Source organism: Dermacentor silvarum, chromosome 2 (assembly GCF_013339745.2).
Source record: "Dermacentor silvarum isolate Dsil-2018 chromosome 2, BIME_Dsil_1.4, whole genome shotgun sequence".
NCBI lineage: Eukaryota > Metazoa > Arthropoda > Arachnida > Ixodida > Ixodidae > Dermacentor > Dermacentor silvarum.
Genome location: NC_051155.1, coordinates 201,687,212 through 201,759,300, shown reverse-complemented (window position 1 = coordinate 201,759,300; position 72,089 = coordinate 201,687,212). Strand labels below are relative to the sequence as shown.

Genomic DNA, 72,089 nt, shown 5'->3' with positions numbered 1-72,089 from the left:
CAATGCTTCTAAAGCTGGCATATGACGACAGTGTGGAAAAACAGATCTCGAGTGAAATGAGTGGCAAAGATAGGATATGGGGGTATAGCTGTGAACATCGAAGCGGCCGCTTTGATCTCCGTGTGCTCCAAGCTGTGCCATTCTCACTGGTCGATTCGAAATCGATGTCGATCTGTTGGTCCGGGGAAGGCTCGTCTACTATAACTTTATGAAACATGTTTCGACGCAACAACAACTTCAGCATAAGGCAGTCTGTAGTCTTTCCGCAGAAAGTATATATATATATATATATATATATTATATATATATATATATATATATATATATATATATATATATATATATATATATATATATATATATATATTAGCTTGTCATACTAGCTTTTTCAATGCTAGAGTCGGTCATGCAGCTTTGTTCACAAGAACTGCAACAGTGCATCCGTAGCGCTCTGCTGCGACGGATTGTGAGGTCGCTCTTCCAAGCTGATTTAATCTGACAATGGCTTGTCGCCGATATGAACCAGCGCAGTCGCAAGCGTTTGTCTCTGCACATTGTGTCGAGGACACTCACACACGGCGTGTTCATGTGTCTCCACTTCCAGCAATTATTCTATTGCCCTATCTGCGCGCTCTTGAAATGAAATTGTTGGTTAATCACCTGAGATCTTTTTTCCCCGTAAGAGTGCATGGCTTGCGTCCAGGGTGCGCGGTTTTAAGTGCGTAAGTATTTCTATAGTTACCCAACGAGAAAACTGTCCGAGCGTCCGTGCGCCCTCCGCGTAAGACGATCGCTTTCAAGATATAGAGCAAGCAGCAATGTGTTCGCCAGCTGTGGAAGAAGACGACGACGAGCGCGCGAGCAGGGGCACGGGCGCGTGTCTGTGACCACGTGACGCGTGCAATCAGGCACACACTAAACAGTATAGGCGCACCTTTAGACAGCCAGAACTGTGGAGCAGCCGTGGCTGCGCATCGGAACGTCATCGGCGCACCTTGCGCCGCCACCTGGCGTAGTTTGCTTGCGTCATCATTTCACGTTGCCCCGCCTTCCGCAGCTACTCAGCAGCGCTGTCGAATTTACCGTAATGGCGCCAGGACGACCGCAGCCTCTGTCCAGTGCTAGGATCACCAGCAGTGTTGAGTGTGAGCACTCAACACCACGTCGTTTCAACGAAATGCTCACGCATCATTCAGATAACTCCCTGTGTAGACTCTAGGTAAATGTTTTGCTTCGACGCCTGATACGCTAGGAAACATGATAGTTTCTTCTCGTCGGCATTGGTAGCTCATAATGAAGCCAGAACACTTTTTAAAGAAACGCGTATGTTTTACACGCCGCTGTAGCTCAGTGGCTATGACTTTGCACTGCCAAGTTCGAGGTTTACGGGTTCATTCATGGTGGCCGCATTCCTAGGGGTGTGGAATACAAGAAAACGCTCGTGTACATGCATTTAGGTGAATGTTGACGAACCGCAGGTGATCAGAATTAATCGGGTAGTACCCGACTACGGTGTCGCTGATAATCAGATTGTCGTTGCGCGGGTCGACCTCCAGTTCTTAATTTACATTGATTTAATTTAATTTAAGTAGGCTTGTGTTTACCCGCAGTGGTTGCTCAGTGGCTATGGTGTTGGGCTGCTGAGCACGAGGTCGCTGGATTGAATCCCTGCCACGGCGGCCGCATTTCGATGGGGGAGAAATGCGAAAACACCCGTGTACTTAGATTTAGGTGCACGTTAAAGAACCCCAGGTGGTCCAAATTTCCGGAGTCCCCCACTACGGCGTGCCTCATAATCAGAACTGGTTTTGGCACGTAAAACCCCATAATTTAATTTTAATTTTTAGGCTTGTGTTTCACTGAAGTAAAATGCAGTCGTGGGTGCGAGGTGATGAGATTAGGTCTCGAAAGTTACTGGCGTAAGATGAGCTTTTGTGGCACACAAAAGGCGTAATTGAGGGTCTTTTGGGAGAAGTCATTGTCCTGCAGTGAGTCTGAATAGGCGGTGTCCACGTTGGATGTCACTAAACGCCTCTAATTGCTACTCGGGCGTTTCCGGTGATCGCTTGCGTTATGCATATTGTCGCCTTAGAGTGTTCGGTGTCGTTCGGTGTATTTGGTGTAGAAAACCTCATGCACGAAAGCAAGTGGGTCGTTCATGAGGAACTTCAGCTCGAGAACACAACTTTCCGCTTTTCTGACGGAAAGCCGCGACGAGCACCGCGCATCAAAATTAAGACCCATGCCCCACGTTGTACAGGCTCTGCTATCTAGGAGGCTGTGCAAGACCGTTGCAATAGAAGCACATAGACGGAGTGTTAAGAAGTTGGAAAAACCTTCGCGAGAGATAGTGCGAGTGAATATTCTGCCACGGGGTTCGGAAACACTACGTAATAAGAAAATTATATTATAATTAGGCATTACAATGATATTCCGAGGGTTGGGCGCTGCCAGTACACGGGGAAAAACAGGTGCCGTTCTTATTTTTTTCACTTAGCCATTCCCATGGACAGTAGCATTACAGCCGTCATGTGCATACCGGAAAAATATATCCGCCTTCCAATAAACAGCTTCTTAGCTATTGGGTCGGCTGAACGGATTGTCTTCTTTACACGGAATCATGGTACCGCCGAAATGTTTGTTCTTGCAGAAGACTTCAAGCAAACACAGAGTGAGGTCTGAACGCAGGCGCGTCGTTTGAGCGTGCCAGAATGGACTTAGGAAATAGCTCTTTACAAGCGAACTTTAGTGTCAGCATTTGACGGATGAATGTGGATCAAATGAGTTCGAAGAAGATTCAATCTGGCACTTTTCTCACGATGTAATCAAGAAACAGTGTGCCAGCCTGGCAGCCACGGAAAGTTCGTGCTTTTTCATGCATTCTTTCTTGCCACTTTTCTTGTCTAAAGTACTTGAGCTATTCCACGGAAAAAACAATTTAACGCCTGCGTGATGCTTTCCTTTTTTATGAGCTGCACTCTTCTTATCTGTCTCGGAAAGTTCCATTTTATAGTGGAGATAAAGACAATGGAGACAAGACGTATACAGCAAGCAAATATAAACACGCACCGAGCAATACGCATGTGCCAAAGGCTGTGATGAAGTGTCCTAAAAATGATAAGGACATCCGTAAGCCCCTCCTGAGTCAAGAGGCCCGCACAGTTATTTCGTAGTTGCGAGGAAACAGTAACGTGTTTTTTTTTTTTTTCGTGGCCGAACTTGTAATCACGATCGCATCAAATGTTTTGTCAAGAAATTGCTTTTCGAAAGCTTTATTTCTACCCTGTTTCAAGGGGGGCTTTCATTCTTTTAGTGCTCTAGACAGTGAAGTTCATTTTATAATGTGCTGAAAAGAATGAACGGAGGTCACAGGCCAGGAACTTAGGAAATACAGAAGGAACAGACATCAAAAGGGACACACCGTCATCAATGTAGTCTCCTATAAATGCGTGATTGATCATCGCACAAGTGCTTGAAGAATATTTTCAGGCTTTGCTTCAGCATTTCTGAACAAATTATTATTAGTTTCAACAATTATGCAAACACCACAAAGAGAAAGAAAAGCAGGTTAACCATTGTCTACTAAAAGAGACGCTTTCAGCATGATCCAAACATACTGGAACAGTTGAATACAAGAGGGCCTGTGTAATTGTGCATGAAATATTGTGACGTCTTCGTGATTAAAGTGGGGCTGGCGGGCAGATAAGAAAAGGAATGACAAAGAGATCGAATAAACGAAAAGAACCGCTCAGTGGTAGCTTTGGCAACTAGCACGGCCGGTGGTCGTCTGACTGAACGACGCCGCTTATACATTAGTCCTTGATGTACCACTTCTTGTTGCACGCAACAAAATAACTAATGGATATCGGGTCAATTTTGGCGCTACTAAGAGCATCGTGGGGCGCTTTTTTATTTATATAAGAAGTTGTTGACGCACAAATTAAATTTTGTTTTATACCCTCAATGACCTTTGGGGCAGGTATTACACAAAAGGTCGCAGTTTTGCCCGAAAGGCGAAGCGTCAATTGCGATAGCAAATTAGTAGAGAGCTATACGGAGTAAGGATAGTAGTTTTATCGGCTGCATGAACTCGGACACATTCGATTACTAACTGAATTCACAAGCATGGTGTCAGCGCGCACAAGCAAACATAAATAGATCACACTCGATGACCGCAGACAACTACTGTCGCGTGAGCGAGCGCGGCAGCCGCAGCGAGCGAAGGTTCGTGCTGTCTATCGCTTCAACGGAAACTGAGCGGCGAAAGCACAGCGCATACAAAGGTAAGAGCCATGTGGAGATCGCTTTCAATATGCGGTGCGCGCGACAGCCCTCAGCCACGCAAAGTACAAGTACGCAGTTCCTGGCAGAGTAGAAGCCACGCACCCTCCCTCCGGCGCTGCCTTCCCGCTTTGCTCCTTTCGCGTAAGAAGAGATTGAGTCGCCAGTTCCCCTTGCGCCCGGTCGCAAGATACGCATTTGGAGCCGCAGCTAAACGTATCCTTCCCTCCCTCCCATCCCCCAACAGCCTTTCTCACGACAGAAGAGGTCGCGTTTGCTCTCCGCCGTGCGTTCGCTCTCCGTGAAAGCGCGCGTCCCTCACGCGCTATCACTCGCACATACAGCCTACGGTGCGTGGCGACAATTTTATCGCCCTTGGACTTTATACGGAACCTCACGGCGACGGCGACGACTACAGCGACGCCGACTGCAAGAATCCGCTTGGAGTGTCCATATAATTAATTGCTGTCGCAATTAAAAGTGGCTTACATAAATACAGTGCTTAAGCTTTAATCCCATACATACAATCAATGCGCAATCAGGAAATGTCCTAATGAAAAGTACAGGTAAATTTAAACGCAGTAACACAGTGAAAACAAGCATTTAAAAAGAAAGGAAACGCAGTCAAGAAATCATTACATTTTAATATAATGAAAAACATAGTTATACATTGCAAACACCGATGCTAAAGTAAAAAAATTCGCCATCATGTCGGCTCTGCTTGGGTCACTAGGCTGCTCCGAAATGTTTGACTTGTTCCAAACTACATCATGAAGGAATTTTATAGTGGTCAGAATAGTACTTCCTGGCTATACAATAAGGTGGCAGCCTTGATAAAAGCGGCTACAAAAGCTGTTAAAACTCTCATGTCTCTGGCTCTTTTCTCAGGATCATGGGAGCATCTTGAGAATAACAGGTTGGTGCAAGCGCATCACAATTACAAAACAAAGCAAAATGCACACCGTCGAACTCTTCCTGAAATGCGAGGCTGTCGACGAGACATAGTGCGCAGGGAATTTTGTTCAGCGTTATTTCTACCGGGAAAGGCGTCTCGACCACTCACACTCATAATTATGCTCGTTTTAGAGCCCCCACAGAACGAAACCTCTAACCAACGAGCATAAATGCCAATAAAACACACTCACGTCAATTCTGAGGCAGTGTCTAAACTGTCGCGAAATTTCACGCATCACGCCTTCTATTCCCGCTTCACGTAATTCGCTCTCAAGCTCAGGATGGCGCTTCCTTTCTTTATCCTTTTTTTTTTCTTGAAAATACGCACCATCACCGTGCTGACAGACCCAGCTCGACAACCAATGCGTCAAGGCATTCACAGCTTATCCGCATCGATTCCACACGGAAAGTTCTGTGCACTACGAAGGAAACTACAACCTTTCAGTCCGCTACTGAGGGCCATCGAGGCGGAACCTTGGGCCACAATGTCAGCACCTTTGGCACAAATGTTTGTGCCTGACCCCCTGCTTTGTCTCATAAATAGCTCATCCAAAACATACTTAACAAAACCAATTTCACTACATGCCGCCGAAGCCGCAGCTGATCTGAGTGAGCACATTTTAAGGAAGTGGAATCGTGGTCTTTGCCTCTAGGTACAGCCGCTCTGTCGCAATTTCAAGGCACATTTTTGAGGACTTTGCGTGGCCGACAAACACAGAAACAACGTTGCTAACTTTTTAAAAGCTGCTTTATGGCGAGGTGAAGCACTTGTCTACAATGAGCTCAAGTTCTTTGTCATGCGCCCCCGTAATACGTTTGCTGTAGTAGGTGGCATCCATGCCTAACCCACTTATGAGGCAGCGATTCGTTTTCGGAAGCGGCGACATAACCCAGTACCCAATATTGCTAGGGGTAACACGCCCTATAGAGTTTAATGATTATGAGTTAGCGCCATATTGTTTATTACCTAGACACCCAAACCGCCCCCCTCCCCCTCCCCGACGTCTCTTGAAGCCTACAACTTTACTACATGTATGTGAGCGACAGCATAGGCATCTAGCTTCAATTAATTTTACCCACTGAGATTTTTCTAATGTTCACTAATATCACGGTAACTACCACTTTCGGGATTTCACGGCAGCCTAAGCCGGCAATTGAAGATGCGACCTCGTCGGCCCTATAACAGTGCCCAAATTGCGCGGCTCCATTTGAGTGCATGGCATACAGCATGCCCTAGGCCGCTGAGACAAAGACACGCAATTTTTTGTACTTGCGTTAGGTCATAATGCACAGTATTTGAGACAACGAAGCAATAAAAAATAGCCAGGAAACGAAAAGCAAGAGCAGGAGTTAGAGCAAGGGTGCCGCTTAGGATGTTGGGTGGTGCTGGGGTGTGCTGCGTATACCCTGGCGGCTCCATCACGGTGGGGCTCAGCGCGTTCTTGAAACCGTGAAATCTCCGGGGATTTGAGAGCGGCCCGACGTGTCACAAATTCGTTCATGGGTGCGTCGTGCGAGATATCACTGCTACTTCCGGTATTGGAGCTCGCAAAATGAAAGCATACATTTATCCTGACCACCAAGGAAGCAGCTCCGCTGGTGCGGAGTTGATAGGATGTGATGTGACGACCACAATTTTTCTACGTAGAATTTTTCATGAAATGCAAATGGCTGTTTGAACTAGTTTCCGGAACCGAATTGCTGGTAGCTTGAACTAACGCACTCACTAGGCAAGTAAGTCGCGTATCGTTGAATATATTATCACGTTTTAGGGACAGTGAAGTATAGAAGTGCCAAAAGCGCTTGTTAAACATTTGATCTCTTTATTGGGCGAACTTGTGCCCACCAAAAACAACCATCAGTAAAAGCACAACGATAGCGTCAAGCACTGTCCTAGGTAGTCGAAACTCGATCTACTGGACAAGTGAGCCTGCTCTTTATACAAGGTGTTTCAGCAAACACTTTCCAAAATTCTTAAAAGTTGCCTGTGGCAGATAGCCCAATTCTAGTTCATGAGCTGGTCTATACTCGAAGAGGCGGACATTACTTGCACATGAAATTGAAATGCATAATCGAATGATTACCAAAAATTTACTAATTAAGTTGTTAGCTAATTACCTGATGGCCGATATTGCAATTTACAAATTGTAGCCGTGGGTATAAAGGCGGATCCATTTGGAAGGAATTCTCGGGATGACCCCAGTTTCGAGATATTAATTCCCGAACTTTGCGGAAAAATGCATTGACGTTCCAGTTAAATTTGTGTTTCAACGCAGAAAGCGACGTTTTGTTAAGAAACTAACTGGAACCCCAATGCATTTCTCCTCAAAGTTCGGGAATTAATATCTCAAAACTGGTATCAATCTGAGAATTAATTTCAAGTGGATCCGCCTTCGAACTCCACGGCTACAATTTGTAAATTGCAATATTGGCCATCAGGTAATTAGAGAAAAACTTAATTAGTGAATTTTTGTTAGTCATTCGATTATGCATTTCAATTTCTTGTGCAAGTAATGTCCGCCTCTTCGAGTAGACCAGCTCAGGAACTAGAATTGGCTATCTGCCACAAGCAACCTTAAATAAATTTTGAAACTGTTCGCTGAAACAATCTGTGTATGATTTATCGTAAATTCCAGCATGATTACTGGCGCTTATGTGCGTTCTAGAATGTGCACCACTATTCGCGTCACGCACGCAATGTGATAAGACAAGATTCGTTCGGTAGAAAATCGGCGACAACATTCAGCAAAGTTCCGATACATGTAGGTGCGTCTGGCGCCGAACGATAGCATTGTAACACTATTCGTTATGAGCGTAACGGATATGTACCTCCCATACACTTTCGTCAAGTCACGCATATGTAAATTGTGTTCCCCATTTAATGTTAAGAGAGAGGCAGGATGCTGACGAAGGTCATAAAACAATAAGAAGTTGCGGATCACATTCTCACTTCGAGATGCTTCTCGAGTCTTGGAAGAACGCTGCTTCTAGTTGGCGCGCAACAAGGAAATTTCTGACTTTTTACACTACACCAGCGTTAATGAAGTCCTGTAAAGTTTATAACATTCGCTTATTGTATTCTGTATGACAGTGGTAGCCGTGGGCATTTTCTAAAATTCATCTCTTTATGTTCTAATGCATTATGTTCCTGCCGTTTTGTCAGTGAATGTGACAGTGTCTGCTCTTTTTCTTTCATGTATGTAAGTTAGTTAACATGTATTCATACTTTAGGACAGCTTTTTATTGTGTTTACTTTTTTTCATCGGCATTCATAATGATTTATCATTTTTTTCCTGTGACCCCATTTTCTTGAGTAGTTCATCATGCGCTTGGCTATAGGCAGCCTCTCCAGTGCTATTAAAGTTCCTCTTCTCTTCTTCTTCGAACAAGATAGATGCGAATAGTTTGTTGGCAATACCTCGGCCAGTGATGACCTAAGGAAGGAAGGAAGGAAGAAGGAAGGAAGGAAGGAAGGAAGGAAAGAGTGGAGAAGGAAAGGCAGGGAGGTTGTCACTGTTGCTACTATGGCATCGATCAGTGATCTATTTCCGTAACAACAACGTCTTTACCTGATCGGGCGAAATTCCGTGGAACGCTTTAATGTTTACCAAAGGCATGTATGCAAATTAGTTGTACAGGATTCATGCTCTGGAGTCAGCGTTTGTAGCAATGTGTGCCATTCCCGCCTAACGTACGCAGTCCACTACCAACACTTTGCACAGTGCACACTGTCACTGTAACTATATCGTTAGCTCATTGGTTGCAGTTACCCTTCTCCGTGCAGCAGTTAGTGGTATGCTGGTCCTTTCACTGATTCGTATTACTAGACTTACATTAACCATCTTGCGCGCATCGCTTCGGTGGCCGACAAATATTGGTCCCCTACCTGGCGTCCCTCGTGGCCGTAGCTAGGCTGAGCCGGCCTCCTTTAGACAAGCAAGCTGTGACTTCTCAGGTAGCTTAAGTGTGCGGGGCTCATAATGGTAGTCACGGCCAGAGTGAGTGCCAACACTGTTAACTGCGGTCGAGACTGAACGCTGGTGTCATCATAATTATTAAAATAGTTACCATCATGGCTCTTTAGCATTCCTGAGGCTTGAATTCGTTGTCTTTCCTGGTGCACGTTGTTTTATTCACCTTTGGGCTTGAATTAAGCAAACACCTGTTTAGGATTCAAGAATTATTCTTGTCTGGAGTTATTCCAAACTGAAATTAGATTACAATTATTCTTGGAATTATTGGCTCAGCCACCAATAGGATGTATACCTATATGTTACGGTTACTGGAGTCTCTGTCAGGCGTTGCGCGTCCTTAGCTAGAAAAAGAATGTGGTTGATCCCTCTTATATAGGAATCGGTATAGAACACGAAAGTGAAACGTGTCTTCACAGAAGTAGTGTAATGTTTATTGCACATTGATATATAATGTCTATTGGTGTTTTGTGGCTAAAGCGCCCTTAGGCGTTGATGCACCCACGCTGACGCCTGGTGGCACGTCTCCTCCATCACGACTACCAACGTCGATGACCATGAGCAACCGTCGTGCATATGGAAGCTGCACTACGCTGCACACGCTAGCACAACGCGAAAGACGAAGCACGTAACTGACACACTAATACAACGCGCAAGACAAAGCACGTAACTGAATCGTCACCGAGTCAAATCAGCGCGTACAGCGCGTCGTAATTGCAGCCTCCGCGATCAACTTCAGAAACATTTTCAGAGCTAATTGCGGAGGCCACGCTCCGCTGTGCTGAGTACGGTGAACGCCACCTAGGTGGCGTTGGTAGTGCTTCTTGATGCCAGCGTCCCTTCGAATGCTGGCATCGAGGCGTCGTAGTACTGAGACCACCGAAGCGTTCACTGTCGGTGCGCGTTAAGGCCGGAATACATGGAGCGAATAACCGGCGTCCGAGCGAAGAACTTCGTCGGGCGGCGAACGTCCGACGGCCGGCGTCAAGAAATTTGCCGTCCGCAGCCGATCTGCCTGTCCAAACATTTTCGTCGGGCGAACGCCGCCGCCGGAAGCGTCTAGCGCGCAGCGGTGGACGACAGCCAATCAGGAGGCACTAGTTCCGGTCGCAATGCATGCTGGTGTTTCGCGCGCGCGCGCCTTTTCGCGTCGTCTGCAATCGCGTTGGTGTTGCCGTGTCTGCATGTCTCTGCACCGATTGAGTAGTTCCTAGTATGATCTCTCAGGAATCGCGTTGTATTTGTACATCCCATATCCGCTGATCTGCGAGGAAACAGACAAGCAGTGCAAGCTCTCTACAACAACCTTCAACAGAAATCTTCTGATCTCAGAGGCCACATGCTGTCGTCATGCCTATCTCCCGACTTCCCCGATAGATGGCGTTGGCATCGAATATTTCTTTCGCTAGGCTTAGACGCGTTCGAAACGAGAAGCGATCTCGAAAACTACTCAAGGTTATCCATAATACTCTGTCGTCGAAGCGGCCTGAGACTAAGCGAAAGCCGTTTACGCAGTCATTTGCTTCCAACTAAGTGAATTCTACAAGGACAACGCCAAATTCAGTTCGAAGCGGGCGGCCGGGACCGCCGCCAACACGGCGGCCAACGCGCGGCGGCGTTCGCCGCATGTATTGCAACACAGCAAACATCCTGCGTCGTGTCGCCGCGTCGTTACTTGACGCGTGAAGTTCGTCGAGAAAGTTCGCTCCATGTATCCCGGGCTTTAGTGTCATAATGCAGTACTTCTCTTTTCTGCTCATAGGCGGCGGCACCGCCCCGAGCAAGAGCGCGGGTACACGGAGGAGTGTTAGATATATAAGGCGCGTCTGTGTAGCTCTCTGCGAATGCGTTTGTGGCGCAATGGGTTAAACGCTCGGCGATCTATCGTCGCGGACCGAGAGGTCGTGGGTTCGATTCCCAAATTTTGCATGTTTGTGGAACTTTTTCTTCTGGTTTCTTTCTTTGTATTATGTTCTATGACGTATTTCCGTGACGGAAATACGTCAGTGAAGTCTTGGTGGACCCCGGAATAAAACACTTTCGTGTTAAAATAAAGGAAATTCAACTTCAAAAGAAAGAAAATGCTCAATTTAATTCATGTAATCTACCATTGCAGTGCATGTGCTGCCAAAGGAGGCTCGCACACATGCTCGAGAAATAAAATATCTCGACAGGAACACCTCCCACCATTTAAAACATTATGAGATTAAGCGGCCATGCTCTGATCAACTCGCTCGTATTTAATTTAGTGTAGGGGAATTCTGGCGAAAATTTAATGCTCGCACTTCTGATCTTTGTTGCATTTGCACATCGATCTTATATCCGCTACTCTCTCTCTCTCTCTCAATACCGTAACTGCATATCACATAGCATCTTCGAACCAGGCAATCCTGAAGGCTGCGCTACCATAAGAGAATATACAATAAAAAAATGTATCGGTTAACTCCCGGCATTCCTCTTACAATTAATGCTACCTAACATAGTTAGGTCCCGTTTTAAATTTGCCAATTCCCTCCTGTGATTATATCGCGTGTCCCAGCTAACGTTAGCCAAACTGTTCAATATAAGAAATATTAAAAAAGTGCACGGTGCAAGACAAAATTATTTAATCTACGGTATTCGCTCGTTAGACGTCTGGAAACGGAACACTGTATAGATCTTAAAATCATATCTTGCACCGTGTTTCCTTAATGCTTTTTTTTTTCCTTGAACAGCTTGACTAAAGTTAGGTGGTACACCCTATATAGTGTATGCTATAGATTTATATGCTCATGCGTTCAAAGAGTGGTGCAAGAACATATACAGCCAAACGTTTGCTATCGGTATTGGCTCCGCAAGATAGAAGCTCGGTTCAGTTTACTGTGCATTTCCTAAAGCAAGCCAAGCCTTTCCTGTAAAAAAATATTCGATTGGAAGTTACGCTGAACTTTCATAAATCATCTTGTGGTTCAGCGCAAGGTTCCTTTCCGCGCTATCCTCTACAGCCTCCAACTGTTGTTTTTATTCAGGCCTCTCAAGTTTGAGTTATTCAGAAGGCCGAACGGAAACTCAATTAGCGTAATACCGCGGCGTTATATTTCACCTTCGGGGCTTCTCGCAGCAATAAGCCGATTAGAAAGATACGCCATATGGTTTCCCGCTTTCTTCGCTGCCTGGGGAGCTTATGCGCGCAAAGTTCAACTTCTTTTTTTATACTCCGAGAAAATTCAGCCAGATGCAGAGGCGCCGAAGTTCATTGTGAAGATTTGGTACGAATTGCGCTTCTTTTCATATTCGTATTTCTTTCGTGGCGCTGAACTGCACGTATTCCGAAAGAAACCTGCCAAGAAATAAAAGCGAAACATTCCTTCTGATCAAGTAAAGTGGCGATCTGCGAAACGCTCCAATTAGGTTTGACGGAACGAATTTCAGTACTGCTGGCAAGGAGATAAAAAATCTGCAGATTGTTACTTCGGCTCCTTAGTTTATTTACTGGCTCACAATACAGTTACTCCGTCAGATACTCGATTCCTAGAGTTCTAACAACCTTCCGACGAGCCTAACCCCCACAGCTCAACGCATGCCGGATGTTCATGCAAATGAGGCATTTAAAATTTTGCTAAATATTGCGTTTGTATAAGGATGTGGGGTATTGTAATACCGCTACATAAGAAGTTCACCCTTAAAGCCTCTAAGTCGCAAAGGCAGTATTACATTCCTTACCTAAGTAATATGTGTACATATTTGCATCAAATTAACACGTGCTTGGTGATTTATTATAGCACGGAATTATCGACTTCATCTAAAACACTGATGTGTCATCACCAGGCTTTGGAAGAACGTGTATCGCGTGACCATTTTATAGATAGATATTGTAAATTACTCTTATTTGTATCGACCGTCCTGTTCCTCAAATTTGGCATATGAGCCATCATGCGGAGACTAGTGCGGCTACATTACGATGCATCATGTAACAGGTGAGAATTTGGGAACAAGTGGGATTTCGCCGCCTGAACAAGCCACCCAAAACTTCCCAAAAATTTTAGAATTATGCTAGCTGGTTCTTAGGAACAATAAAAAAAAGAACATAAACTAAGAAGAAAAGAAACGAACTAGTCATGATACCCTGTACGTTCTTGTCCTTGTACGTCCTTCTACATCAAATAGCGAGGTTTGCTTACCCTCGCGCTTATTTTAGGCACGTAAATAATTACCAGACATCACATTTACTTGTTCTCATTAAATACGAAGCTTTGAACCACCTTCACAGCGTCGGTCCTTAATGTTGCCCCACCGACGCCACGAACGTAACACACGCTACAGTTTCGATCGAAACGCGCCGAAAGAGGCGCCGCAAAGCTCTGCGAAGATGTCGCTCGTTAAGACCATCCTTCTTCGTACGAAACCTGGGGCACCTTCTCTGTCCGATTTAGGAGTCAAACACGCGCGCGAAACTCGGGTTCCTCGGGAAGAAAAAGAAGGGGGCGATATACGCGCCGGCGAATTGACTTGCACAAGAGGCACCCGAATGTTTATTTATGCTCGCTTCGCTCGTGATTACGCAAACACCGATCGACGAAATCAGGTGCAACGCGCGCGCTCGTGCACCGGCGTCGGCCACTGCAGTTCGGGAGGAGACGACGCCGAGAAAAGGACTCGATACAAATGGCCTCCTCAGTTAAAGCAATATTGATGGGCGGCGAAAATATCGCAGAGTGGATACGCTATAACAGCGCCCCCCCCCCTCCCTTTCCCTTCCCCACACCCACCGCTCATCGCACGTATTTTGTGCGAGCTGCAGAGGCGGCGAGTCTGCAGATGTGCGTGTAGAAAGGAAGAAGGAATGGCGCGAAAGCACCGAAAGCGTGGAGTAAAAGGGAGTTCCCATCGGATGTGCAGGCGTTGGTGGGAGACGTTGATGCATATTGATGACACTGCCGGGAATCCGAAAGGAAAGCCGTCGCACCGTCGGCGTGAACGGCAGGAGTGGCACCTTTTAGGGAGGCCTCTGCCGGACCGCGGTGCTCTCGATACAGAGGCCCGTGTGCTACACCGAACGTGCGAGCTGCTGTGTGTGCCCAAGTAGTGGACCGTCCACGTGACCTTCAGCGTCACTTGGGCACCGAGAGAAGGTAAAAGATAGCTCCGTACGACTCTCTTGGTCTCTTTCTGAAATATAGATATCACTATTGAAAGGAGAACCGGTAGCTCCGAGAATGAGAAATCGTTCACCGTGGGGAGAAGTATTTCATAGTGAAGGGCATTGCATTCGCTGAGGTACTGCCGTGTCGCGGTGACACACTTGAGAGACACCAGACCACAGCTATCTGAAGCAATAAACGCGCCGGGCTTAGTAAACAATTTGCGTGTGCCTTTCACGCGTCTCCTCTTGCAGGACCGCCGTATTATGCACGGGCAAACGCACATCCTATATCGATTCACTCTGTGACAAAAGAAAAAAAAATGAGAGCACATTTGTAACGAATAGCACTGAAGGCAACGGGTCATTTAGGTCAACGCACAGAACTAGTAGGGGTAAATGTACCTAGATAGCATCAAAAATTAGAAAACAAACATTCTGTCCAACACTCATCGACGCAACTTATCGACTGTGTGAGCTGCATATAATACCAGATTACTCACTACTGCACTATAGCATTCTGCACTAACTACATATCCAGAAATAAACATCGTATTCTTAGGGGATCACATATCGAATTGTTAGTTAGGATTTAATGGTGCCAGACGTAGCGCATTGAATACAATCATCAAAATGTTTGCTTCAGCAAAGAGTTATTCCACGCGAAACGTCCCAGACCTCAAAGCGACCATCGCGGATTCCTTAAAAAAATGGGCTAGTTGGCTATTGTGAAGTAAATTGCACCAAAATATTTTTGTCGAAACAATCTTTTTGGTCATGTAAGTGTTCATTGAATTCATTGAAGTTTCTGCGAAAAAGCAAGAATCAGTTGTAACATTTTTGTAAATCGAGTGTGAAACCAGCTACAATTAAAAACTTTTTTTAATAATCCACTTACGGTGATTTTTCATGTGATGTCATAAGTGAACGCATGTAAGAATTTTCTGTGTTCAATTGGCTCAGTCAAGAATTTATTAGTACGTGCGTTTTCAGAAATATTTCGCAAAAACGTCCTAATTTTTAACCCACAATAAATATTTTCCCGCTTTTGTCTGTTGCTATACTTTATGCTAAAATGATTTTAAATTATAAAAAAGTATTTTTGAAGAAACAATTCCAGTGTTGGCAAAAAATGCCTCTTTGACGAGATTCAGACCTATATTAAGTTCCTCCCATCAAGACCTTCCAGATAAATATGCCTGAGAGGGCTTATTATATGCATCAATCTCTTAGCTAGTAATTATGGAAATATTAATTCGAGTAGCTTTTATTTGAGGCGACAAATAATCTTGAAGTCCAAACCAATCTCACCGGTAGGAACTACTGAACTGTCTTCAATACAGAAGCAACATTTATGAGCCACAACAACATTTCCATCGCGTTTACGAACTCTGGATCCATGATATGTGCGCGCACGCTGTTTTTTGCACGGTATATGGCACTAAATTATCCGTTTACGCTGTTTACATGTTGATGACCCTGCAACTAGATTTTACGACAATAAATTTGTGTGATGAAAGTAAATTATGACCCCTTCGAGGTCGTCGTCAGGACCGGATAGTTATCACACACGAGATATTGAGCACGACACTGATTGGTTGTTCTGTAAGTACAGCGCCAGATCAGCAGATTACGAGTTATGCCAGCTGATCTCGTACAGCACAAGTCACAGATTTTCGGGGGTGGTTATTGACAGAAATCTCTCCCGGAGCCCTCATGTGAATTGTGTGAGAATTCGTCTGACGGGAATTTGTCATATGTTTCAGTTACTAGCAGGGAAGACCTGGGGATTGTCAATACAACTTATGCTGCATCTGTACAATGTACTCTTTATTGAATTTTTGTGGTACAGCCTACCGGTCATCTCCCACACCTGTAGAACTAACCCGAATATAATCCAAGTCATCCAAGCCCAAGCCCTCAAGATATGCCTTGGTCTACCGCGGAGCGCGTCAACGACAGAAGTTATTGCAGTCGCTCAAGACTACACTAATAGAACGCATATTGCCACTGAAACAATGCGTGTGCATATCACCTTTATATGTAACCGGTGGAGTGCGCCACTAGATGTCAACACGTCCTAAGTGACACATTCAGTTGCGGGAAAAGGGCTCGTCCCTTAATATGTATTTGACCAAGCTTACAGGTGGAACGTTGCCGTCATCTGCATGCCCACCTCCGCTACAATGCCACATACATATATGATCGCTGGTACGCGATAACGGATACCATTTCGCACTCGTTGAATTGACACACCACGGAGGCCTTACCACGGAGCTCTATACAGAGCGCTTCTTACCAGCGCTTATCATATCTGATGTTGGCTTATGTGATGCTATTACTGTAGCTTTTGCCTAGAATGACTGTGGCTGAGGAGGCTGCGCGCTCCAGTGGTAGCTGTGGTGTCTGTCTGTCTCGTCTTGCCGCGATTGTGATGCATCTTTGACGTGCGATGTAGCCCGCCTGCACTGCGACATGTCCTTCATCAGAAGTCGAAAGGACAACCACATGCCACAGCTTCCTTAATGACTAGGATCAGCTTCCAAGCCGGCAGCAACAGAACTGAGAGCCCCTGCTGTCTTTGCGCACTTGAAAGTATCAGAGAAAGAGGAGCGATCTCTGCTGCTAGCCGCGTAATCACGGCATCGAGAGAGAAGTAATTTTGTTTCCCGGAACCCAAGCTGAATCACCCGAGAGTGGGAAGATGGGCATCGCACGCGGGTCCGCTTGCAGCTGAGGCGCGTGGATTCGTCTGGTAATGAGCGGGTTGGGACGCATTCAGTGAGCTAATTCTGGGCCGTCAGATTGGCTACCGGGCATGAGCTCTGGTGTGGCTATCCTTCTACCCTAATGAGAGGAATGTTTTCAAGGCAACCAACAAGCTGTAAAAAGCAGGCGCTGGGCTCGTTTCCGTGTGACATTTGTTGGAGAATAATCGTTTCTATGTTTAATATCTTGTTTGTCTGGTATATTAGAACCTGTATTCACCACACACCACAGTTCGTATAAAGAAACAAGGAGCTGCCTTTGTCATTACAGAATGGAACCGAATACAGACGTTTAAACTGTCTCACACGACATCATAAACTACAGCAGAGCTTCTTGCAAAATTGTCTTTGTTACGATACATAAATTCAACGCAAAAAGGGAACCAATGGGTCATCCTTTGGTACTCACAGGCAGCTTTGTCGTCACTTCATGGTGGCATCAGCAATTCCTAAAACATGGAGTTAGTTTATGAGACACTAAAGGAACTCACAAAGGCAAGTGAAAAAAAAATTGCACAATAATGTTCCAATGGATACCTGGGCCGCGATTTTGTAGCGATACCTTTCCGGTGCTAATGCCTTTTCGCGCTTATCGCGCTTTGTCAGTGGTCAGAGCGACGGTCCGCTCGCGTTATCAACGGGATCAGCCGTCCGTAAGCGGTGGATGATAAGACTTGTATGGAATAAGTCATAAGGCATCGCTACAAGATACCGGCCCTGGCCACTGCAATATCCCTGGGAATGTTGCAGCGGCCAAGTCAGCTAGACAAGCGCATGTTAAAAACCACCCATACGGTCTTCCTCCAACGCAAGGCGAATTGCGGCACATATTAAGACAGATCTCAGTCCGTGCTTGCAAAGCGACGTGGTTTTGATCAGAACTCGAAATCTTCAGATTTATTTCACATTGACCCTGCGCTTCAATTCAAAACGCCGTCCACATTGGATACAACCAGAGCCTTCGAAACACTCATTCACCGTCTGCGGCTCGGTACCGCGTACACAAAACGTTTTCTACAAAATATTTCAATAGCTGGTAGTCCGGAATGTACTTGTGGCCACGCGGATGAGGATGTGCAGCATCTTCTGTTAGAATGTCCATGACACGACACACACAACGTTTAGCACGTGATTTAGTGGCATTGGACCGCAGGCCCTCCAGCCTCAGGAAGATCTTAGGCCCTTGGCCAACATATTCATTGCAAAGACGAGCGTTAATGGCCCTCCAAAGATTTCTAGAAGCGAGCAATATTCTCGGAAACTATTAAAAAGAGTGTTCATCTGTGATAGGCTCACTCTACGGGATTTTTTATTTTAAATGAATTTGGTCAGTTCAACACCTGGGTTCATGTACCTTCATTTGAGTCTAATCCGGGCTATCTTATGTGCCGTGATTTTAGTACAGTTAGGTGACCGGACTTTGCGTTTACTTTAGTGCACCTATGTGACTGAACTTTGTGTGCTGTTTTTCTGAGTGGACTTTCAGTTTTAGTGTGGCATTAGTGTACTTATGTGACTGGATTTTGTGTGTACTTTAATGCGCCTTTGTAACTGAACTTTGTGTTGCTGCGTTTCTGAGTTGTCTTTCAGTATTAGTGTGGCATTAGTGTACTTATGTGACTAGATTTTGTGTTATTGTTATTTGGAGTCGACCTATAGTTTTAATGCTTATAGGCTAATTTTTTTCCCCTTTCATATCTCTATGTGAAAAGGAGTCGCCGGCGCGAATTAAAGGCGGCAACATCTCCTAAATACCACATAATAAAACAAGGAGCAGTGTAAAATGACCATAATTTAAGTATTCTCACGAACCCACACAATTGTATAGCAGCGCGATTGTAAACCCTAAAATACACATTAAGCAGCTTCCAGTATCGGTGGTATAATGAAGGGCGCAACGTAGTTTCGACTTTTATACTACAAAAAGAAAAAGCGAACACAGACGAAAGACTATCATTCTATCTAACACTTGCTCTAAGGCATCCGTATTGATGGCCACAACATTCCGACCACTTCTATGTGGCTTTCTTTCGACAAGAACATTACTACTCGCCCGTACGCGTCCAATCATGTTCGATATCAAGGTCACCGCGAAGACCAATCAGGAGGAATAAGTGTATTGTGACGTAACTTTCACCTCGCATCCGGAAGAAGCGACATGGTATAGTGTGGAGAATATGAAGAATATGTCCCGCACACACTTAACGTTCTTTCATAACTTTTCGCAAAAGTAGGCTTACGTGGTGACACTTTTATCAAGATCCACTAAGCCTAAGGGTTCACCTTCATATCGCTTGCGTTTGAACGAGCAAGCAGAAAGCCGGCAGGTGTACTACGTAGTGCAATCTCGCATAAATAACTGTCACGTGTATTTGGAGCCGACAGTACCCACATGAATGGGTAACCTCTAGATGAGCCTGCGTGATGACAGTGCTGTCCGTCTGTCCGAAAGTGAGAGGGACGCCAACATTAAACCAAACAGAGAACGAAAGAGCGCAATCTGAGACACTGAGAGACGGAGCCAGAAAGGGAAACAAACTACATAAGGAATAAGAAAAAAAAATGTACAGACTCGCAGCTGTCACCAAAGACGCCAAAGAAGCGTTGCTCGCGTCTCGCGTTCTCCTCTGGCTTTTCTTTCGGGGCGAAGTGAGCACAAAACGTACGACAGAGCCCGGGTGTCGGGTGGCAGCGTACTTTCAGACCCTTTTCATGCGCCATGACTCCCCGAGTCACCGGCTTCGTGTCGCGTTTCAGCCCGAACCTGGTGCCTGCTAAGGTTTCTAATGGACCCTTTTCTGCTTTATCTGTTAGGTCTGACACGTGCCTCTTTTGCTTCGTTATGCGCGCACCTAGCCGTTTGGCCCACGCGCTCGTGAGTGCAGTTTTTTAGATGGGAGACCCTCCCTGCGTTAACCTCCTGCCAGGTATTGAATTGCCGTGCATTCAAGCGACCGAGGGAAACAAGTCCCATCAGACGGGATTTTGTGTGGTTTTCGATAAAGGTCTGGTGTTTTAGCGCAGATACAGTATGACGGTGTTGTTGTTATTCAATGACGAGCAGTGGGAAAATAGGCCGCCTAAGGTCCGCCTATACCAACCATCCAAAATTAACTCCGGCCATTAACGACTGTATAAATAAACAAAAGAAACAAAAAAAGAAAGGAGAATGAAAGCAAGGAAAAAAAAATAGCGTAGAGTAGACTATCACTTAACGGCGGCGTATCCTGCTGAACAATGTAGAGTATACTGTATCGGCGACATGTGAGCGTCCAGTCACAGTGAGCGTTACAAAAAATTTGGAGGACGCTTAAGCTTCGCTTTTAAGAGTAGAACGCGATAGCATTCAAAGATCCCCGACTGCTTCTCACGCTTCCCGACACCTGCAGCTTATGCAACCGTAATGTTTACCGGGACACTTTGGTGGCGAACGCTATGCACGAAGGCGAGCTTTCTGGTAGAAACGCGGCCTCTTGCGTGGGCCGATCCCGGAGATTGTGCACAACCGTGCTAAAAAAAATTACATAATTTTTTTGAGGTTTCCGTTTTTGTTTCGCACTTTTAAAATTTCAGTCTCAGAAGATTTAACATAAAAGGCATGCGCTGTAGGTGTGTCAAGAATGTAAGACAAGGTATGAGCAAAATTAGTGATAGAATGGTGTGGCAATATAACCCGCATATACCGCACGTCATGTAAGAAGGCGTGGCATATACCTATACCTAAATATATTCGGAGGGCTTGTGTGGTTGGGGATGATTTTCTCGGCTGCGTCCGCCGGTGCGGACACCGGCGCCGATGTCCACGCCGAATTTTCTGCGACTCGGGGCCATTAACGCTATCACGTTAAAACAGTCTCGATCTGTGCAGTCACGGCATTGTTTTCTTTTGTTTTTTGCGTCCTGTTCTTTTTTGACTGACTGACTGAATAAACTTTATTGAAACCAGCAAGAGGGGGTGGCTGGGCCTAGGCCTCCCACGTCGGGACGTCGAGGTGTTGCCTCTTCGCCGCCTCGCTGGCTTGCTGGGTCGCCCAGCGTTGGTCGTCGAGGTTGGAGCTATATACGCAGGGCAGCGTGCCATCTCGACGAGAGGATCGTGGGGTTAGTTTAGTGTGGGGGTATTGTTATCTACAGTCCCAAAGCATGTGTGGAAGTGTGGCTGGCTGTGTCTTGCAGATATGGCACGTGGGATTGGGGTAAATGTCTGGGTAGATCTTGTTGTAACGGTGTAACGAGGGGTAGGTATTGGTTTGTAGCAGGCTGAAAGTTGCAGCCTGCGCCCGGGATAGCTTGTTGTTGGACCGGGGAAAGTTCTACGCTCTAAGTAGAAGGATTTAACAAGATCATTGTAGTGTGTCAGGCGATCCCTCCCGGTGGGGGCAGCCTCCCCATCCCCCGCGCGGTTAACGAGCCCTCGCACTAGGGAGTCGGTAACCTCGTTGAGGTTGGGGAGGTGCGGGTGGACGGTGCCTACATGAGGTGGGAACCAGACGAGTGTAACCTGATGGCGCCCTTGTTGCAAGATGCGGAAGGCTTGGTGTGAGTTACGGCCATTGATGTAGTTGATAACGGCGGAGCGGGAGTCAGAGACGATGGTATGGCATGTTGGGTCTAGTGTGGCTAGCGTGATGGCCACTTCTTCAGCTTCCTCAGCGTGTGGGGTTACTAGGCTGATAGCATAGTGGAGAGAGCCTTCGCGCGCGGTGATGGCTGCAAAGCGGGTATCGTGGGGATATTCGGTGGCGTCGACGAAACTCACATCGTCGTGGCGAGCAAGGGCATATGGTGAGAGCCGTGGCACGTGATGTGCGGCGTGCGTGGTTGTATTCGGGGTGCATATTTCTGGGGATAGGGTTGGCGTGAATCCAGGCTCGTATGGGGGAGGGGATCTGGTGTTTATACCGAGCGAGGTGAGGATGTGATACCGAGTGAGGTAAGGATGTGGCGGCCCGTCGCTGTGAGAGTGAGTCTCTGTAGCTGAGAACGGCGTTGGGACTAGATGAGCTCGGCCAGTGTTTTATGGACGCATAGTTGAAGGAGGAGGTCGGTGCTTGTGTAACCAGGGAGGCGGAGGGATTGTTTATAGACACCGCTTGGGAGGATGCTGAGTTTGGTTTGTTCAGCCTTGTACCAATTTAGATATGCAGCAACGTAGGTGATGTGGCAAATTACGAACGACTGGATTAATCTGAGGAGATTCTCCTCTTTCATACCCCCATGGCGGTTGGAGACCTGCTTCAAAAGTCTAATGGTGTTGAATGCATTGTTCTGGATTTAGGCGAGGGCCATGCCATTGGCTCTGTTCGCCACTATGAGCATGCCGAGCACACGGATATTGGTGACGAGGGGTATGGGGCTGCCATCCGTGAGGTGAAGCGCAATGTCTCCGTATTGGCGTTTAGCGGTGGGATGTTTCGGACGGCGGCCACGGGGAGTAGGCCTGTACAGGAGGAGTTCGGACTTCGCAGGGGAGCAACGAAGCCCCGTGCCTTGGAGATAGGTCTCGACTGTTTCAATGGCGGATTGTAGTGCCGTTTTTATTTGGCCGTCACTGCCTTGGTGGGCCCAGAAGGTTATATCGTCAGCGTAGATGGTGTTGGTGACACCGTCTACTTGCTGCAACTCCTTGGAAAGATCGATCATGGTGAGATTAAAGAGGATTGGAGAGATAATGGAGCCCTGGGGTGTTCCTGTACTGCCCAGAGTCTGGGCGTCGGAGCGGAGATCCCCCACCGAGAGGAAGGCCGTGTGATTAGAGAGAAAGTCTCTGACGAAATTATAAGTGCGCGCACCGAGGTTAAGGTGTGAGATGCGGTCGAGAATGGTGGAACGGGCTACGCTGTCAAAGGCTTTTTCGAGGTCGAGGCCGAGTATAGCTTTAGTAGTGCGGGTTACACCTTCTAGTATATGGTGCTTAAGTTGTAGTATGGCGTCTTGGGTCGACAGGTGGGCCCGGAAGCCAATGCCCGAGTGTGGATACGCTGCTGTGTCTTCCAGATGGGTGTTAATTCGGGTGAGGAAGGCATGCTCCATAACCTTTCCCACACCTGAGGTTAGTGGGATGGGACGAAGGTGATCGAGGCGAGAGGGTTTGTCAGGTTTGGGAATAAGGATGACCTTTGCTGTTGTCCAGGCCGGGGAAATGGAACCACTACGCCAGCAGTCATTGATATAATCTCTGAGGTGGGTGATGGAGGCGTCAACCAGGTTGCGGAGGGCTTTGTTAGTGACCCCGTCGGGGCCAGGGGCAGAGCGGCTGTTTAATTTGTGCAGGGCGGCTTGGATCTCAGCGACACTAAAGTCTTTATTTTGATGAATACATTATTGAAGCAAACCTGAAATGGTTTAAATGACTAATACGCTTTTGTAATGACTTAGTTATATGGGCAAGCTGAACCTGGTTCTAATGTCATCTTTAGTTAAGGCTTGCAGGTCGCAGTCTTCGTCAGTTGCATGAAAGGGGAAAGCTGTGGTTATTGAACTACGTATGGTTAAGGTGCAATTGCATTTTTAGTGTAATTAAGGTTCAACATAGCTACAGTCAGCGTGCTCATACAAAAAAGGGGGAAAAAAAGACAGATTTTGTACCGGCAGCACTTTTTAGCCAGAGCCCCCATTTATGCAAATAGTTCACTTGGATATTGTGTTCCCTATATTTAGCTGATTCAATTTAATTTCTTTCATGACTTTCCAGCACGTCCAATATTTCATTAAATGTTCTAACAGAGATTGTAACGAATAAAACAATCGTAGGATGTGCGAATACTGCCAGCGAATGAATATATATATATATATACCAGTGTCCCAGTTAACTTGCACCAAGTTTCAAAAAAAAAAAAGACCAAGAGCTCTAGAGAAATCGTACTGACTGCATAGTAGTGACAGTCGTGTGTACTTACAGCCAGTATTTTTTTTTTCATCACGAAACATTGATAAATAATTGCTTTTCATTAGTGAACTTTTTAATTATTGCTTGAATCGCAAACATGCAAATTACAAAGTTGTAGGGCACCTCAAAAAACCGCCGAATCAAGCATTCATTTCGTGCTGAAGTGTGCCTGGTTGTTTCTTCTAAAAAAAATTAAAGCCCGCGACATACGCAAAATATGAAAATATTTTGAAAATATATAAAATACTCAAGCGCCTCCAAGCAACCTTTGAAATATATACGGATGCATTCGTTTATTGCCCCATCGTACAAGGCTTCGTCATGTAGGATGGCTCGAGGGGTATCGCGACCTAGGGCGCGATCTTGTACGCGTTCCAAAATGGAACGGAGGCGGTCCGTTCCATCGAGCCGCACACGATTGGTCAATTTGATCGTCACGGTTCAAATTAACCAATCGTGTGCGGCTCACGGTTCAAATTGACCAATCATGTGCGGCTCGATGGAACGGACCGCCTCCGTTCCATTTTGGAACGCATACAAGATTGCACCCCTAACTAGCATGGTGCGATAAGCGTCAGATCTGCGCCGTCACGGTTTCCCGGCTTCAAAATACCCTCCTACGGCTCCGCTACGCTTATCAATGCGTCAACGGCGTGTTCTCATGATGCCGCGAGCATCAAATAGCGTGAAGCTCTGTATCGAGCTGCCGCCGCTAGTAAAGCCGTGTATCCGTGGCTATTCGCTTGGGAGCGCTTCAGTAGCGGCCGGCGCGCGAGCGCGCATCTATTTCATATTTCGCGTATTTCGCGGCCCTTTAGTTTTTTTCTTAGAAAAACAACCAGGCACACTTCAGCATGAAATAAATGCTTGATTCGGAGGTTTTTTGATATGCCCTACAACTTTGCAATTTACATGTTTGCAATTCAAGCAATAATTAAAAAGTGCATAAATTAAAAGCAATTAATTAACACTTCGCGGTGAAGAAATACTGGCTGTAAGTACACACGACTGTCGCTACTATGCAGTCGGTACGATTTCTCTAGAGCTCTTGGTCTGTTTTAAATCTTGGTCCAAGTTAACCGGCACACCCGGTATATATATATATATATATATATATATATATATATATATATATATATATATATATATATATATATATATATATATATATATATATATTGTCATTGTCGCTTTTAGGAGCTAAAGTTTCTCGGACACGTAGTCAGCAACCGCGGTGTTCGGCCAGACCCCGAGAAGCTAGCTGCCGTCGCTGAATTCCCGCGTCCAACCGACAAGACGGCAGTTCAGCGATTCTTAGGTCTCTGCGCTTACTACCGTCGTTTTGTCGAAGGATTTTCAAGGATCGCCGAACCATTAACGAGACTAACACGCCAGGATGTACCCTTCGAGTGGACGGAAGAACAACAGGAAGCCTTTACAGAATTGCGGAAGCGAATGCAAACAGCCCCCGTACTCGCACATTTCGACGACAAGGTTGACACAGAAATCCACACAGGCGCCAGCAATGTGGGACTCGCTGCTATACTCGTTCAGTGGCAAGACGGCGCCGAACGAGTACTAGCCTACGCGAGCCGCACTCTCACAAAGGCGGAGATCAACTATTCCACGACTGAAAAGGAGTGTCTAGCTGTCGTTTGGGCCATCGGCAAGTTCCGACCATACCTTCACCACTCACTACTGTGTTGGCTTGCGAGTTTTAGGAACCCTTCAGGCCGCCTCGCTCGTTGGAGCCTCCGCCTTCAGGAGTACGACATCACAGTGGTATATCGATCCAGACAAAAGCACGGCGACGCTGACTGCCTCTCACGTGCACCGATACCTTGGAAGCCCAGTGACTTAGAACAAGATTTCCCGTTTCTTGGTGTAGTAGAGACTGTCGAGATGGCGGACCTCCAACGTGCAGACAGTACATTGCTTCCCCTCATCAGATACCTTCAGGGAGCCGACGTTGTTGTTCCACGACCGATGTCACGAGGTCTGACTTCTTACTGCCTCCGGAATGACGTGCTCCACAAAAAAATATATCTTCGTTTTATTAGGAACTGAGGAGCTAATGACCATGCTGGGATGGTAGTCATTCAGCTCTGCGAAACAGTTTTTACGATTTTTCAAACATAGAGTGCCAACGCACCTGCTACACGATTATCTCTTTAATAATGTTTTTTTTTATCTGTCGTACCACTGTGATATTGAAGTGTATGAGATGCTCCCTCCCTGACTATTGTCGACCTAGAGTAAAATACGCTTGCACCGAAGGCGTTAAGGAAGACCTAGAGTTGAAAACATTCGGCAGAGACACTTAAGACCGCTAACGTGTGGGGATGCGGAATCATTATAATCGCTTAGGAGAAATGTTTTGGATTGATGTTTGCAACATGCATTAAATTTGTTTCTGCTGAATCGGTGTGTGTGTTTGCGTATACGTTGAGCACAGGTAGGAAACATTCGAACCATTTTGCTCCAGAACGATGAATTTTTTTTGTTCCCTTGCTTCGTATTCTGGAGCGTGATTCCATGGTCGACCATGTTTCACAGCTTCCGCTGAGGTAGACAAATGCGCGTGCATCCCAGTAGACACAACACCGATGAAATACGAAGACCAAGGGACGCGAGGAAGGGCTGCGACGTCACGTGTGCACTGACGCACGCACTAGGCACACCTCATTTTATACACTCATGATTTGGCGTCGAGAGTGCATCGCAGTAGACAAAGCACCAATGAAATCCAAAGAGCAAGTGACGGAGGCAGTGACGTCACGTGTGCAATGACGCACGCACTAGACCCAACTTTAGTCAACCATAATCTAGAGCCACGTGCTGGTCTCGCCCCCCGGAGGCCCGGGTTCGATACCTACTCACACCGAAACGTGCCGAATTTTCTTTTCAATTCCATTAATTGACTTTCTTTGCAGAAACCTCCCTGACATATTTCACGTCAATCCGAGCATTTTTTACGTCTTTTACACTTGGCGCCTTCGGCCATTTTGGTACCATCTTTCGGTCACGCCGCCGCCTCCGACGCCAGATTTTCGCATTAAAAAAAGTCGTGACTGATAGTGTGGTACTACTCATACTATTGATACTATTGTGGGGAAAAGAGTGCAAAGAGGGGAGAAATGATGCGTACGTTATTTGAGCTAGCCACCAAGTTTCGAAAAGTTTAGGAAGGAAGGAGCAGGTGCTCCCGCTGGCAAGTTGCAGATACACACAGTAAGCACACTAAACATTTTGCAGCCCGCGTTTGAGGGTACACAGACTACTTGGCAAACAGTTAGTTATTCTTGCGCGGCATAACATGAGCTAATCTATTTTTTCTGGATAATTAGCTAGCTCATCACGCTCCTAGAGATGCCGCTCGCCGCCACTCTTCCGCGCCGACACAACGGAGAAGGATTGCCAAGTAAACAGATAGGCGACGGCAAGAGTCAGAAATTAGCCAAATTCTCTCGCTTAAAGAAAACGAATAACACTCGCGGTGTCATACAAGCTAACGTCCGTGGCCGACTTAAGCCTCGGCTCTCGCACAACGTCTTTCCGGCTCATTTTGGCTTCGGTGGACGAGCGCTCCTGTTTCTCCTGCTCCTTTTTTCCTTCCTAATCCCCCACAAACTGACTTCTGCTCCACTTGATTGAGACGGATGAGCGCGATAACGCAGTGTAGAAAAGGAAAAGAAAGCAAATTATCACAGAGGAGGGTAAGCAATAAACGAAAGAGGAAAGAACGAAGTGCGCGAACCGACGACGCAAAGAGGAATTGTTATGAGCGCACTTGGAAGCGATTAGCGCTAACAATACCGGGCATTAGTCCGCCGCGCCGGGCGAGTGCGTAAACACATGGGCTGCGAAAAGGCAGATAGCGCTGCTTGAGCTCCTGCGGCGGCGGCGGTTGCGGCTTAATTAGAGACGCGCGAGCGCCACTAGAGGGAACGACGCTCGAGGCAGCGTAGCGCTTCCCTCCGCATCCTCCTCGTCATCCTTTCCATTCTCTTCCTTCATCTTGTCTGGTGCGCTGTCGAGGGCTATGCAGTATCGGCAGTTGTATGCAACACTCCGTTAACAGTGAGGAGTTCAGCAAGGACTGCTGACACGACACGAATAACCGTTAAGCTGCCATTACAACAGCTGGCACAGCTGGCACAGCCGGTAAGCTAACCTAAGACGTCAGCACATGCATTGGTCTACAGGATTCGGCGAAGCGACGCATGTTCCATGGGCTGCACACAGGGCGCCCACTATAGGAATGGAGTTGCTAACGTAACCTTAATAAGCTAGCTATCTGTTCATCGGACTCAACCAGTCGTCAGGCCGCAGAAAATCGGTAGGTGAGCTGTTGAGACCTTGGGCGCCATTTCGAATAACTGATGGCGTTTCTGTATCACCACTGGCTTCTGAAAAGAGCGGCATGTTAGGCGCACTTTTATCAAAGTCAATATAGTGACACTGACGCTTTTCTTGTCTTATTGGTCCTTGAGTCGTTCAATTCGCTCAACGTGACTTTTTCTCAAGCTGTATAAACCAACCAGCGCTACTTCGCATATTCACCGAAATTACAGCCGGCAAATTCAGAAATTGATCGCGGGCCTTGGGATGCGAGGGGACTACATTTTTCTTTGGGTGTTTTACGTCATAATTGTCATTATCTTAGAATTTATTGTCATTTTTATGGTTTACACAATAAATATGACAATAAATCCTGGCAGGAATCTCAGCACCATTCTCCAGTACAGGGCCCTGGCACTACAGCAATTTTCGCTTGTGACGCCGAGAGGACCTCAACCCGCGCAAACTCAGCTTCGGCGGTGCTGCCGAGAATTAGTGAAAGCGAATTATGGTATAACCATCGGCGGCTTCGAAGATAAGTGGTCGCCGCCGCGGTCGCACGCGTAGTTTAGTGTGTGGCTTGCTCCCGAGCATGGTACCGTCCCAGACCCGCTTGCAGATGAGCCGTTGCACCGACGCTCGTCGAGCGGCTCTTGCGGCCTATCGCTGGGCACTGGGCTGCGTGCCTGTTTCTGCCAGGCTGAGCGGAAAGGCCGATAACCCGCATCAATAGGCAGCGCGCGCGCGCCCTCCCCCATTCTCTCCTGGACGTCCGTGCACACTCAATCCTGCTTTCAACCCCTTGGACAAGACGGGCGTGCGTTGGAAAGTGATGGTGGTATAAACTGCGTTTAAGTAAGCGTCGCGTTTAGAGGCTCGCTGAATAAGCAGGAGGCGCGCCGATGCCGCACGCTGCCGACGGGAGTGCGCCGCTTCGTAACCGTGTTTCGCGGAGTAATTTTTCAATGGTGTTTTTATCTCTCATTGCGTTGTAGCTTGAGGGAGCGCCATAACTGCATTGGGCGGAGTGGTGCGGTATCTGATAAGAAATATCTGGGCATTGCCGGCTTCTGCTTTAGTAGAAGGTGGCTCTTGACGCAAAAGAACGCATGCACGCACGCACGCACGCACGCACGCACACACACACACACACACACACACACACACACACACACACACACACACACACACACACACACACATACATTTTGTATGTATTGTGCGACGTTCAATGTGCGTATCAGTTCTCTTTGCTCCCATGTGTAGAGTAACATGCTCCGCATGCTGTCATGAAAACCTAATTAGTTTTCAGTAAAGAGCCCCTCTTTCGCTCTCCACGTGTTGCCTGTCGACTAGACTTCCCTGGTTGCGTCTAGTCGAGTGAAAAAACGAAAACAAAAACGCGTGACTATCTGCGAGCGAGCGGAGGGTGTAGAGGGGAACGAGCAGCGCGCGCACACGAAAGAACAGGTGTTGCGTCACTGACGTCACGCGGCGGTGGCGGCGGCGACGGTTGTGGCGACAGTCGACTGCGAAGTGAGAAAGACGGCCATGGAGGACGCTTGCCCGGGGCATAGCGGACTGTAAACGGACTGTGAAGAAGCCACCACGGAACCCCAGTCACGGTGTGTGGTCGGAGGATCTCTTCTCACAGGGCGACGCTGCAAATGGATTTTGACTAATGTAGAGTCAAGACGTATGCCAATCATATGTGTCTTTCATTGTGTTCAGCTTGTGTTACACAATGACTTATGACTTTTCTCTCTCTCTCTTTGTAACACTTACTGGCGACAAGGATGCTGCCCCTTTAGGTAGTGCATTAAGTTCTCGCATGCGTCATTGAGGAGGTCGACCTAAAGCACCACCCCTGTACTTCCTACTGCGGCTCGTCATGTGTTGCAACAAGTCGTACCCTTCAGACCGTATAACTTAATGCATTACCAAGTCTGCAGTAGGCTTTCGCCTTCACGTGTTACAGGAGTGAGACATGCTGCCGAACTTTTTTTTTTTCTTTTGCCAGCAGACCTTCGTGCTACTCTGCGCTTATCTGGGCATGCGTGTTTTACGGGCTTTTATGTTATCGCAATCTAGAGCTCCTGCTTTCATCACAGCTGGTTAAAATTTTTTTAAAATAATTAAATATGTGGTTTTACATGCCAAAACCCCGATCTGATTATGACGCACGTCGTAGTTGGGGACTCAGGAGTAATTTTTACCACATGGGGTTCTTTAACGTACACCTAAACCTAAGTACAGGAGTTTTTTGCATTTCACCCCCATCGAAATGCGGCCGCCGTGGCCGGGATTTGAACCCTCGACCTCGTGCTAGCAGCGCAACACCATAGCCACGGAGCAAGCAAGGCGGATCCGCACTGCCGGTACGTAAAAGCCAGTTTATAGACCTGCGTAACGTCGGCGCGCGATGTTACGTTACCTTGGTGAGAGGTAAACCCTTTAAAGTCTGGTGCGCCAGCGTGGCTGCGTAGCCGACATTGGTCAGCGCGCCCCGGCGACGCCGATGACGACGTCGAGATAGAAGATGCCCGACTTCCACGCTCGCGTTACGCAAAGTGCTCCACGTGTATGACCGGGGGTGCTATTCTGCTGGACCATAGAGTTTCATAAAATTACTAGAGCAAACTGTGGCGCAGCTCACGTAGACACTAGCCCACATGGGGATGATGGGTATGGTACATGGATTTGCCTAAACTTCATCCTTCTGGTTTTAAAGGGGTTCGTGACTTTGCAAAGTGATCTTTTTAAAGAAAGTGCTGCATTTAAAAAAATTAGATAAACGTTGTTAAAATTGTCCGACGGCAGGATTTGACTAAAGGACCTCCAGAACAGAAGGTCGCGATATTGAAACCATTACGCCACGGACACATGGACAATCGGATCCACTGCAATTAGGAGCGATTATGCGTGCCTCCAGAGTCTTATTACCTCCTGCATTATGATAAGTATAAATTGTTTTGACATTTATGCCAATTCAGACCCAGATAAAGCGTAATAAACGAAGTCACAAGAACGTCTGAAGCCCCAAGCACGAAGATCAGACAAATTCATGTACTATACTCATCATTAGAGTACCATCATTCCCGTGGTGGCTGAACGAGCGTAGCGTGAGAGTTCCCTCAGGTAAGTGTAAGATACTCTATGTTCTGAACATTTTGAAACTCCGCCATGTTGCGAAATTCGGTAATGGCGGCATTCTGAGTCAATCAGAGAGGTCATAGCCGCCCTGTAGGCCAATCAGTACTGACCAGATTGAAAATTCCACAGCATGGCGGAATTCGGCAATGGCTACGTTTATATGGACCCGACGTGAGTGGTTCGAGTCAGAAACCGGGCTGACCGAGCCCGACGTGACCGCGTTTGCATGAACTTGCTTCTGACGAGTCTGGACAACGACGGCCCACAGCGTCGAGCCGACTCATTAACGCGTTCGAAATGAGCTTCCGGTTCCCGCTGCCATCTGCAACATCTCTATTTCATTGACCCTATCGCTACGATCAGGTTGCACTGCACCGTGCTTGGTTTGGCCTTGTCCTGATACTGTTACCGCTGCCGGCGCATAAATCGTGACGTCACAGCGGTCCCGCGCAAGTCTCAGCGCTGGCGGGCCCGACCCGTCCGCGTTTACGTGCACGCTGAAACGGGTCGGGCTGGGTCAACTTACCCCATGCAGTCGGGCTGACGCAGCCTGACTCGAGGCTCGTTCAGCCTGACCGGCAAACGTTTACATCAACTCGTGAGGCATATTGCAGCCCGACAAGCCGACTTGACCCACTTCTGTCAGGTTCATGTAAACGCCCTGAATATCGCGAATAGCACCCGACAGCCTTTTGGCTCGGCCTGATCGTGGTGGCGGAGGCAGCAGTTGCGCGTGCGCGAAGCACAATTGTAGGCAAAACACGCTAGAGAGACGAGCCTGCGCATCACGGTTGCTCGTGGTACCGACACCCGTATTCAGAGGAGCGCGCCTAGCATCTGTTCATTTAATACTGCTGTCTGCCAATGCTCAAAGGCAACCCAACGGGGCCAGTGGACGAGCGCACCGCGCGTGGTGTGGCATACTTCGACCAACGCTCGCTGGCGCGCTTGCTACACCGGACTATAAACGGGCGTGAAGTCGCTGACTTAACGACCAATAAGTCAAGTTCAACACAAACTGAAGCGCCTTAGCGCTGGTGCCTATAGTTATCGGCATATAGCCAGCGCCTGTCTGCGGACGCTCATACAATGCTTGAGGGAGTCTGTAACAAAATACTAATAGGGCGGGGACCCAACTGCCGAAATAAAGAACTAATTTCAAGGATGGCGGCATTTTTTGACGTATAACCATGTCATGCTATGCTGGAACCGTTTTTTATCATATTGAACATTTCTATGTCCAATCATTTTAGACATTTCTTTTTGTGCAGGTTCTGTTATGGTTCATGCGTGTTCTAAACGGCATCAGTTCATTTATAACTACCCACGAAACTAACCCACGGTTAGGGTACAGTTCGACACGCTGGTTTGACACAGTTAATCGAATAATGAACTATACCATCGAAAGCGCACTTGAATGGGGTAACTTGAATCACTCCCATTAGCATTATTTTCTCCTCACACAGATATAAAGTGCAATTATAATATGTGCAGTAGAAGCGTCCTATACTCAACTTGAATACTTCTCGCGAGACAACGTCCACCCCTCGCAGCGGGCAGTCGCTCCAGTGATTGGGTTGCGTCGCACAAAAGTGTAGGCTCGTTCGAAGGTGTGAACAACACATACGGTATGACTTCAGGCAGTGCTGTATTCAATGTTACGCTACGTTATTGGCTGGCATACTACATTTCGTGGTTTCATGCAGTGTTCGACGGTGCCGGAAGGCTCGAACAGAGGTCTGTTGAAGCTCGGCAGTGCCGTTCCGAAGGTGTGAGAAAGAGCATGCCGTCGTCGCAAGAGCAGAGCTGGTAGACGCGCACGTCTGTTGAACGAACAGTAGGATCGGCCACTTCAAGGTCTTTGATCTCTAGTCTGCTGCAGTCCACCACAATCTGGAATAAAGCACACCATATTAAAGCAGGTATAATAGTGTTCGACGTTAAGTAAACCAAACGCATAAAAAGTAAGAATTTAGGCATGCAGAGCAAGTTTATATTATAAATTCTGCAGGGAAAACAAACTTAAGCACCAAGTACATCGCAAGGAATAATGAAAAGAAAGACAACGAAGATAGAACACATGCATCCTTTATACCTGTCCTTTCCTGGTGTGTAAATGGATATCTTGAAGAGATGTGACTAGTGTGTCACCGGCACGGGCAACCATGGAAACCTGCTCTTCTCCGTGGACACTTATTCGCTTTGTCGGGGATTCGACCCTTGAAAAGAAAAGAAGGAACGCTGATTTTGTTTCCGCTTTTTATCTGCCGTTTTTCTGATCAAAGCGAAAGACCTTTAGCTGTCGGTCGAAAGTACCCTAATTTATACTCTTACATTGTAATTTATAGGTAGCATCCCAAGGTCATACAAATTTCTCCAATTTATCATAAATCCATACCAATATGTTTCGTGCACTTTGCGAAATGGTGTCTTCCTTTAAAAAAGTTAAGTATGCCCAGAACTCACCGGCAACTGCGGTTTACCATTAGTTCCTTCTTACATTATATTGTAGCGGGAAAATGTCAAAAAGATTTTATATACAATGTTTACAAAGCCACAGCGTGTGGCGACCGAACAGCAAAGATGGCGGACCGGGACAAAGCTCGTTCTCTTTCTCGTCTACTGCACTGTAACTTTTCCTTCGTCCTCAGGAGAGGTGGCTTATAACATTATATAACTCTTTCGGTCCCACTGATTGATATTGCGCGCAGAATTGCACAAAATAAGTTTTCCAGGAAAGAAAAGCAAAAATGAGAAATGGCCGGCTGACAACGTAGTGCACACCAGTCAAGTGTTGCCATATGTGTGATACTGCAACAATTTCACTTTCAGGGGCTTTCAGATATGCACGCACCACCTCGCGCTCTTCACGAACTCTAGCTATCAGCAAGTACTTTTCAATATATATATATATATTTTTTTCGCGACCTAATGCTTATCAGCGCAATGCCAAAGCCACTAAATAACCACGGCGCGTGCCATCGGTTTTTATTTTTGGTCGTAAATACTGCGACAGTCAAAATATTCCTGTTCTCACACTCTGAAAGGCGCTTTGCAGATCGAGTCCACTTTATGCGCAACTTTGTTGAAAAATTCACTGAGAGCATTTTGAAATCTTCTCCCATGAGTTCTACTTCGAACTAGGTTGTTTCGACTTGTTTGTTTCGTCTGTGGTGAAAAACAAATATAGGTGAACTTTGCCACAAGACTGCCCATTTTTTTTTCTTGAGTAGAACTGAAAGTTACTGCGACCAATAGCAGATCATGCTTACAGAAAGTAACTGTCAGTCTTCCGGTTGTAAAATGAGCTTCTGCGATTCCTTATGCTGACTACAGTCTTTTACAACGGGAGTATGCGCATTGGATTGCAGTGCGGTGTACAAAAACATGCTTGAAAGAACCAAATGGAGCAGAAGTTCTGCTTTTTGTGCCTGCTTTCGGCAATACGCAAAACAGCTGTGCTGACGTGTTCAATGTGAGAACTAGTGTTGAACCTTAGGCAAACTCACTTGAGGTCTCGGGTTGAACCACCTCTGACGACTTCGGCGTGCAGGGATCCATCCAGCTGAAATCCAGCCTTCGCTGCATAATGCATAGCGGAGAATCAGCACAACAGATTAAAACCAGTTTCTGTTATGCGCCGGCATACTTTACTAGATTATTTCGCCTGTTGGATCGCGTATTCTGTACTCGCAATTCATGTTGCATATTTTTGCGTGTTGCGTACTATCAGGCTGGAGTAGGTATGCGAATGGAACAACATTTAGTGAGAAGCTGTCTTAAATGCGGTACTCTGAAAGTCGCTGCAGCAGCACTACGTATTCGGTCTCTAAACATTTTGTAGATGTAAAACCCAGCGTCAAAATACAGTCGGACCAGTTTCACATATATTGTAGGACACAGAAACACAATTATGCATTCCTGTTTCCTTCCGTTGTCTTAAATTTTGTCCCTATAGTGTGCAGATGAAGGGGCGACGCACGCTGTTTAATATGTATTGGCAACTTACAAGAGAGAGAGAGAGAGATTTAATATAATAGAAAAACTGTGAGGCCGGCCTTGGAACTGTGTTCTGGCCTGCAGTTGAATGTTGGAGTAAGGGGGAAGCAGAGTAAAAGATGAAAGAGGAAGTTAAAATGATGATTAAAAGCAGATAAAAGGAGACGTGCATGAATAAAAGGAAAAAGAAAGCCTTGGAGTATTACAATAGTTATGTATTGACTCGATAACTGATGAACGATGGAAAGAGGTTGCAGGCTTTTTTGTTTTAATTCCCATTCATTTTTTCGTGTTCGCGCTTTCACTTGTGAATTTATCCGTGGTGAAATGAGTAAAACACTCATAATCTCAAAAGATAAAGCATGTCGTGACGTGCACTGTGTAGTTCCTCTAGAGCTAGATACAGCCTGATGCAGCAATGCGCAGACTACCGAGAAGCGCCTATAGTCCATCGAGGTAGTACGTCGTGCCAACGCCATTGTGCTTTACTTAAAGTTCCTGCAATTTGTTCCCGTGAATTCTGCCCATCCTGTCGTAGCAATCTTGTTAGTTTGCCTCTGTTTCTCTACATTGCTGTAATTTTTTATAGGCAACGAAACACTTGAACTACAATGTTTCATCTTGCTGGCTGTGCCAACAGTGCGTTTTAGCAAGTGCCTTTCGCAAAAGTTCTTCCGAAGTAATAGAAACCGAAATGTGAAGAAGGTCCAGGCACGTCACTGCAACATAATGTTAGCAAGTGATTAACGTTAAACAAAGTCTCACTGCTTTTACCTCCACGTGGACTTGTCTATGCGTGTAGACAAACGCACATTTCTGAGTTGAATAATTTCCGTCACTGACTATCAGCCTTTATTTTATATAATTAATTTTATTTGCTTGATTTTTTTTCATTAAATGCATGCAGTTTAATGCAATTTGACTGCATAGTATTGAGAATATGCGCGAAATTATAACAGCCTTCAAAAATGGTACTGGTCCGCATCTGCTGGTAAAGGAATTTTACATATTTTTCATGGGGGTATACTTACTGGAAATTCGGAGATTGTCAGTTGCTACGACAACTTCAGATGGGTCGCTTCGAAATAAGACATTATCCTGAGGATTTCGCACCAAGAAGTGACTACCACGTGATTCTAGAATTCCAGAGCCTGAAATAAACAAAGAAAAATGTATTACTAGTAAGCTCTATAAAAGCCAATAAGAGAGGACTTTCGTGTCAAACTTATGTGTTTGCGCTACGAAGAATTTATTCGATGAGAAGTCACTAATACATGGTGCCAAATGATGTACGATGAATGTTTTGTTTTATGTATCACCGGCGCAAAGCTGGGTTTCGAGGCTTCTGTGTTCCGATGTGTTCCAAAGCTCAACACCCACACCAGAGGAAAATCTAAGTCTTTTACGCAATTTTTGGAGATTTGCGTACCCGGAATTTTTCGCGGGGTCAAGTTTATCGATAACTATGTTTAAGTTCGTGAAATAGAGTTGCATTCTTATGTCATATCATAGACATTAACCTGCGCTGCAGTTATAACATCAACATGTGTTCTTTTTTACTTACCGCTTTATTTACTGAAATGTCGCAAGATGATTCCATCTTTTAGCTGAAATAATTCGCTAAAACACTAGACATCCTTGTTCGCCTCGTTCGCACACATTTTAATTGTCGACAGGGAGGGAAACGAATTCACGTCTCTGCAGCAGCTCACTGATCTGGTAGCAAAGTATGCATACGAAGGTGCTTTATTGAAGAAGCTATTTGAAGAAAGTTAAACAGAACAATTTAATTTTCCGTGCGACCAAAGCAAGCAGGAATGCCGTATGCTTAATTGACTGATGCAGGCCGTAAAACGCGACGTTATTACAAAATATTAGCACCCCAACGCAGCGCTCAGCGCAAAATCTTCCTTCAATGTTGTTAGAATAAAGCTAATTGCATGTAATTTATAATTTGTGCTATGGTTGGTGAGAGCCGTGACGGAGGCTGTAGAAGATGGACTCGGACGCATTTTAACAGCGAGCGTGTAAATTAAACACGCTGTTTTAAATCAATATCGAGCTACCAAAAAAGCGAAGGCGATGAAGTAAACGTTAATTAAGGCTACACCGTAGCTCTGACATACCTACGCCGGCTGCTTAGGCAGTCTTGAGACACGCAAAGTGCCCTGCGTGACACTTGTACTAGGAAAGTGCATCCTATAGGGTTAAAACATTTTTAAAGGAAGTTTCGCAACGTTATAGGACTTACCAAGGGTCAAACTGTTGTGATAGCGACCCTGTCTGTTCAGTGATTGCAGCTTGACGTCTCCGGCCGACTCTATTATTAGACCTTTCTCCTGAGTAATGAATGCAAGTTTTAATTAGCCAACGTGCACTTCTTTAACGTCAAGTTTTAATGAGACACTATAACTAACTAGAAGCTCTTAAATGTCCATGCATATACTTCGTCGACTGAAACACTTCTGTCCATGCTACCGTTGGCCCTTGGCAATAGAAGGAAACACTTCATCATCTAATCATAGGCGTGTGCAAACATTCGATATTTTCGAAGAACAATTCGAATATTGTTCTATTAGATTGGGTTCCCGTAAAGAATAGTAACTGCACGCAAATGCAAATATTTTTCCAATATTTTTCTAGCACTTTACATTTCTGGCTGTGCGGGATCAATCACGAAACTGAAGCAAGAAAGAAGGAAATTTCCCAGCTGCCATTGTGGACAAAGAACAGGAAGCTGCGTGAGCATGCTGCGTCACTCGAGACTTTACAGCTAAACCGCAATCGTTCCTCCAAAAATTTTGCTCAGACGTGTATGACATTTAGCAATGAATATTGTTTGGTAGCATTTATCAATGCTGCAACTGTGTGTTGTCTAGGATTAACTCCGAATACGCTCGGATGCAACGTTATTTGATATAGTAGTGACGTCACCTGTATTGATAATTCTAACTAGAAATAAGTGGTTTATTTTTTTTTTCGCTCTGCCATCGCTGCGTGGAGACAACACGCACTTCCGTTCTGGTTCCGAAGAAATACACAGATGCTAACGGGTTCTTAAGACTGATTTTTAAACTTCATTCAGGTAATGCACGACCACGCATGCTCAAAAGAAACATGCTTATTTCTCTAAAGTGCTCTAATGGAGTTTTTGATAAAGGGTACTTCATGATGTGCAATAGAAATACAGCCCAACATTGTTTTATAATATTGCAGAGAAAAATTCATTATTCAAAAACTATTCGAAATGTATTCAATATTTCATCGGATTCCCTTTTGGCACGATTCGGTTTTCATTCGATTTGGTTTAAAAAAAAGTGCTAGTCAAACACACCTAGCTAATCTAAAAGCCTCCGCGCAATCTCCCATACGTCGCCATAATTGAGTGTGCATTCAAAGCAAATCACACACAACAATAAGGGCGAGTTAAGTAGAAATCTTGAGAGAGAGGATGGGGAACACAAAGTGGCGTCACATCAATCATATTACCATTTTTACGTGAGATGGCAGCAAAGCAACTCACACTTACAGAAGTAGCTAAACAGCTAAATAGCTCACAACTATAGAGGAACTCACAAATAAACTAGCTAAACAACTTCACAAATATAGAAGAGATTTATATTACATTAATGAAGCAAGTTGTAGCCTATAAATTATTATTATTCATCTAATCATATAAAAATTAATAACCGCGTAACCACACATATATAAGCAGGCTCGCCATTGTCTCCTGAAAGGGACATCACGCCCGCGCGCATAAAAAGAAAGTGAAAAAAAAAAGAGAAAGGCAAACCACAACACATTGCATCACTCACAGAGTATGAGCACTACGAAGATGAGAGTCTCGTAGTGTAGAACAGTACTTACCTGAGCCTTATGCTGAATTCGTTTAAGGGTAAGTACATCCAAGAACTGGCCATGCCCACTGATTTTCATGCCGTTAGTTGTCAAAGTCAAAACACCTGGCCCATCCTGCGCAGGGAAAACGGTGTCAACAATATGCTATCAGTCAAGATCAATGCTAATAACAAAGAAACGAAGCACTAATAAACAACACCAAGGCGCAGCAGGAAGTAAAGAGAAATTAAACTGAATTGTCCAAGTAGCGCCTGTCAACCTGCGCGTACTACAACTTCGAGCAATTAGCTCCCTTGCCTAATTAAGCATGCTAGTGCATTCCTTACCGAGCTCAGGTCTAGGACCTTTATGGTCCACATTAACAACGAGGCGTTCAGCGACGTTATGATGATGGTGGTAGCCACGAGCACATAGAGCATTTTCTTGCGCCAGCCGCTCAGCAGTTCAGTATCTCCGTGCGGCGGTGTCAGGTGCACGCTCATGGTTCCATTGCGGGACACTGTGGTAGATGCCATTCCGGGGGCGCAAGTGCCACGGCAAGTGACAGCGGGTTTGCAAGTCTACGGGTCCTCGCTCCGTCGTTTCGCCATGAGAACTACGTGAGGCACAAAATGAGAAGCGTTTGATACTTGTTGTTTCGACATTATCTTAGAAAGATAACATGAACAGACAGAGTGAATAATGCGACGCGCGGGACGCGGCAATTGAACTGGTTGCGGGAAAGCCGGACATTGGATGAGAATTTTGATGATGTGCTTTATTCCTCAGTGGAAATAAACAGCCAACGGCTAACCGGATGCCACATTTTCTAGAACTTGGGACTGTGTGCACACGAAGGCGGTGAAAGTCACTTGAGGGCAGTTATTTAAACCTACTTTAAGAACCCCTTTTGTTCAACTAATGCCCCCTCCCCAAGATTAAGAACAAATTAAAGAACAAACGGTGCAGATGAAGTAGTTATCTAATTTAAGCACAAGCAACAAAAATAAACCTACAATTGACCTAATTGAAACGCTTGGGTACTGTGTGTATGGTTTGATGCAATGTCACAGGTAACAAAGAAATTCCGCAATACAGCCAGTGGCATCATATCAATCTCTTCAGAAGGCTATTGTTCTATATAAGAGAGCACACTGGAGGCAATTGCATTAGCGCCGAGATGTCTTTATGTAGAAAAAAAAATATGTGGTTGACTCAGCTCGGGAGTAAAATACGCTGTTGCAAAGGTTCACGTAGAAAACAACAATAAAGCAGGCCGTGGTAATTGACCTTCATAAAGTACAGGCAGATACATCTATTTTCCGTGTAAACTATTAAAAAAACAATGCGATTTATAATGCAAAAAAATTTCCGTCATAAATGGAACTTTAAGTGGACTGGAGAATAACTTCTGATTTGTCATACATCAAAACTTTTGCTAGGCTCATGGTGTAGATTTGGCACATTATTGAGGGAAAAAAAAGAAACACTAACTTAGAGTTATGGCCCTTGAAACACTTGACATATTACTTAACCATGGCTGGTGTCATAATATTATAGGCCAATAACATTTCCAGCTCACGTGCTCGGTAAATATGTAAATTTGTGCAACTCTGGTAATAGTTACAATGAAAGAAGCAGCACAATAACATCTGACCAAATTCTTAAAGCTGAATATTTCCTTCTAAGAAGCGGTAAAAGCGATGGAACTCACTTGTATGAGAGCGAGCCTCCGTCTGAACTTCGATCAATCGTTCTCCCGAGGACTCGGAGATCGGCAGTCGTTTACAAGCGGCGCCGCTGGCAAGAAAATCTAGCCTTGTACGAGTGGTGCGTTGAAATGGCGCCAAGTTGTAATGAATTCATGGCAAATTATGCAGTCTAAGCTGTCACCTTTGCTGTGAGCGCGAGTAACAATAATTACTGCTCTTTTCCACAGTCTTATAAAACTCCGCTGAAACTTCGCACGGGATACGGGGCTGAAATATTTTCGGTCGAATAGCGAGCCCTCTAGTGGCGCCTGATGTAGAAGCGAGTGCAGACGCCTCGTACTCTCGACAGATGCCGACACGTACACTGTGCACCGTCGGCTCGCTCTTGGTTTCTCGTTTGTTGCAGTAACGGATGGCGGAGTGTTTTGAACAGTTAAATCAGGGGTTCATTATTCTATGTCAGAGCTTCAGAACGTGCGGCCCGTCAGCAGATGTTTAGCGACCCGTCGCCGAGTTTAGACTTCTGTGATGTGCTGTTGGTGCAATCAGAGTATGGCCATTCGAGGGGAAAAAAAAAGACGACAATAGTGTCGTCAAAAACAATGCTCGACATGAACCCTTGGCGGCATCAGGCGCATAAGGCAAAACAACAAAAATGTGCGGAAGCGTAGGATCTCTTCTACGGAGCAGATAGAAAAGGCGCACGACCAGCGAACGTGCACTCCTCAAGTTACAAGCGGCAAGCCTGCATTATTTGCGCAGCGTCCGCAACTGATTCAAACGTGCGCTTTCCCAATATGTTTCGTTTGAATGATCGTGGACGGTAGCCTCTGGGCAACAGATGTTTTTGTATGTTGTGTTCGCTTTACTTTACTACCGCGAAAGATATTTCCTCACATTGCGGTGCATCGGGGAGTAAGCCTCAGTCAAGTTTTTTTTTGGATTTGACACTGGCGTCGACGACGTCGTTCGTGGCTTTCTGCTAGGCCGATACAAATACCATGCCGCTCTTCACGGACTCTTGTTTTAGGAGCTCACTATAATGTTGTCAAGACGTGACGGGTCGATTTCTTGACATTATGCAAGTGCGTCTCACATCTGTATTAGGATAGCGCATTCATTAAATTATTTACGTGTTTATTTCTTCCTTCCAGGGAAACCTGTCGGCTGAATGAAGCTCGTGTTTAACAATTTATACACTTCAACTCCTTCGCCCCTCGAAATCCAGGTTGAACGGAAAGTTGGAGCCACGCTTTAAGTGACTTTTTGGGTTTCTGTTCGTTACATGAGTCTCATCGTTCGCTTCCATTGCCCTCATCACTGGCGAAATGATCCAGGTATATGCGTACGTACAAATAACCATGCGCCAAAAAGTAGGCTGGAATACACTTTCCTCTATAATATTCAATTGTCGTGGTATCATAAAAAATTGGGTGTATTGATTTGCTGCCCTTGAGCAAATTTATGTGCTACCTATAAAGATAGAAGCGGCGTACTGTAGGCTCGAGATGTGAACTGTACAAATAAAAAAATCAATAAAAAGAAAACACACACTGCAAAACAATCACACTACGGTTTGAAAGGACGTGCAGGTGAGGAATAATTACGAATTGGTTAGTAATTATACCAGCTTTCAAGCGCACGCGTCCTCATAATTATAATGGTGATGATAATTGTTAGGCCGCAACCACGTGTGGCGCCAGTCTGAAGATGATTTCACGTGTAGTGGTGGAATCGGTCTCGACAGTCATCTTGTTTATGTATCGATGCCTCTCTTGTAAATATTGTAAATACATCTTTATGTGAGACTTGCGCAACGTAACAATATTACCTGTGTGAATACGTTTTGTAGCGATCAGATCAAATCTGATAAACTAGAGAAAGATAAGTGATATTCGAAATGTTTAACTTCGCAAAGATTAAAGAAGCAGTAAAAAATGCCTGCAGCCTGAAATCAGTGAGAAGAAAACTTGGCATAGGACAGGACGAGATGTATGCTGTGAAAGATAAGCAGGGTAACGTGAACCGAAATTTCGATGATATAGTAAAACCAGTAGAATTCTGTCCTGACCTGTACAGTGCCCAGAGCAGCCACGCAACCTTCATTGGAAGTAGTGATGACCAGGATACAGAGGGTCCTCATATCACTAGCGATGAAATTAGAAGGACCTTGCAAGACATGTCCTGGCGAAAAGCGGCAGGAGAATATGGAATAACAATCGATTTAATCAAAGATGAAGGGTATCTTATGCTTGAAAGGCCTGCGGCCCTTTATACGCAATGCCTCACGACGTCAAGTGCACCAGAGAGCTTGCTTTTAGTATTGGATAAACTAGTCACCAAGATATTTTTCCATTGGAATCAGGGCAAAACTTGGCTTCAATCAATCAAGAGGCTGGCTTCAGGAAGGGATATTCTACAATGGATCTCGTGCATGTAGTCAACTAGGTAATTGAGAAATCTATGGAGTGCACTCAACCTCTCTATATGGCGTTCATTTCATGTATTTCATAGCCATAGAGACATTGCGTAATCAAGAAGTACAGGATGCATACGTGAATATCTTGGCAAATATTGGGAACTCAATAGTGTTGTGGGACTAATTAATTCCACAGCTATCTTCGTTCTCCACAAGAAATGTAGAAAGTTCCCGATCAAGAAGCGGCTCGGGCAAGGAAACACAATCTCTCCAATGCTATTCACTGCATGCTTAGAAGAAGTATTCAAGCCATTAGACTGGGTAGGCTTAGGAGTGAGGATCAACGGCGAATGTCTCAACAACCTTCTATTTGCAGATGACGTCCTGTTCAGCAACACTGGGGACGAACTACTACAAATGATAGAGGACCTTAACCGAGAAAGTGTAAGGGTGGGGTTGAAGATTAATATGCAGGAGACAAAGTTAATGTTCAGCAGTTTGGCAGGAGAAGAAGAATTCAGGACCGCCAGTCAGCCTCTAGAGTCTGTAGAGGGGTACCTTTATCTAGGTCAATTACTCACAGGGGACCCTGATCATGAGAAGGAAATTTACAGAAGAATAAAAATGGGTTGGAGTGCATACAGAAGGCATTGCCAAACACTGACTGAGAGCTTACCACTATCGTTGAAAAAAAAAGTGTACAATCATTGCATTCTACCGGTGCTAATATATAGGGCAGAAACTTGGAGGTTACCAAAGAAGCTCGAGAACTAGTTAAGGACCGCACAAAAAGCGATGGGACGAAAAATGTTTGGCCTAACGTTAAGAGAAAGGAAGAGAGCGGTGAGGATCAGAGAGCAAATGGGGATAGCGATATTCTAATTGACATTGACAGAAAAAAAGTGGAAGTGGGCAGGCCATGCAGTGTGTAAGGGGGATAACCGGTGGACAATTAGGGTTACAAAATGATGGGTGCCAAGAGAAGGGAAGCGCAGTCGAGGACGGCAGAAAACTAGGCGGTTCGATGAAATTAAGAAATTTGCAGGTGGAAATTGGAATCAACTTGCGCTGGACATGTGTGATTGGAGATCGCAGGCAGAGGCCTTCGTCCTGCAGGGGACATGAAAATAGGCTGATGATGATGATGATGATTATCTACCTGAGAGTCTACAGATATTGAAAATGGTGCCTATTGACCACTAATCTACTGAAAATGCATATCCGAGTGATGAGACGTATAAGCTTTTGCATAGAATGAAGCGATTTTGCATCATATCAGGGAGCTGAGTTTTTGCACACGCTGATCTGTTGACGGACACGAGAAATGCATAGAACCCTATCCAAAGACAGCTTCGCTGTAATAAAAATGGGTTCGAATGCATACAGCACGGACATTTCTATTTAAGAAAAATGTAACAGCGACCTTCGCAATGTCCAGTCCTTATGCAAAGCAAATTTGTTGCATATTAATCCTTCAAAGACCACATTTGCGGTATTTCATTCTCCCCAGTTACGCATAAAGCCCTAGTTTAAAGGGACCCTGAAACAATTTTGACGATTTTGTACAAACGCACTGAGTCGGTAGAGTTGATCCTTCTGATCATTAATTGAGGCATCTAAGCGCTCCACGTAAAGCGTGTAATTTATTACAGGATTTTAAAAACGTACAACGCTACCAATTGCAGCACTCTAATCGGCTGAGTTTTCAACCTCCCCTGACCAAGTGACGCGATTTGACCATTAGACGTCAGTAGGGCGAGCTATCCGATTGGCTGCCCAGGGCGCGTCATCGATTATTTTCCCAACATTATGGTGAGCATATGCTGTTCGTAACAGTTTAGATGTTAGTTAATTTGTTGCTATAAAAAGAAAGTAACAGAAAGAGAATGCACAAGGACATGTATCACTACGCTAAAAGCACTTCCGACCCATAGCAAGAGTCGTCTGCTTGTGTTACAACGTGCTCCGTGTTGACGAGAGCTGCGCGGTCAGTGTTGGTCTCGTTCTTTCTTTTCGCGAGCACCATGGTTCGCCCTTGCGTTGTGGGCTGCAAACGTAGCCATCGGCGACATGTCAAGCCGCGACATCGTGCACCTTTGCAAGGCAGCAGACGAGCGGAGTGGCTGCAGTGTATCGGACTGTCGGTATCCAAACGGCGCCCGCATCTACACGTTTGCGATCGTCACTTCACGCCGAAGGATTACTACCACAATAGAGTTTAGCGGGTCCGGTATTCGGCTAAACGCAAACGCAAGTGCACTGGACGTTTTACATGATGAACTGAGGTGCAAACGTGAACTGCTTGCACGGTGCAGCCACCTCGCGGCCCGAAGCTCAACCAAACGCAGAGCTAATATAGCAGCAACCAAGTGTATGCCACTTTGCTGCTGGTGCAAATTTTCGACAGGAGCGTAATCTTGAACACGTTGTCTTTTTATATGTTTAAAATGTTTTACACTTGGTTACAGCAATATTAGCCCTGCGTTTCGCTTGTGTTTGGCTGGACCGTGCATGCCGATCAGGCCGCTCACGTACGTCTACGAAGCTCCTTCATCACTGCGGTATGGAGGGGCTTTAGTTTACACCTCCGCATATCCGTTAAAACGCCCGGCTCGCCTGTGATTACCGGAATACCGGACACTTTCGGCGCTGCGACAGAACGCTCGTAATGCACGCACCTTGAGCGCTCTCGCTGGGGATCGACGGCCAGGCGGCTTGGGGAGAGGTTGGAGCGCCTACGTGCGCTGGTTACAAGACAACCGGAAGTAAACGCCATGATGTCACATCATGACGTAGAGCCAGCGAAGGCGGAGCTTAGCCCCGATCACTCTGCGAACGAGTTGAGGAGAAAATGCATGGCGATGGAGGAGGGCAACTTGTAATCGTCCGTGCCTCTCTTAATATGAGACGCTTAACTTAAATTATGACTCGAATTTTTACTGAAGCTGCACTCTACGCGTCTACGAAATTTGTCCGAACCGTTTCAGGGACCCTTTAGCAGTTTCGCTTGACAATCGTGCTCTACCTCTGTCTAATAGTACTAAGTTTCTTGGGGTAACCCTAGATAGGCACCTCAAGTTTGATCTTCATGGTATATCGCTGCTTCAAAAAGTTTATTCTGGAATTCATGCAACTATTATATCACGTTTCTACTTCGAGCTACACATTATTTTGTCACTATATTACGCATACGTTCGTAGTCACCTGTCTTACTGCCTGTCATCTTAGGGCAACACATATAACACACACCTCAAACCCCTTCAACGTTTAAAAAATCAGGCTGTGAAAATTATGACATTTAGCCCAGTTATATGTCATTCTTTTCCTTATATAAAAATTTAAATATCCTTTCTCTATATGAGCTATCTAGTCTATCGAATCTTCGTTTTTCGTCTTATGCACAAAGAGGTATCTGTTGAAGGTTTCACTGTTGATAATCTTATCAATAGTAACAAAACCAGATTTGCACAGCGTCAAAACTTACTACTCCCAAAAGCTAGTACTAACTATGGGAAACAAACCGCTTTTTTTGCGGGCATACCAAACTGAAATTCCATTTCATGTGAATTCATTGCGTTTGTTTTCTTTTTACTAAAAAAACTCTTGTTAGAAAATACACCTAATTAATATAACCATGCATCTTGCTACAGTTTGTTGTATTTATCTTTATTGGTTTCGTTTTGCTCTCTCTCTCTTTTTTCTTCTTTCTTTAGCTGTGTTATTTTGCTAATGTTGTTTCTTTATAGTCCAATCCTTCGTTGCATAAAATGCTCTGTTTAAATTATGTCTACTATCTGCAAGCAACTGATCTGCTGCATGCTAAAATTTAAGATCATTTATATTTTTATTAGGGTGTCTCCTCGACAGTTTTTAACTTTGGGACACCCCATCGTTCTACTTATTCTGTACCTGTTAAAATGTACCATATTACTGCAATAAATCGTATTATCAAATCCTGACTGGGAGCTTACCACTGTCGTTGAAAAAAAATGTGTACAATCATTGCATTCTACCGGTGGTAACATATGGGTAAGAAACTTGGAGGTTAAAAAGAAGTTTAAGAACGGGTTAAGGACCGCGCTAATAACTATGGAATGAAACATGTTACGCGTAAGATTACGAGACAGGAAGAGAGCGATGTTGATCAGTGAGCAAACCGGGATAGCCGATATTCTATAGTTGACATTAAGAGAAAAAAAAATGGAGCTGAGCAGGCCATGTAATTGGGTAGGACTGGAAGCGGACCATTAGAATTACAGAACGGCGACCAAGAGAAGGGAAGCGCAGTCGAGGACGGCAGAAAATTTTGTGGGGTGATGAAGTTAGGAAATATGCAGGCACAAGTTGGAATAACTTAGCGCAATACAGGGGTTTTTGAAGATCGCTGAGAGGCCTTCGTCCTGCAGTGGACATAAAAATTGGCTGATGATGATGATGATGATGACGATTTGTTTTACGACAGAAAAATGGCGTAAGCACGGGTACCCACACTCTTATAAGAGGCTGCGAAACCATTCACAAAGCGGGCAATAAACTGCCTGTTTAACTTGCGAATACTCGCAGCGCTGCAATCTTTGCTGAATAGACGAGTAGCGTTGTATGAGGACGGTCCGTCGCACTATCTAAATATTATCGTAGCTATTCTGATAGCAACGGGGATATAACCGCTTTGCAAGATAAGGTCAACCGCCCAGGAACGAGACAGCACTTCTCGCCGGGAGATCTTCCCCTTCGGGTGCGTATCGTAACACTGAGACATCTCTTGTGCCGTTCGAAAAGCTCGAAAGTGCTGCTTCTTATGTTGCAATACTGCCGACATTGAGTCTTGTTGATTAATAGACTGATTGATAGATTCATTGAAATGTTTCATTGTGCTTTTTAATGGATACCTGGGGAGAATTAAGCAGGTTAGTGGTAGGTGACAGACAAAATACTGCAAATGCAAATAAGCAAATGCGTTTTTGAATGCGTTCCGTTTTTCCACTCCCTTCCCAGCACACTAATTAGGTACAGAAATCCCGTTGCAGTACACAGCTGCAGCTTGTAATTCGTAGTATGGATGCCAAAATAATTCTCACGAATCTGTCGAAAGGATTAAGGCACGTTTATATATTCATATATATATTGGAATCAGCTAGCGCAATACAAGGGTAATTGGAGATCGCAGGGAGAGGCCTTCATCCTGCAGGGGACATAAATATAGGCTGCTGCTGGTGCTGCTGATGATTATGAATATCATTTGATTCAAGCGATGTGTTTGAATAGGCACCTAGGGAACCTAGGGTTAAGCATTTTGGGAGAGTATATTTAGAGGCCCATGACATTTAGTAACTTTAGCCAGTTGAAGCAGACTTTGAGCCTGAGCTGATGTGATAATTACGAGATGTTCATTGTCAAGTAGATGTGCCGCTGCGGAGGAGGGCAGTGTTGTGCTGCAGTTGTATTTCTTTTCTGCGTTCCTTGTTCACTCCTTGCAGTTCTCCCACCGAGTAGCGTGTTAAGGTTTGCTATACAATAGAATCTCGTTAAACCCTCCGTGGTTGCTTAGTGGCTATGGTGTTGGGCTGCTAATCATGAGGTCACAGGATCAAATCTCGGCCACGGCGACCGTATTTCGATGGGGGCGAAATGCGAGAACACCCGTGTACATAGATTTGGGTGCACGTTAAAGAACCCCAGGTGGTCCAAATTATTCCGGAGTCCCCCACTACGGCGTGCCTCATATTCAGATCGTGGTTTGGCACGCAAAGCCTCATAATTTAATTTAATATCATTAAAGGGAACCTCAAGAAACCTTAGACAGGAATTCCGTTTATTGAGAGAGATGTGTAGAGGTGTAGCACTATACGCCAGAAACCCTTTTACCACGGTTAGACATGTTGAATATAAAGAAGAGAATGTTGCAGCTAGTTTGTCCCGTAGTTTGAGCGTGGAGGTGGCTTCTGGATTCTGTAGGCTTCACTACTTCTGATTTAGAGGAGGCACCGGTGACGTATCAAAGCAAAAAACATCACTCCTTGCGCTCGACTCGGTGGTTGAATTAGTACGAGGTCGTGCTGCGGGAGTCCAGCTTATCGAACGGCGTGCTGTAAGATGTCCGAAATTTCCGTTGTTCTTATTTCGGCCATCTATGGGGTGAGTGGGGTGTCGCTAAAGTGGCCAGTCTGCACATGCTATGCATTAAATATCTATCAAATGTTTAGTTTTCTTGAGTCTTTGTCACTGTTTTTTTAGGGATGGCTTTTTACGGAGAAGATAGGCGTTGTAAAATGAAAATAAGATTTTGGCTCTTTCTGAAAAAAAAAACATACAAAATAAAACGAACACTTAGCTTTCTTCAGTTGTTCCGAATGCAGAGTAGGGAACATTTTGTTTCCGATTAATAAAATTTCTTTTTTTCCATTATCCAAATACAAAACCAATCAATATAGAGGCACTTGTTCCGCTTAACCGGTTATTCCGTTTAAACAATTGCCGCTTAACGAGATTCTACTGCACATGCATGTTACATCATGTTAAGCACGCTAGTTATGATTCATAAAATAGTTTGAAGATCCGGAAAGCAGCGCTAGTAGAAGACACAATTTACGCTGATAGCTTACACTAGCGGCTCCGTGACTGTAATTGAAAAAAGCGCCACTTAACGTGCGAGATAGACAAACTGCTCAACAGGAAAGTAAGGTTGAGAACAGTCATTTATCGCTTTCTTTATTTTGCATTGATATGTGATTAAAAGAGAGGATTGCGCCTTTACTGGTGCCGGCTACTCCACTTGAAAAGGCAAGCAAAACTACTGAATGCACATTTTTGAGGTGTTGACAGCTTAATAAGCAATTCCCGAATACTGGTTACTTCTTTTCCATTTCTTTCAAACCGTCGGGGAAATAAAAATCAGTACCAACAATGTAACCTTCGGAGTAATACCCCGGGCGGCTCGTAGTGTTGGCGGGACCATTTTCACCCCATTTATTTAAAAGCCACGCACGCCTCAGGTTAAGTAGGGTATCCTTCCGTATCTACGAGAGATACATGGCTTAATTGGAGTGGCCGGAACTCCAGTCAATTTAAGATGGAGTTCAAAATGTAATTCGATATTCTCATAATGGTCAGCCATTTCGTTCTTGCTCATTCCAATCTCCGCCTTATAACTATTACGTCACGGCATTTCTTCAGGGAACAATGGACTTCACGCGAGCTCCCGTGTACCAAGTGATCGACGGTCTGAAGTATAGCAAAGTGTACACGCCGGAGCACGTGCGTGCTGTCCGAGCCTACATGCCTCAAGATGGCGACCTAGTCTTGGTGTCCTACCTCAAGTGTGGGAACAACTGGCTGGAGCAAGTCATCCAGCTTGTTCTGCACGGGTAAATAGGGTGACCTAAATCATATTTGGCCGATCATTTCGAGGGAAAACGTTGTTTTCGAGTGGCCAAGGCCTGATTTATGCCTGCAGACGCTGCCCTAGTCTTACGCAAAATATGTGCAGCTTTTCACGTAACCCTGGGCGCTTGTCTTTATGGCGCAACAAGCGCCTTCAGTGCTGCCGTATATTAACTCAAATTGAGGCAGTTTGCTTGCTTTTCAAAGAAGAAAGAAAGAAAAAAAAAGAAGTGTGTAAACAACGATTCGTGTAACTGAATTCCTTTTATTTTCACGAAGTTACTTATTTTAGCGACGAAAAATTTATCTGAACCTTTATTCGCTCCTATGTCATCCTAAAATGGTGCCTTTTTTGATACCTTGGCGATTGTAAGCAGAAACTATACGAACATCATTCACAAAATTAAATTCTGGGGCTTTAAGTATAAGAACCATGATCTGATTGTGAGTCGCGCCGAAGGGGGGAGGGGGGGGGGGGAGCTCCGAGTTATGTTGACCACCTGTTTATTTTTTTTAAACGTGCAACCATGCATGGAAAACCACCGTTATGGCAATCCGCGCCCATTGGAGTATGGCCGCCACAGCCCGGTTTGAACCCGCGACCTCAGCAGCGCAACGCAATAGCCACTGGGCGGGTGTAAGAGTATCATGGCAGATTCGCATTATTTTCTCATTTTGCTATAATTAAGCACCAGTGTCTTTTTTCAGCACCGAACATTTTTGGAATAAACTAGGTAAAGCTACTTGGATTCAGAGTGATTGGAGTGGTGATAGAGGGAAGTCAGTTGGTGATGATTTTACAATGATCAGAGTTATTGAACTAAGATATCATGAACAAAATAAAGTGGCATAGTAAGTTGAATGTTAGTCTAGAAAGCGTGGCAAACCTTTGTGTCCGCCTTTGCCCATGTTCGGACCTTTTTTGCATTCTTTGTAAAGAGTTAAGTGATCACACTTTTAGTCCTGAGGTCTCAGCAGGCCATTTTCGGTCAGTGATATATAATTTAGTGCATTATTGCTGGAGAAAGCGCACTCTTTGCGTAAACGTGATCAATCCGCAATTTTAAGAAATGTAGAACCATTATTACGCATTAGTTTTACAATGCTTCTTTTTGTCTCCAGGTTTATTTTTTTCGTTGTTTCAGAGCAATTTGCGAAATCCACGCTTAGCGTTCATTTAGTCAGTCCAGCTGTTACCATAGTGACTTAGTTGTGCAATTTTTGAAAACAATATTTTGCATAGCAGTTTCTTAACACGAACCTTCCTTTGCAGATTTAAGGAAATAGAAAGAAATTGTGTAAAAGTATCGTGAGACAGTGAAAAAGTCTGAGAATTCAGTTCTGCGGAAGCCCACATGGAGGAGGAATGTGCATGAAAGGGAAAGAAAAAAAAAAAGCTTCGCTGTCGTATATGAGGATGAAGACGTGGACGAAGACGAAGTTTTGTTTGACTGTGAAGTAGTCTTTCTCAGAAACCCATAGTTTTGTGCTACAGTCGGGTGGATGACAATTTTCGCTTTCAGTGGCAAAGTCTGGTCGAAATAACATTAAAAAAAAGAAACCTATTGATAATGCTTGTAACGCTTGGCAAGGTTGTGTCAACTTACCGAGTGTAGATTGGCTTCACTTGATTGCGCATAAAACTTAAATGTGGATTTTACTTCTTTCTCTTCCCCACTTCCATAGAGGAGAAAGTGCCGAAAACTATGCCGAGTTTCACCGGTGGTGTCCGTACCCGGAGCTGTATGGCTTGCGCTACCTCGACGAGATGGAGCCGCCACGTTTCTTCAAAACGCACTTTCGGTACGAACACCAGCTGAAGAACCCGAAGGCCAAATTTGTATACTTGGCTCGCAATCCGCTGGACGTTTGCACTTCGTTGTACTACTACACGCTCGGAGGTCCGCAATACGACTTCGAAAACGGCAGCTTCGACGATTTTGTGGAAGCCTTCGTGAGTGGTGAGGTAGACCACGGGGACTACTTGGATCACCTGCTCTCCTGGTACCCACACCGGCACGAGCAAAATGTGCTCTTTATAACTTTCGAGCAACTGAAACGAGATTTCAAGGGCACCGTCCTCTCCCTGGCAAGTTTCATGGGTGAGAAGTACAGGCGATTGCTCGATAATGACCAGGACCTTTACCGGATGGTTGCCGAGAAAAGCAGTCTCTCTTTCATGTCGAAGCTCTGTTCTGTCGATAAGGAGAGCATCGCAAAGCTGACCGAAAAGGACGAGCCCTTCTTAGACGCCTGTCGACGCTTCAACGCGATGAACCGCAGTGGCACCAAAGGCCCAGTCATAGCAAGAAAAGGCATTGTCGGTGATTGGAAAAATCACTTTACGAATCGGCATCTCGGTCTGGTGCGCCAGTGGATCGAGAATAAGGGGGCTGGTCAAGTGATTCGGGAGATATGGGGAGATTTGGATCTTGGAGGAATTGTATGCACGTAGAAGTACCTTACTACCCCATGTGAGTTGTATGGGTAAATCATTGAAGACGAACGGCTCACAAGTATTTCTAAAAATATTTGGATTCTCCTTTTGCTTATAACTGCGTGAATGATTCTCCATCTTTTAGTGAGAGCTGTGGTATGGCCTATATTATTAGGCTATATACCTCTTTCTATATGATGTCAATTTTAGTATGAAAGGTCAATAATCTTTTCACGGGTGGATATCGTTAACGAAGCTATAGGCTGGGATAATGTATCAGGCCTGTTCCGATTTTCTGCTTTTCGCTTTTCGTCAGTAGTCCGGACGGCTAACTCGGCCGGTCTTGAAAGGCGTATGATATAAAGGGAAAATAACTAAGTGAAATAAATCCCCATTTAATACGCCCCTATTTTCGCTCCGAATACTTACATTACTATTTGCATCGGCGCAGCTAATAAACTATTCCCTATGTCCACTAAAGTGTTCCTGAGCTAGAGCACTGCACGGGTGGATGGATGGATGGAAAACTTTAATGAACGTCCTGAGGTACGCGACTCAGCGCGCAGCGGGCCGCTCCCACGTTGGGACAGTCAGGCCATGCCCGACCGCCGCATCGTTGGCCCTCTGGACAGCCCATAGTTGCGCCCCGGCATCGGGGCTCTTGATAGCGGAGAGCCACTTGTCCTCATTTATGTGTTCCGTGCCTCGGAACGAGGGGCAACGCCAGAGCATATGCACGGGCCAATTTTTTTTCAGCCCGGGCCCGGCCCGCCACCCCTTTACCTTAGGCCCGAGCCCGGCCCGAACCCGGCCTGAGATCGAAAAATATCACCGAGCGGCATTCAAAAAAATAAAATAAAGAAGCGAATGAGTGAGTGAGGCATAAATGCATGTCGTATGCAATTATGAACACCATTTGAGCGGTCTAAACGCAAATACTAGCGCGCGAAGTAGTACGAATGACCCTGCCGAGCAGTATCGCAACAGTATTTTTCCACGTCGGGCGCCTCACTGCAAAGCCTGCGCCGCCCAAGCCACTTGTCCCACTCAACCGTATTAAGGCGAAAGCATTTAATGGCTCATACTCGCGGCGTCCGACCATCCATCCGTCCGTGCCCTGGAACGGTGCCAGCTGTGGCCTCTCCCCCTCACACTCTCTCAGGAATCACAAAAAAAGACATGGCATAGTCAGTCGAATGGCCACAAGCTTTAGCCGAACACGCTTTGTAATTTACAAAGTGTCCTTCACGACCGGTCGTGAGCGCAGCGCATGGATGGAGTAAATGGAGAAAGAAAGCTTCTCGTTCCTCTATGGTGCAGCGTAATGCGCTGCTGCTAGGTGGCCGGTTGAGAACATGCGTGCAATCATGGATGAACGCAGTGCCATATTTCAGCCGCGTGACGAATTATCTTACCATTCATCGTTTTATCAATGGGCCTTTGAAGAATCAGCAAGTCGCGAAAGCGCTTGCACTGCGCTGAAAGCATCAATTACAGTGATTTAGGTAAGGAATACAATGGCACCCTTTGGTTTGAGGTGACTTCGGTCTTTCTGGACTTTTACATTCCGTTCAAACAGCGCAAAATACGACGGAAGAAGAAAAGGGAAGTACACAGGAGTAGCACTGCTAGCTTCCAGCTGCGCCGGGGCAACAGACTTTTCAGATTCGAGACGCGCGAGGATAACTCGCTGCACGTTACATGCACACCACCAGAAAGTCTGAGCCCGGCCCGGGCCCGCGTCAAAATACCCGAACCAGGCCCGGGCCCGGGTCAAAAAGCACATGCCGTGCCCGAGCCCGGCCCGAGCCCGTGACAAAAACTGCGCTACCCGGCCAGGCCCGGCCGGGCCGCGCCTGGGCTTTCAAGTAAGCCCGAGCCCGTGCAGTGCTCTCTCCTGAGCGATGCCTAATCATCGACTGCACAGCGACGACGAGGACGACGACGATAACAAAAACCACAACAAGAGCGGTACGGGCATCAAACTAAATTTCGAATGACTGCTAAAGGAACCATACTTTAGCTTATGAGACCTTAAGGGACACTAGAGCTGAAAGCTGAATTATTTTAGCTTAATAAATAATTATTTTAAAATTCGTGTCTTACTTATTTGACAAAAAACCTTTGATTACTGGCTGAGACGATAACTGCCAAACTTCCCTTTCGTGGATTTCACGTTGAAATTTCAGCGCTAGAACGTTACTACATAAAAATTCGACAATGCTTCAGTGACGTTCCTTTCTCGTCAGTATGCAAAGTTTTTATACGTCGCACAGGATGTTGAATATTAAATAAGTTCTAGGGCCACCTGCTTGCAAGCGTGAACTTTGCAGAGAGTAAAGAATGTATCCGCAGCTTCACGTCCCTGTCTCCATTTTTACAAGCGCCATATCAGGAGTATGAAAGCGTATGACCAGTTAGGCTATCGTTGGCTGCTCTCGATGTCACAGTCGAACGCCTCTGGTGCCCGGGGCCCAGATTGCCAAAGCGGATACATTTCAAACATGTGGCCCGTCATAAAATTGTGACTGTTTGAAACCAAACAGTCTGGCGGGCCAGGGCCGCGATTTTGTAGCGATGCCTTATGACTTATTTTGGAATAGTCTTATCATCCACCGCTCACGGCCGGCTGATCCAGTTGATAACACGAGCGGACCGTCGCTCTGACCACTGACAAAGCGCGATAAGCGCGAAAAGGCATTATTACTTTAAAGGCATCGCTACAAAATACCGGCCCAGTATTCCTTCCAACGCCTTGTGGTGCGGTTTCTTTCTCTCGGTCTGGGTTCGTTTTCTACGTTGTTTACCTTCACAAGCCCTTGCAAACCACAGTTGATTCCACATACAGCGCACCACTCCAAGCAATTGCTGCGATACCGAGCCAAGTCGCGATACAGTTTATGACGTCCAGCTCTTATCGCGAAGCTTTGTAAAACAAGACAGACCTATCTGTTTGCTCCGGCTAGATTACACCGCGTGATCCTTTCGTGGATGTGAAAATACATAGCAAAAAGAGACTGGCTCGGAGCGATTAACTGAGGCTCGCGTCTGTGGATGTCCACCGCAAAGACATCATTGAAAACGTACGTATCGGTTGAAATTTTACCTCTTGCTCTCCGTGACGAGATTATAATAGCGGTACATTTCTGCACGTGTACTCCTTAAATGCGGGACACTCCATGACAGAGCAAGGGGTCATTTTGTTAAAATTATGAACAGACCGCAACGTACGAGCAACGATAGGCCACAATCGAGGCTCAAAGAACAGTTTTGGACATGTGCATGACTACTGCACTCGTTTCACTGAACCATTTCTTTGTGTTCAATACTGATGTGGGCTGTGGAATGGGCTTCCGCTGAAGCTCATTGAATATTGTGGGCAACACCCGGATCTGCAGAGCTAATTATAATAACCTTTCAAAAATTGATTTCGTGCACGCCACTTTGCCACAGTGACGACGGCAACCAGCTAAAAAGATGTCAGGGTTACAAATATGTCTGTCCTTCTACACCATGTTTTTTCTTACGGCAATTAACCTAAAAGTACACAATTTTCTCTCTACACTCTATGAAATCAATGAGCTGAACTAAAGTGGTGCATGCGTGCGTGGCGTGTGGGTGCGTGCGCGTGTGTATGTGCTGGGGCCCTAATGTAGCTGCGTATATTTGTTGCTTCTACCTGGATTTGTGTTTTGTTTCTTGCTGCTCATACAGAGTACCGTCATCGTTGTGATAAAAGTCATACAATACGCGTGTGCAGCATTGTCTTTTTCTAATATATCATGTTCCCATCTCGGGCCCCAATAGGTATACCTTTGAACTTGAAGGCAGGCTTCACTTATTGGTATCTGATAAAATATGCCTTTGTACCTGAGACAAATAGTCTTTTGTACCAGCATGTTTATAAAAGATACCGAGTACTATAGAACAGGATCGTGCTACTCACGGCTATTCATCATTCATAATGAATATTTACTGTCTCTTCATCTTCTCCGTAATAATTGGTGGCACATTCATTTTTTGGAGATGATTGACGACTTTAATACGATTAGCATTATTTGTTACGATGGGTGTGTGAGTGATGGTGATATGTTGTAATTATGGTGATGATTATGATGATGATGATGATGATGGCAGTTACGATACGGAGACACAAAGTTGTGGTATGCACAAAGGCAGAGTGTTTATTAAAGAGCTTAACATGCTATTGTGAATTGTTCTCTATCCCTCTCTATCGCTCTCTCTCTCTCTCTCTCTCTCTATATATATATATATATATATATATATATATATATATATATATATACATGTGTATACACCTGTGGCATCCGCCGGCTCCGCCGCAATGGCGGTGGCGCTTGCGTTCTTCGCTCTCCAGAGAGGTAAAAATCTTCTTTGGACGAGATTTGGAGATGATAAGAGAGTTAACCGAACGAAGCACGTGGAGTGGCTTCATGTTTGAGGCGTGTACTACACCAGTGCTCCTCTCTCGCGCTTCCCAATAGCTTGTGGTTCCGAAGGTGCATAATTTTTTTTGTTATCCTACGTACTTCGTGTCAAGAGATATGCTCATTTTACTCGTAAAAAAAAAGAGAACTATGGAGTACTAAAGCTGATTGGATTTGATGTTCTTTTAAGGCTACACAATTGCGTAAAGCAGCAACGTGGTCAGCACAATGTTGTCAATGACAACACGGAAGAGCACGGGCACCTCCTCACGCCTCTGTGACATTTCTGCGGTCATTGAAGCTGAAATATTGTGGACCGTTGCTTGTCTTGGGCCACCGTGTGTAGTGACCACGCCCCTGATTGTTTCTATTTCACAGGAGAGCCGTCCAAGGCCCTCTCTTATCATCTGCAGCGCTATGTCAGGGCTATGGCTAAGTTAGCTTCTTTAACTCCAATAAAGTATACCTGTCTCCCTCAGGACGAGGTCGGTGGACATAGCGTTTGGAGATGTGTGGGATTATGATCATCCACGTTTGTTTAAAAAGTATTAGTAAGTTTATGATAATGCCGGAAACTTTTGATAACGAAGTGAATATCTTGTTGTTTTTTTCTTTAGGCACTTCAATAAAATATCCTGCTATTGAATATTTTCAATGCAGTAAATGATTTCCCGATAATTTGCACTCACATGGCAATGACAGAATACATGATTTGAAACAAAGTGAAGTTATCTCCTTACGCATAATGAATCAGTGGACATAAAATATGCAGCAAATGAGCGTATACGATTTTCTCAGAGGTTTGCACCTGCTCTAAACTGTTAAAAGATTGTTGAAATACTACCGATTCGTACTTACTTCGGCGCCATCACCGTTCTATTCTAAGTCAGTTTCGTGTCATAAGTACTGGTTTGCAACAATCAGTGTTACTCAAATTTTGTGCGAGTCTGTTTTTAAAATTATTATTCGCGCAGTGTTAAGATTGCTATTTCATACAGGATTTCATATGACATGCGCCTATACAAGATAATTCTACACGGTGGGTTGGATGTGCACTTATGATTGCTGATGTAGCGATCTGCAGATAGAAATGTTTTCAATCAACAGTCAAACTAAGCGTCTGACACCGTCATTTCAGGAAAGCATGGCACATCGACGTGTTCCCGTGTACCACGTGATTGACGGCCTAAAGTATGCGAAGACTTACCTGCCGGAGAGTGTGCGCAATGCCCGAGACTACATGCCACACGACAACGACTTGATACTCGTGTCTTACCTCAAATGTGGCAACAACTGGCTGGAGCAGATCATCCAACTGATTCTTCACAGGTATCACCATACGTCTATACAATACACCACAAATTACGTTCTGTCGTAAAGGCATTTTTCAGGCCACGTAACAGTGGTGTGAACTGTTCGCTATAAGTACTGAAATATATGACTCGAACGCTTAATGCAAACTAAAGCACATCCGCGAACAATTAGGCAGTAATTATACGTTCGTTTCACAAGATGGGCAAATGACTGGCTTCTTGTCAGGCCAGTAATGCTTCGGTAGACATGCTGCTTTCGTGTTGACCTGCCGTAGTTAAGTCTACCTCACTCATTCCTGCCTACCCTAAAAATCGCCTTGTCATATGAAAATTCTTCTTGCACTTGTAAAAAAATACTACCGTTGATCAAAAAGCACACATTGTACCTCATAATGATACAAAGAGCCATTATCTCTTTTGGCAGCATGGTAAAGGAACCTGTCGAAACCTGCGCGCCTTCCTTATATGCAAGGGATGAGAAAAAAGTGGCTGCTTTGTAAATACTTCCATCTCTCTTATCTGGCTTTCAAGTTCGACAACGAAAGGACAAACCGAGAGAAGAGAGTATGAAAAAAAAAGAGTACATTCAGGTTCGATACACTTTTCTTGGTGAAAGGAAAAGTGGCATGTGAACCGGGAAGCTAACGCGTGCAGAAAGACTAAAAAGAATGACCGGCTTATATTGAACAAATTTGGACGTTTCAGATAAGTTTGTATTATCACGTCATCTCCGATCTTTTCAGAGCAGAGAATTCTGACAACACCAACACCAGAACTATGGTGTAAAAGAAAATTTATTTCAAGAAAAAATTACTTTCAGATGTGGCTATAGCCAGCCTCATGTAGGGCCGGAGAAGAGAATTTCATTACATATGTATATACACACATCAGTAAAGCCAACAAGCCGAAAAACGACCAAACAAACGCATGGTCCATTACAAGGCATGGAGGAGTATGAGCGTGAACCCCCGTTGTGGCTTTGCTGCTGAGCACGGGGTCGGCTGTTGCAATATCTACTTTCGAATCTCCTTATAACCAAGTAGCATCGGACATGCAAATACATTTATTATATGCGATTTTTTTGTATAAGCACATAGTCACTACACGCTCATGTTGGCAAGAAACATTTTATACCTGCTTCGTTATGTCCGTATCATTAATACAAGTTAGACTGTATTGGAGGCGGCCGCTTTTCAGAAGGAATGAAAACATTACAAGGAAACGTTACTCTTCATAGATTGAGGTGCTCTAAATTCTAAGTGCTCTAAAGAATTCAGAGTACTCTAGTATGGTGACTAATATACTGCTGCAATGGACGGTATTGATGTAGGAGGTTAAAGAATACCGAATCAACGAGTCAATGAAGCAATAAATCAGAAATCTCAGGGCGCTAAGAAAAGGAAAGGCAGAAAGCTGTACTAATACTTTAGAATGACTGCCTTCAATGTGTTCAAAATCTGTTTGTGCATATAAGCGAAGTTGTCGTATTTACTTCAAAACATAGAATGATGCTCATGGTGCACTGCTTTATTTGCGTGTCCAGGGGTGAAAGCGCCGAAAACTACGCCGAGTTCCACCGGCGGTGTCCGTACCCAGAGATGACCGGTATGCGGTATCTGAACGAGATGCAGCCACCACGGTTCTTCAAGACGCACTTCTCGTACGAGCAGCAGCTAAAGAACCCCCGAGCGAAGTACATTTACCTGACGCGTAATCCGCTGGACGTCTGCGTCTCATTCTACTACTACGTGAGGGGTGCTGCTAGTTACGAGTTTGATGACGGCACCTTCGACGACTTCGTCCAGGCTTTCGTCGCTGGAGATGTAGAGCGTGGTGATTACTGCGATCACCTCCTCTCCTGGTATCCACATCGGCACGAACGAAACGTGTTATTTGTCACCTACGAGCAGCTGAAAAAAGATTTCAAGAACGCGGTTCTAAACTTGGCAGGATTTATGGGCAAACAGTATCGTGACATGCTGGAGTGCTGATGAAAACTATTTACGCGAATGTCGTCGATAGAAGTGCCGTTCCCTTCATGTCCAAAGTATGTTACGTCGACGAGGCGCTTTTGAATTCGTTGACCGAGATAGATAGGCCCTTCGTGGAAGGTTATCGCCGTTTCACGGCGACCACTAACAGTCGCCTAAAGAGCGGCAAGAATATCGTGAGAAAAGGTGTGGTAGGTGATTGGAGGTCTCACTTCACTCAGCGCCACATAGATCTATTTCGTGAGTGGATTGCGAGGAAGCAGGCATCTGGAGTGATTAAGGAGATCTGGGGAGCTATGGACCTGGGTGGAATCATTTGAAATGTTGGTGACAAGCTTTAGTGACTTGACTCCTTTACGCATATTGTGGCGAATAAGGTGTCCACGTGATGTTCACTATAGTATGACAGGCGTCCCGTCGAGCCCCGAAATCATAAAACTTTACGATGAGTGTTGCGTCGTAAATTGTGATACAGGATGTCGCGATGAAGCAATGCATCCGCTTCGTACAATTACAAGTGTGCAATTTCCGGCATTTGTTATGCGTTGAGAGCTCGACAAACGCACATCTCGTGAAAGGGTTTTGTCGATTCGTTTTCTTCATTTTTTCCGCAGCAGTGTTGAAACAAAAAATGCATGATAAGCAATAACGTACAATTGGAAAGATGGTGTATGGAAGGTTCGTTACTTTTCATTATTTCGACCTCTTGATACTTAAGCAACGCTGCTTTAGATAACTAAGTACAGAATCAAATGCATATACCAGGATATTCTTTCAATGACCCTTTCTTGTGCCTTCATAACCGTGACGTTCTTCAACATATCGTTGAAGAACGTCTATAGTCAACACATTTGCTGAAGAACGTCGTACGTATATAGTTTCACAACGTATTCATCGTACAAGAAATACAGTCCGACGTCTTAACGCGCTGTGTATGTTACAAAATAAATCTTGTTTCTGTCGAATGTTGTTTACCTGAGTACTATGATACCGACGAGAACGAGACTCGGTACTGACAATTGGCAAGAACAGATTTTTTCTTTCTTGTTTTGCGAATTCGCTCAATCCCACAGCTCACAGATTCCATATAGCGCTAGCACTAGCATTCCATATAGCGCTAGCATTGTAAGTTGTAACACGTGAACTTTACGAGCGCGCCTTTCTGCACACTTCAAGTACAGTGCCTAGAAGTATATTCTAGGCCCTGTACTTCAAGAGCTGCATTGCATTGCAAGTGATAGCGGCGTCAACGCCCTCCGCTATCGGTGGGTGCTCTTATTGTTGGTGCTGAAAAAAATGTATTTATTGATAATGATAAATTAAAATAGATTTGTTTCTCCTTTTCTCGCCGAGCGTATATAAAATTGATTAGGAATTTTATTTTCGTTGATTGAATCTGTGTCTCGCTTTCAAAAAACTTTTTGTTTGCTAATGTTTGTTCCCTCCGAACATAGTCGCGCTTCAATCGCTGCTCCCATAACCGGTGACGATTTGGTGACGATTCGTTCTGAGCCTCTTTGAACTCGAAACTTCGCGACATTTTTGGATCGACCTTGGCTGCTGTCGCTCCCTGCAGTACAGCTGGCTGACATCCGGGCTGAAGAACAGCGCATAAGCCCACTAAAGCCCGGCAGGTTAGCAGAAAGCCCGCTAACCTGTCGACTTACCGAGTCTGCTGTATCACCCACCGCCGATTCTGGACAACTTCATGTTGCTCGTCAGACAACATGGGATGAGGATATATACACCGCCTCCTCAAAAGCCCGCGCATTTGGGTGAAGCTTCGGGCCACGACACTGCTACAATTGTTCGACGCTCACCAACTGCTTTTCTACAGGTCAGTTATTATCAAACTTTCTGTTACCACAGCAATGATGTTGGCCTTCTGGCGGTTTCGTGGCCACCCAATCATTTCAAACGGTCTTGCGCTGCTCTTGTTTACTTGTTTACCTTTTATGTTTGTTGCTTATGAGTGGGGACATTGAGGAAAACCCCGGACCTATGGCAAAGGTTCAAGAAGAAAAGTTAGATGGTGTGGCCGAGGCTGTAAAGCGTCTTGAAGCCAGCAACGCAAGTCTTCTCGTGTCAATAATGAAAGTACTAAATAGGCACGCCGCACTCAAAAGAGATCTTGAAAGTCTGACCAAACGTGTTCAAGAACTAGCAACCAAATATGAATCTGTTTCATTTGGTTGACGTCTTAGCGCATCTCGAAAGGGGAATTTCTAGCAAGATAAATAAAATCGATAACCTAGAAAACCGCTCACGAAGATCAAGTGCTTTGTTCTAGGGTGTTTCAGATGCTGACAAATCGGCAAGCTTGGAAAGTCTGAGCAACTCGTACATGACTTCTGCCGTGATAAGCTTAGTGTCACTGTGACTTCCATTGCTAGGGCACACAGTGGCGGCCATTTTTCGACTGAGAGAAGGCGCCCATTATAGGCGAGTTCTTAAACACTAAAGAAGTTGAGGCTACCTTAACTAACGGCCTCAAGCTGACGGACCCCAATTTCAGCATCGGACGTGACTATTCGCAAGCCGTTCGTGATAAACATCGTCAGCTTCTTCAATTCTCTCGATCGACTACAACAGAAGGTGACCGCATGAGCCTGCCGTTCGACAAACTCCATATCACTAATGATATTGATGTAGGAGATGTCGCGGGCAGGGGCTTGCTATTTTATTATTATATGGTATTTAGCAGATGTTGACGCCTTGAATTGGCGCCGGCCACTCCTTTTCACATGGAGATATGAAACATAAAAAAATAACCTACACGCTTTAAATTTAAATGTCCACTCCAAATCACAATAACACAAAGTCCAGTCACATAAGTACACTATTACCACACTAATACTGGAAGTCAACTCAGAAACACAGCAAAACAAAGTTCAGTCACATAGGTGCATTAAGGTAAATACAAAATTTCTCATCCAACAGTTTCACCGGTGTCCACAGATAAGTCATTTTCTCCAGCGACTGCGTCTTTTTCGCCTAATGTTCGTCCTAGTTGAAATAGTAGTACGAAGTTCCTGTTCACGATTATAAGAAGTGTTCTTTCCAAAACTGCCGTCATTTCTTCACTTGTGGATTCCACGTGCGCTTTACTTCCAGTGGTAACTGACACATGGCTGCATAATTCTACTCCGGATGATAGCATTCTTCTCACGAACCTGAATTTCGCAATTTTCGTTGAGACAGAAAAAATAGAAAAAGGAGGTGGCGTCCTTACAGAAACAAATATCTTCTATACTTTTCACTGTTGCTACTTTCCTTGAGTGTGTATGGCTACGGTGTAACTTCGGAGTTACTGATGTATTTGTACTTTCTATGGGCCGCCCGATTTGTCTGATATATTTTCTGGTGAATTTCATAGAGTACTCAGTGACCGACATGTATGGTTTCCTAACTCTTTCCTACTGTTTGGCTACTTTATTTTCCAAACATTGATTCGCCCACTCTTTCTGTTAACACCAGTGATCTCCAGCCCTCACCTTTTGTCATTTTTGCTCCGATTTTTTGCTTGGTCAACTTAGTATGAATACTATGTGTCGCTCCGCTACCACGGCAAATATCTGTGATCTCGTCCTAACCAATAACCCAGACGTCCTTCGTGATATACTGCATTGTAAATGGCATATCCGACCATGACACTATCACTGGGTACATTACTCATGTATTCAGTCAAAATAAAACTACTATTAAGCAAATTCACTGCCAGAACTATGCTAATCTTGAGATGATTAACTCCGAACTACACACCTTTTATAAAAACTTCTTGGCTCATTATTTATCTCGTACAATGGAACTAAACTCGCGGTCGCTTAAAACCAGATTGACTAACTATGTTGAGAAATATGAACCAGTCATTACGATCTTATACCATAAAGATAAACTTAGGTTCACACATCGTCTTCGTCGTCTTAACAACAAGAAAAAAAAAACGTTTGTACCACCAAGCAGTGAACCAAGTTCTCCTGTAAACGTGGAACAAGTACAGCTATTTCGATAAAGAGCATCAGTCGCTGCATAAAACATCTCTGAATTTCTTCGCGATCTGTCTCTCCTTGCGACTCGTCAAAAACAACTCATCATGACTTATCTACCATTATAACCAATAATTCTCATAGGTTCAGGCCCATCGTCCTTTCCTTATATAGTATTAATTAGTGTTGATGCCAAACCAGCCACTCAAACTGAGTGTTCGCAGTTACTTGACGATGCATTTTCATCAGTGTTCAGAAATGAAGACATCGATTCCCATTTTGCAGCCATTAATTTCCATGCCAGAAAATGTCATCAGTGAATCCGGTATTCTTGCCCTGTTGAATAACCCCAAAACTGCTACTAGCTCTGATTGGTTTCAACAAGATACTTAAAAACGCTTCTCTGAACATTTATCAAGTGTTATCATACCTGTTTTCACACTCATTATCATCTGGCATTATTCTTCATGACTGGCGAATAGCAAAAGGAATGCCAATTTTGAAATCAGGCGATCGCTCTATTCCACTTAACTATCGTCATATCTCATTAACTAGTAACCTATGTGAACTTCCCCAGTACGTCATACATGCACAATTCATCATTGGCCTAGAAAAGCATGATCTCATTTTCAAACGTCAGCATGGATTTCGCAGGGGTTGTCGCCCCCCCCCCCCCCCCCCCCATGCGGCACCCAACTTGCCCGATTTACTTACGATATATTTTCCGCAGCTGACGCAGGATTTCTCATTGACGCAGTGTTTCGTGATTTCTCTAAAGCTCTTGATCGCGTTCTGCATGACAGGCTTCTAGTAAAATTGATGCAGCTAAATATTCACCCAAACGTTCTTGCATGAAAGAGTTCCTCTCCAACAGACAACAATTGACCTGTGCTAATGGCTGTACCTCTACCTCTGTTCCCTCAACATCTGGAGTCCCCCAGGGTAGCGTACTTTGTCCCCTACTTTTCATAATTTTTTTAATGATATACCCATGTGTGTCTCGTCTAGAATTCGATTATTCGCAGACGATGGTGTTATATATCGTTATGTTACTAATGGTGCTGACTGTCTTTCCTTATAAAATTATCTTGATACGGTGTCCACTTGGTGTTCCTCTTGGTAAATGTCTATAAATGCGTCTAAAACAAAGCTAATGTCATCTATAAATCATTCCACTCGACCTCTACAGCCTACTTTGTCAATTATCCTATCGTAGAACTTACACCAACTTACATGTAGCTTGGCGTTCATCTTCAGACATATTTAACTTGGGATTACCATATTAAAGATGTGGAGGACGCTTAGGCATCACATTTAAGAGTGGAACGCGATAGCACTATCGGGCCCCGTTCGCATCGCATTTTTCTTTGAGTAGGCTTCACTGGAAGCACAACATGGGAAAGCCAGTTTACAAAGACTAAGCTTACACCAATCCCTTTAAAGTCGGCTTCACGTTTAAGCAGAAAAGCATTGCTGGCAAAACGTTTTTCCATGGGCAATATGAGTCGTCTTATATCAAAATGTGAAAGCCCTAGCACATTTCTTTATTATTATAATAATTGTTTGCTATTGCCCCGACAAGCGCGCGTGTCCAAAACGCATTAGGCAGGCGAAGTCCCAATTTGACCTGCCGAGGATGCGAGTGCCATCTGGATATGAACTTCTCAACTAACCTATCCGAGCGCGCCGTTGTTGGTATGGTAGAAATGCTGGAAAAGGGGTTTGTGCTCAAGTTTCCTCAAAGCAGAATTATGTTTTCTCGTGCATTCAATTAAGATCCGACGCCACCACGTCTGTAGGTTGTGGTTAAGTTGTACTTTACCATTTTCTGACGCATTTCATTGTAAGAAATAAATTTTTTCTTCACTAACACCTTGCACCCCGAGCGCACCCCTGTGCGGTCGGGGTGGTTAGGCATGATTTTCTTCTTCACTAACACCTCGCGCCACCCGGAAGCACTGCCGGCCTTTACTGGAGCTTGGCCAGTACTGTGCGGAGAAGTGTTCGGACCTGTACCACATGGTGTGGGCTTGCCCATCCAACCCTGCCTCCTTCCGCCCCTTACCCAACCCTACCCGGGAGGACTGGGAGGCTGCCCGGCTTGGCCTCAGACCTACGGACCCAAAAGGCTCTAGCAGGCGGCGGCTACTGCCACTGAGGTCCCGTACTAGGGACTCCACCTAGTGTTTGTAAGGGGTGGCGTCTTCAGCGTCGTCCCCAGCACACCGCCTCGTACTTTTGGTACCACGATTAAAAGTTTTTCACCACCACCACTACTGCGCGGTCGGGGTGGTTGGGGATGATTTTCTCCGCCACGACCGCCGACATCCACGCCGACGCCGCCGGCGGATTTTCTGCCACGACTAGCCCCGTCGCTCATATTCCCCGGATCCCTACGGACGCTCGTAGCCGGAAAACTAGACGATGCAGCGCCTCTAGGTGACGCTGCATTGCCCCCTTCGCCGCCAAATCCTCTACTGACGCTTCCCAGTCGTGTGATCCTTCTTGAAGTGCAAGTCGACGGTCTAAATGTATCTGCTCTTATAGACACTGGTGCGCATTTATCTCCAATGAGTGCTGACCTTCGTAACCACCTGAATAAAATAATATCACTCGCTACGACGCGAGTTTTCCGCGTCGCGGTCGGTGTACAACTCCCATAATTGGTGTGTCACCCGAGCCTCTTTCGCCGATCGCTCTACTATCGTTCTCTTTACCGCCATCCTCCACTGTCCCCACGACACTATTCTCGGTCTGGACTTCCTCTACGCGCATTCCGCTCTCATAGACTGTGCAGCCCGTACTCTCCGCCTTGACCTGCCTGTTCTGAACACTGGTGAACCACCACCTAGTCGCCCCAGTTCCGCAGACTTCGTTGGCTTACCACCTTCGGCACTGATTTACGTTGACTTTGTGTCATCCACACAAGTGCCCGATGGTTACTACATCGCGACTCCCATGCAATACGTTATTCTTGCACGCGGTATCATGGTACGGCATACAATTTTATCTATTACGGCGAATTGTGTCTGCCTGCCTGCCTGTGGTGAGTTTTGGCTTGACGACACAATTGCTACCACGCGGAATGTCTCTGACCCAGCTTTGCGCCTTCCAGGATCACGCAGTAGCACCTATTGTAGTAGACGACCGTTCAACCAACTCTACTCTACCATCGCAGCCTGTAACTTGTACCATCACCGACTTGCAGAAAATGATTGCTCCCCACTTGCCGTCCGAGCACGCTGATGAGCTCTACCACGTACATTTCTTATACCGCGATATTTTTGACCTACACGATCGTACCATGGCCCAAACTACAGCTGTTCGACATCGCAAAAACACCGGCAATGTCCCTCCTATTCATCGCCACCCGTATCGAGTGTCGCCGGCTGAGCGTCAAGTTAGTCACGCCGAAGTGCGCAAAATGTTTGCCAAGAGCATCATTGAACCATCGTGTAGTCCTTTGACGTCACCTCTTGTCCTGGTGAAAAGGAAAGATGGCTAATGGCGATTTTGCGTGGATTATCGGCCCCTAAACAGAATTTAAAAAAGGACGTTCATTCCCTACCTCGCATTGATGACGTCTTTGACTGCCTCCTTACCCCAGTGCGCATCTCCTCCTCTGCAGGTCCCGTGACCTGCCCTCCCGCGGCGCGGTTCTCACCTTCTCCTGGTCACGTGACCTGCGTGACGCCGTGCAGACGACAAAGGCTCGACTAAGAATAGCTCCGCTGTTAATTATTAACCAGAAGCGCTAAGAGCCCAACACGTACACTACATAATGAATAGGAATACAAACTGCCCACTCGTATTCACCCGTGCTGGTCTTGATGAAGGAACTTCTTCCGGAAATGCAGACGCTCCAGGAACTCATTGACTAGTTTGCCGGGGAATCCTCTTCTTCCGCAGACGGTCAGCCTTCAAGTCCCATCTCTTTACCGGCGCAGTCTTATCCTCCTACTAATTCTCGCACGGCGCTTTTATCGCCTTCGCCGGAGTTTCTTGATCTTTCTGATGGAGCCATGCCCCCATAGCATGACAAAGCTTGGGAATCTTCTAGACATCTCTCGCGTTTTCGGCCGCGGCCGCCGAAGTCTTCGAGGAGGGTGGTGACATCGGTTGGCGCACGCTCGGGCTGTCGTACCCCTCTATCTCTGTTCGTCGTGTGTCTGGGAGGGTGTTTCGGCGCGCGCCCTCTCTCTCCTATCTCTCGATACCATAGCCTTCGTGTCAAAGATTCTAGACTCAGTTGATCGCGTCGGCTGTCTGTGGCGTATGCACTCTCCCCGTCTATCGAAGCTGCCGCGGGGCCGACTTGCTCCTTCGCCTTGGCTTGTGTGACACGCGGCGCGCGCTTTGATTTAGCTAACTTTTGTGACAGGCTTCATGCATGAGGCGTGCACTGCACCAGGGCTCCTCTCTCGCGCTTTCCTATAGCTTGTCGCTCCGAAAGTGCATAATTTTCTTGTTATCCTACGTACTTCGTGTCAAGAGATATGCTCCCTTATCTCGTAAAAAAAAAAAAGAAAACTAAAGAGTACTAAAGCTGATTGATTTTAGTGTTGTTTTTCGGCAACACAATTTCGTAACGTGATCATCGCAATGTTGTCAATGACATTACTGACGAGCACGGGGATCTCCTCACGTCTCTGTCACATTTCTGCGGTATTGTTGAAATATTACGGAGAGTTCCTTGTCTTGGGCCGCCGTGTGTAGTAACCACACCCTTAATGGTTTATATTTCGCAGGAGAGCCGTCAAAGGTCCTCTATTATCATCTGCAGGGCTATGGCCGGGCTATGGATAAGTTAGCCTCTTTAACTCCAATATTAACAGAGTCCGCCCGTCAATTACGTGCGGAATCCCAGATAGCTAACTGCTATCTGTCACCTGCTCAGGTTCCTTGCAGGAAAACATTTATGAGTTCGTGTCAAATGACCCATTGAGCGAAATACAGCTCCACTAACGTGAAGCCTGGGGCGGAGTAAAGCATGCAGTGATGCACCGCTAATGCGCTCATACTGCCTTAAGCAATGGCTCATTACCCCATAAACATGGCCTCCCCATTACGACGACAGAAGAGAAGTGAAATTCTACGCTGGAATGATGAGCGGCAACGCAGACAGCTGTGGAAGACGACGACGACGACGAACGCGGGAGCTGTCGGCACGCGGGACGCTCGGCACGCGCTCGTGCCGAGCGCTTGCCGCTTGCTTACCGTGACTACGACAAGAGACGCCGACAGCCCGAGCGCATAAGGTGCTTCGCACCTAAAAGTTCGGGAGTATCTGTACACGCTATGTTACAGCTGTACATGGAGTTGTTCGTTGGATTCCTGCGGTACACCCTGCCTGCAATATTCCAACACCGGCAAGAGTAACCTGCGTACGACTGAGCGCATTCAAGCCCAAGCCTTTAAGATATTTCTTGGCTAACCACGCACTGCATCAACGGCTTAAACCATTGCCACTGTGCACGATTACCCAATCACACCAAGCATTACTGTAGCATCTCAGAGCATGTTAGGAGCATCTCCGATCATCAAGCATCTCAGACACTATGTTAGGACCCCTTCTCCTCACCTGGCGAACCTCACTGCTGAAAGGCCCTGCACGACATTTAGCGCAACTGTCGGTGGACATCGTGCGTCGTTTACTTCAGGGTACGCACCAGCGGGCAAACAAGTGTTTCCTCAGTGGTGTTTGAGCCGTCCACAAGTACATATAACGAGTCCAGGGCTACAGAAGTCAGATCTGCCGTATCCTGCTCTAAAACAACTGAGCCTACTACTCTTGTATGAAAAGTACAGCAACCACGTGCACACCTATACCGATGGATGTACTACGTCTTCCAATTCTGGTGGTGCCGTGGTTATACCAACGCGAGGAATAACACGGCAGTTCAAGACATCGCGTGTCACGACCTCTACGGTGGGAGAACTAACGGCTCTGCGTCGTGTAATGGAATTCATTGATTCTGAAAGATCTAGAAAATGGGCTGTGTTTTCTGATTAAACACCGGCATTACAGTGCACGCACTCAGATCTCCGACGCGGATGTTATGAACAGCATACTTACAAAATCGTGAAACTTCACCATCACGTCCGACAAAAAGGCCACGAGGTTGTCTTTCGATGGGTACCTGTTCATTGTGGAATCAGTGGCAATGATTCCGCAGATAACGCTGCTCGCACGTCACATCAAGAAGAGCGTAGCATTCGAATTCTGCTTTAGAGGACAGAAGCCGCAAGGCAGCTTCGACACCTAGCACGCAGTCTCTCACTGACCGAGTGGAACTCGCCAAACTTAAGACTTACCCGGCTGCATCGATTAAACCCCTCAATGCAACTCCGACCTCGATTCGGACTTCATCGACGTGAAGCTTCGCTTCTCTGTCACCTTTGGTTAGGAGGTGTCTTCACAAAGGCATACTCTACATTAATTGGAATGACCGACACTGCAGCTTGCGAGGTCTGCGGCACTTAAAGGGACACTAAAGTCAAATTAAAAGTCAAGCTAAAGTGATAGAGCAAGGCTCTAGAACGTCTAAGGCGTCAATATAAACGCTAACAGAGCTTTAGTAATCGAGAATTAGAGGTAAATGCAGGACACGATAAGAGACTCCCCAGGGACATTCCGGTACTTAACCGATGACGAAGGCACCCCTCAAAAAATTATGTCACTAGTACTGAACCACTCGCATTAAAAAGATTATTTCGTTGGATTATAAGACGCAAGAAAATGCTAGATGTCTACTTCTATTACATTCTCAGAAAAAATACCTTTAAAAGGTAGCGTTTTCGCTCTACTCTGCGCGGCGCGCGCTTTCGAGTTTCAGTAGTTCCGTTATGGCGTAGTGTTGCGCTGGTGTTGCTGGCTCGCTAAACTTGCACTTGAAATTGCTATCAGCTTGAGAGTCGCGACGACACGTCCAGACGGTGTCCAGCTTCGTCGCCCGACGTCGCATTGCTGGAGTTCTCCCTGCTTTCGCGCTCGGAAGAGCCGGTGTCGAGGCCGCCGTTGCAGTAGGCAACGACGTCGGCAGCGCGAGCCCTCAGCAGCATGTCACGCTCATCGGAGCTTAAATTGCAAA

The 72,089-nt window shown here is 45.5% G+C and overlaps 3 protein-coding genes across 3 annotated transcripts; 2 read left to right on the top strand and 1 right to left on the bottom strand.

Annotated features, from left to right (window-relative positions):
• Positions 1 to 33,111: 33,111 nt before the first annotated feature.
• Positions 33,112 to 41,183, bottom strand: LOC119442455 (zeta-sarcoglycan). The gene is made up of 8 exons (XM_037707350.2): positions 41,027 to 41,183; positions 39,660 to 39,928; positions 39,343 to 39,447; positions 37,727 to 37,814; positions 36,507 to 36,626; positions 34,986 to 35,058; positions 33,572 to 33,695; positions 33,112 to 33,369 (listed from the first exon to the last, which is right to left on the bottom strand). Exons 2-8 carry the CDS (start codon positions 39,846 to 39,848, stop codon positions 33,175 to 33,177), a joined length of 894 nt encoding a protein of 297 aa, XP_037563278.1. The 5' UTR covers positions 39,849 to 39,928; positions 41,027 to 41,183; the 3' UTR covers positions 33,112 to 33,174.
• A 9,367-nt stretch (positions 41,184 to 50,550) lies between these two features.
• On the top strand, positions 50,551 to 55,813 carry LOC125943277 (sulfotransferase ssu-1-like). Its single transcript, XM_049662181.1, has 2 exons — positions 50,551 to 50,807; positions 52,510 to 55,813. The coding sequence occupies exons 1-2, from the start codon at positions 50,623 to 50,625 to the stop codon at positions 53,276 to 53,278; spliced, it is 954 nt and encodes a 317-aa protein (XP_049518138.1). The 5' UTR covers positions 50,551 to 50,622; the 3' UTR covers positions 53,279 to 55,813.
• A 186-nt stretch (positions 55,814 to 55,999) lies between these two features.
• LOC119442454 (sulfotransferase ssu-1) lies at positions 56,000 to 61,969 on the top strand. The gene is made up of 3 exons (XM_049662184.1): positions 56,000 to 56,343; positions 58,847 to 59,037; positions 60,565 to 61,969. Exons 2-3 carry the CDS (start codon positions 58,853 to 58,855, stop codon positions 61,010 to 61,012), a joined length of 633 nt encoding a protein of 210 aa, XP_049518141.1. The 5' UTR covers positions 56,000 to 56,343; positions 58,847 to 58,852; the 3' UTR covers positions 61,013 to 61,969.
• Positions 61,970 to 72,089: the final 10,120 nt, after the last annotated feature.

Coding starts and splice junctions, on each gene's coding strand:
- LOC119442455 (XM_037707350.2), bottom strand. CDS start 39,848: ATGGCATCTACCACAGTGTCCCGCAATGGAACCATGAGCGTGCACCTG. Junction 37,815..39,342: donor GAATTCAGCATAAGGCTCAG/GTAAGTACTGTT, acceptor TTCATTACTCAG/GAGAAAGGTCTAATAATAGA. Junction 35,059..36,506: donor TGACAATCTCCGAATTTCCA/GTAAGTATACCC, acceptor TGCATTATGCAG/CGAAGGCTGGATTTCAGCTG.
- LOC125943277 (XM_049662181.1), top strand. CDS start 50,623: ATGGACTTCACGCGAGCTCCCGTGTACCAAGTGATCGACGGTCTGAAG. Junction 50,808..52,509: donor ATCCAGCTTGTTCTGCACGG/GTAAATAGGGTG, acceptor CCACTTCCATAG/AGGAGAAAGTGCCGAAAACT.
- LOC119442454 (XM_049662184.1), top strand. CDS start 58,853: ATGGCACATCGACGTGTTCCCGTGTACCACGTGATTGACGGCCTAAAG. Junction 59,038..60,564: donor ATCCAACTGATTCTTCACAG/GTATCACCATAC, acceptor TTGCGTGTCCAG/GGGTGAAAGCGCCGAAAACT.